The sequence below is a fragment of the Bos indicus genome, chromosome 14 (genome assembly GCF_029378745.1).
Source record: "Bos indicus isolate NIAB-ARS_2022 breed Sahiwal x Tharparkar chromosome 14, NIAB-ARS_B.indTharparkar_mat_pri_1.0, whole genome shotgun sequence".
Lineage (NCBI taxonomy): Eukaryota > Metazoa > Chordata > Mammalia > Artiodactyla > Bovidae > Bos > Bos indicus.
In genome coordinates, this window is record NC_091773.1 from 19,342,845 (window position 1) to 19,414,933 (window position 72,089).

At 41.2% G+C, this 72,089-nt stretch overlaps 1 protein-coding gene across 1 annotated transcript; it reads right to left on the minus strand.

The window, feature by feature from the left end:
* Positions 1–17,177: 17,177 nt before the first annotated feature.
* Positions 17,178–53,196, minus strand: LOC109568207 (cryptic protein-like). The gene is made up of 5 exons (XM_070802168.1): positions 53,115–53,196; positions 29,759–29,965; positions 28,556–28,670; positions 28,302–28,411; positions 17,178–17,392 (listed from the first exon to the last, which is right to left on the minus strand). Exons 1-5 carry the CDS (start codon positions 53,194–53,196, stop codon positions 17,271–17,273), a joined length of 636 nt encoding a protein of 211 aa, XP_070658269.1. The 3' UTR covers positions 17,178–17,270.
* Between the last annotated feature and the right edge of the window lie 18,893 nt (positions 53,197–72,089).

Here is a 72,089-nt window from a genome sequence, read left to right on the forward strand (position 1 = left end):
ATTTAACTTGCAACTCACATATTGTGCATCTTTTTAGTCAACAGTATTATTTATCTAGGTTTGGTCACTTTGAGAGGGTAACAGGCAGGAAGGCTAGGGGTCTCCAAATGGAGGAAATAGGCTGCAAGTGTCAGATGTTTTTTGGGGTTTTTTTCTCTCTCTCTCTCAAGGCAGGAGGAAACAAACTACAAGTCAGACTTTTTTCCCTTCTCTATAGAAAATTAAAAGGAGGTTTCTTTTAAAATTCTTTGCTGCCATGAAGACACCTGGTTCCACTTACATTTAACTTTTCTCAAACCTTGAGCTAACCAATGCTTTTTTCTTATGGAAATGTTTTTCTTAAGCTGTGTTAATGAACTATGTATTTACCTTAGACTCTGTCTTTCTTCAAGTTGGTTCTGCCTGAGACTCAGAACTGCCTTGACAAACCAGTGTGCTTTACTCATGCAAATGTTCTCTTAAGCTATGTTAATGAGACTGTGTATTTGCTTAGAAACCTGCCTTTCTTCGTCAGCATTCATGTCAATCATTTTATGGCCGGGATGGCTCACCTTGTGCCAGTGTTCTCTCAAAATGCATGTTGTGGGTGAGGGGCCTGGTCTCACTCTCTGAGTTTTGAGACATTTCTTTTCTCTAATTAGCAGCCTGCTATACGGAAAAGGCGCTGGCACCCCACTCCAGTACTCTTGCCTGGAAAATCCCATGGACAGAGGAGCCTGGTGGGCTGCAGTCCATGGGGTCGCTAGAGTCAGACACGACTGAGCGACTTCACTTTCCCTTTTCACTTTCATGCATTGGAGAAGGACATGGCAACCCACTCCAGTGTTCTTGCCTGGAGAATCCCAGGGACGGGGGAGCCTGATGGGCTGCTGTCTATGGGGTCGCACAGAGTCGGACACAACTGAAGCGACTTAGCAGCAGCAGCAGCAGCAGTAGATATATAACTTCCTACCAAAGACTAGCAGGGGAACACTCTTTCTGCCCCTTTCTGATGTCTATGTCAGAAGCTTTCTCTGTCTCTTTTATACTTCAATAAAACTTTATCACACAAAAGCTCTGCGTGATCAAGCCTCATCACTGGCCCCAGATTGAAATCCTCTCCTCTGGAGGCCAAAAATCCTGGCATCTTTCATGGCTCAGCAACAACCTTTCAACTTTTTATAGTTAAGGACACAAGGCTTAGCCTGGGTAAGTAATGTGTCTGTGGCACCTGAGTGGTCAATAGTGGAACAGGAATTCCAGCCCTGACATCTGGAGAGTGCTTGGAAACCTCTGTTCTCCTCTCACTGAAGGCCTCTCACAGACTCTTCAGGCCCTGACTCTCTCAGGACTGACTGTCCCGAATGTGGCTCAGAATTCCCTCTGGTCAGTGACAAAGAAAGATCCCAAATAAAACTGAGAGCAGAGTGGAAGGCAGATCTGTAAGGATAATTGACTCTGGGTCTGGGGGACAGGCTGGGAAAGGCCCTTGAGGTGGGTTTCACCAGCCGTGCCAGCAGGAGCTTCCCACAGGCTTCTGGCTCTCACCCCAGAATCAACCCTGGATGAGCTGGGGAGGTGACAAGAAAATGTAGATTTCGGAAACCAAAATCAAGAGAAAAACCAGAGAAATTGGAGTGATCTGTAGCTGGTGGGGATAAAGGAAGGAGGTGAGAGGATTGACTTGAAGAGTGCCTCTCTCCACATGCTCTGCTCCTACACCCCACACACATCCTCACGATAAATGCTGCATAACCTTCCTCTGGTGCCACTGTGCTTCAGGGTGGCCACGTCAATAGGAGTGTAGGTCCCACCATCCACCTTTGAGCTTTTGCCCTCCATCCCCTTACTTCTACCCCCAAAGACAGAGGCATTGCTACTAGGGAGACTTGATCCTTCCATAGAAATTTCTTCTAAGGCTCTCAGCTGAAGCCCTGACTATAGGAGCTGACTAGTAGAGCCAGTACTGAGGAAAGCGTAAGAGTGACCCTTTGGTGCCTGGGGCCCTCTGCTCTAGGGACACCCTCCCTTCTCCTTAAACTCATTAGGACCTCAGTCCTTCTCCAGTGCACTGTTCCAGAGTGACAGAGTAGCTGTTAACCATGGGGAATAGCTCACGTGTTCACACAGCTACACACTGAATGTGACTCCCACATGAGAAATACAACAGACTGCATGTTATAGGTTACAAAAAGTCCACTACATACGAACCTTCAAGTCATGAACTTTCAATGATGTGAATGTGTGTTTACATGTCCAATCACATAAGTTAGTTCATGTGTCTGGTGTGTGCATTCTCTACAAGTGGTTGTGCTTTTGTGTACTTTACCAGAGAAAGGATGAAGAGAGACAAAAAGAAGAGGTAACTGAAGAATTGAAGAGATTCATGATGCAGGAAATGGCAAGGGGATTTTATTTATTTGAGGAGGCACCATTAGTGTGAGAGGTGCAGGACCCGAATGTAGAATGCTACATGAAGGTTGCAGCAGCTGTTTAGAATGCAACCCAGGACTACCATGTCATCTATGACAAGAAAAAAAAGAGCTTCTACCTAGGTATCACTGGATCATTTTTTTCAAGAGGGTAGATAGAATTGAATCCAGCAAGGAACCAGAACCTGTGCCATCAATGTCAGGCATGAGTGAGATTGCACTCATGTGCAATTGTCTCTTGTTACTGACAATCCTTCACCTCTACCATCGGCCAACCTGTCCCCCCTCCAGTCAGTAACACTTATTGCCTGTTCACTAGATGCCAACCTGTCTGCCAGCTGTTGTACTGTATACCACTGTACTTTTCAAGGTACTGTACTGTAAGATTAAAAAATGTTTTCTTTTTTTCGTGATTTTTAATGTACTATTTTTGTGAAAAGTATTATTATAAACCTGGCTTCCTTGGTGGCTCAGACAGCAAAGAATCCACCTGCAATGCAGGAGACCTTGGTTCTATCCCTGGTCTGGGAAGATCTCCTGGAGGAGGAAATGGCAGCCCACTCCAATATTCTTGCCTGGAGAATCCCCATGGACAGAGGAGCCTGGCAGGCTGCAGTTCATGGGGTCACAAGGAGTTGGACACAACTGAGCAACTAAGCACATTATAAACCTGTTGTAGTTATGATGTAGCCGATTGTGTCAGTTGGGTACCTAGGCTTTGTTGTACTTACAAACAAATTGGACTTATGAACATGCTCTCAGAATGTAACTCATTCATACATAGGGGCCTTACTGTATTTGAAATAGACTTGTTGGAAAAGACAGATTAAAAATGTTTAATAGGCATAATGAATATCTTTATGGATATAAGAAAATACTATTAACAATAAGACCCAAGACAAAGGAACCACAGAAAAGAACAAAGTCAAAATAATTATAGGAATAACTTTTATTGTTGTTCAGCTGCTAAGTCATGTCCAAATCTTTGTGACCCCATGGACTTCTGAACACCAGGCTTCCCTGTCCTTCACTGTCACCCAGAATTTGCTCAAATTCATGTCCATTGAGTCAGTGATGCCATCCAACCACCTCATTCTCTGTTGCCCCCTTATCCTCCTGCCCTCAATCTTTCCCAGCACCAAGGTCTTTTCAGTAAGTCAACTCTTCCTATCAGGTGACCAAAGTATTGGAGCTTCAGCTTCAGCATCAGTCCTTCAAATAAATATTCAGGGTTAATTTCCTTTAGGATTTACTGGTTTGATCTCCTTGCTGCCCAAGGGACTCTCAAGAGTCTTCTCCAGCAGCACAATTCAAAAGCATCAATTCTTTAACTCTCAACCTTCTTTATGGTCTAACTCTCACATCTGTACATGACTACTGGAAAAACCATAGCTTTGACTAGAGAGACCTTTTTCTGGCAAAATGATGTCTCTGCTTTAATACACTCTCTAGGTTTGTCATTGCTTTTCTCCCCAGGAACAAGCAAAAAAGCAAGGAATAACATAGTAGTTGAATTAAAGAGCACACTAGATTGAGTGAATAGAAGGATAAACACAGATGAGAGAAAAATGTGATCATTACCTTGAATGGACATTTCAAAGTATGGGCTTTGGAGCTGGCACACACTGAGGGAGGGTGAACTGCAGAGTGTGTATTTACAAAAGAACTGATTACCATAGTATTATGGTTGCGGTACAAGGAAAAGAGAAGGCCCAGTTCAGGACCCCGCCCTAGGCAGCAGCAATAGAGACTTTGCCACCTCAAGGTCTTGTGGGTCTTGATGGGAAGGTCACAGAGAAGCTGCCTTGAAAGAACGGGAGACCTGCAGTTGAGGGACATAGCAAGCCTAAGAAACCTCACAAGGGGGTTTTCATAGAGTAAATGCCCTGACCATTTTATTTCCTTCCTCAAATCTTCAGCTAAGGCCCCCAATTAGCTGACCCCAAGTGCAGCCAGAGGAAATAGGAGCCTGTTGACACCTTCCCAGCCCACCCCACAGACAAGAAAGAGGGTATAAGAGTTCAACTGGAGGGACACCCCATCCCAGGATCAGCGGGAGGGGTGAGAGGGCCCCTGGAGAAGCAACTGCCACAGATGGTCTACAGTATTTGGATTGACTCTTCTGCCAAAAAATAAAAAGGAAGAAATTAAAAGTTTGAATCAATTTATTTAAAATAAAATCTTCATAAAGAGGTAGAAAGAAAGCTGGGATCTTCCAGACCAAATTCTGGAAGAAAGCCTACAATCAGAGTATAATTAGAATATGGGAGATCCAAAGTTGTTTTTGCTGCAAGAGTGTTCTAATATGCAGGTCAAAACTGGGCCTCAGCAAACATCCGCAACAGGAAGTCAGGGCTCTCCAGAGAACAGCTGCATGTTTCTATATCTATATCTATGTATCTATCTATATACATAGAGAGATTAGTTTTAAGGAGTTGGTTCATTATAGAGACTGAAAATCCAAAATCTGCAGGATGTGCCAGCAGTCTGGAGACTCAGAAAGAACTGATACAGCAGCTCAAGTCCATATGAATCATATTTTAAATGTCCTATATTTCATTATGGTTTGACATGTTGGGAGCCCTTCATGGTCAGGGAGAAATAATAATCAACTGTGAACATACCTTTTATTTGCAAACAACCAATCCCAAGTCCATACCCACAACAGCTAACTTTATCCAATTCTCACACTCCAACCCAATATATCCCCTGCCCTAAACCACTGCAGAAAACTGGAAACCACCAATGTAGCCTAGAGCCCACTAACTTTATTCACATTTGCCATTGCTAAGCTATTTTCCTGCCAGCTTTGCTTTTTCCATGGAAAACACAATAAAGACTCTGGGCCATGCTTTCCTCTCACCCTTGCTTCTGTCTCCTGACCAGACTGGTGCTTCATCATGTGGCCCTTTGTGGGGGTAGAGGACCCCTCCTTTTGGGAAGTGTAAGTAAAGAAAGTCTTCTCTCAGTGGTAATTGGCCTCTGTGCCATCACTTGGTTTTGCTGAAACATGCCATCACCATGCTTCGGTGAAAGTTTTATCTTTTGTATTAGGTTCGAAGGATTCATTCATAAAAGAAACCACTTGTTATTCACAAGTAAACAATTTAATGAAGAATTATCTTACTTTCAATATACAAAAAGAAATAGAAACAGTAACATAAAAGGAAAAGCAAAAATTGTCCTTTTTATTTTTAAATTTTTTAAAATTTTCTTTTATGTTTATAGATGACACTTTTAAATATTTTGACAATTTTTTTCAAGGTCACAGAACAATAACAATTTTCCTCATTCCTTATTAAAATTGCTTTGATTGCCATTTTTATGGTCCCTCCCTAACACCCAGGCAAGGCAAGGACTACCTATAGTTAAGAATAGTACCTACTTCAGGAAAAATTAATTCTGATATAACTGAGTAGTCGAATTATTTTGGAAATAATCTACATAACTAAATGCTGAAATACATCATTTCTTCTCCATATTTATTCTTTTTTAAAAACTTTTAATACTGTAAACCATTCATTGCTTAGACTGTTTTTGGTGAAAATTTGCTCTTGGTGGCAAAAATCTTATTCTTTATATGTATCCTTATGGATATACATAATATGTAAACAGATATACATTATATCAGTAATATTTAATTTAACTTAATAGAGTGCTGACTAGGATTAAAAAGACTAAAAACAACTCCTTAGTGGAGTACTAATTAAAAAAGGTAGAGAAACACTGGTTGAAACAGACTATAAATTATTTGGAAACTGATGTGATCTTGCCACTGAAATTTGTATGGATGTCCTTTGGATGGGGGCTTTCCTTGTAGATCACTGGTAAAGAATCCACTTGCCAATGTAGGAAAATTGAGGTCAATTCTGGGTCAGGAAGTTCCCCTAAAGGAGAAAATGGCAATAAACTCCATATTTTGGCCTAGGAAAGCCCATGGACAGGGGAGCCTGGTGGGCTACAGTCCATGGGGTCGCAAAAGAGTTGGATACTAGTCTGTGATTAAACAACAACAACAAAGGAAGAGTAACAGTATGTACATCAACTAATTGCACTGATGGACATCCAGACTTAAACAGTGCTGGGAAGTCCTGTGTAATAGCAATCTGGTGTCTCAATTGGGAAAAGGTCCAGGGCAGCATGTTTGCTCATGGCTAAGTCTTCAAAATTGCAGTTTGGGGCTCCCACTTATAATCCCAGGCCACAAACTGATACATCATCTGTTTGCCAGTAAACTGCAGCACTAGATTATGTTAATCTTTTTTTACAATGCTGTTTGTTTTGTTTTGCAAATCTTAGAACGTTGGTAAACCCTTAGCCATGGTTGGCCAGACCACCTCCAAGGCCTCAACAACTCCAAGTTCTGCCCCCTGTCTTATCTGTGGTGCTGCTGGTCCTGCACTCACAGCAGGCATGGAGTCAGGGCAGTATCCAGAGAGGTCAGAAGCAAGGTCAGAGGCCTCCTCTGCTTTCTTGCCTCTGAAGCTTGAGCACGATTACTTCCATTTACTTTCTTTAACACCCCTTAAGCTAAAATCCCACAGGTACATTTTAATAGAAAATCCAAAAAGGCTGTCATGCTGCCCACCTAGGAAGGAACAACATTGCAGCTCAAGACTGATGGCAGTCTGCTTGCAAAATACCTTCTTACTCCAGGACAGTTTCTCTTTTCTTCTATTCAGACCTTCAACTGATTGGATGAGGCCCACCTACATTATGGAAGGCAATCTCCTTTCCTCAAACTCCATTGATTTAAACATTAATCTCAACAAAACACCTTCATAGAAACATCCAGAATAATGTTTAAACACTGTCACTTTAGGCAAGTTGACCTGTGTTAACTAAAAAAAGGTAGTCACAGCCTAAAAGTGGTGACTCAGATGGTAAAGAATCCACTTGCAATACAGAAAACCTGGGTTTGATCCCAGGATTGGGAAGATCCCCTGGAGGAGGGCATGGCAACTCACTTCAGTATTCTTGCTTGGAGAATCCTCACGGACAGAGGAGCCTGGTGAGCTACAGCCCATGAGGTTGCAAAGATTCAGACATGACTGAGTGATTAAGTGCACACACACACACACACACACGTGTTTTATTTAGTGGGAATTGTTAGGACTTCAAGTCCAGGAGACAGATTCTGAAATTGCTCCCAGGAGGTGGGTTGAGGAGTTTGGTTAGATACGAGTTTGCAACAAGGGGTGTGTAGTCTGAACATCAAAAGATTATTCTTAATTAAGGAAAACCAGATTTCTCAAGTCAAGGAATTTAGCACTCTTCTATGTATGGAAAGATACAACCATTTGGGCTCACTAAAATCACTCCTTTCATATGCATCTCAGCTACCTGGGGCCAGCATCCTGCTTCTTGATTTTTCACAACCTTAATTCCTTGCTCACTGTAAGGTGTGGCAGCAGCCAACAGCTGCTGTGTTGCAGGCTTATTCTCCCTTTCGAGTGCCCTCTGGGCTCAGAAATTCACATTTGGAGGTCCCAAATTGCTAATGACTGTGACATTCTTGTTTACTGATATGGTAGGAAATACTCCATTTCACAGTACCTCCCTATGGTTGAAAATTCAACCAATATTTGGGAGACATTTCGTGACAATTTTTGCCCCATGGTGCTGGAAAGCTCATCTCAGATCAGGTGGAAGTTCTCATCAGTATGTCACTCCAGGCATTAATTCTGGCTTAGGCCCATCAATAGATAGTAAAATGTTCCCTGGATCCTCTATCTTCTAAGCTATTAAGATTCAGGAGATATTTCCCTGTTGCTTCTTCCCATGCTAAGAATTACACTATTACAATTTTTGGTGGGATGCAGAACTATATTTTTAATAAATTGCTTGAAGTCACCTACTCACCATTACATTTGTTGGAGGCCTGGCTATATACTATAAGAGACAACAGTATTATAAAATAGAAGACCCTGATGCTGGAAAAGATTGAAGGCAGGAGGAGAAGGGGACGACAGAGGATGAGATGGTTGGATGGCATCACCAACTCAGGAGTAAGCTCCCTGATGATGGACAGGGAAGTCTGGCATGGTGCAGTCCATGCCAGATTGGATTGCAAAGAGTCAGACATGACTGAGAGACTGAACTGAACTGACTGAATGGAGCTAGTAACCTTGACAAGGCATAGTGTAGCAGCTGCTGCTGCTAAGTCACTTCAGTCATGTCCGACTCTGTGCGACCCCATAGACGGCAGCCCACCAGGCTCCCCCATCCCTGGGATTCTCCAGGCAAGAACACTGGAGTGGGTTGCCATTTCCTTCTCCAACGCATTAAAGTGAAAAGTGAAAGTGAAGTCACTCAGTCGTGTCCGACTCTTCACGACCCCATGGACTGCAGCCTACCAGGCTCCTCTGTCCATGAGATTTTCTAGGCAAGAGTACTGGAGTGGGGTGCCATTGCCTTCTCCCATAGTGTAGCAGAGATACAAGTATAAACTGTTTGGAAGCAAAGAACACGTTAAAACAATGATTAGTATAACTAAGTTGTAATCTAGTTGCAATAAACTATCAAGTCCACAGGGTAGGCAGCTGGAGAAGCAAAATCCTGGCAGGGTCAGGTAGGAGAAAAAGACAAATGTCCCATCTCCATTTACAAAGACATATACTTCATTAACCAGTTGTAGGTCCCAGCGAAAGAGAAAAAAAGGTTAAGTGGGAAACAGATTCAAGCTAGTATATTTTCAAAGTCAAGGTTATAAATCATATTTATCAGTTCATTCGGTCCCATGTAGTTGATTTCTGTTGATCCACATAAAATAATCAGATTTTCTCATTACAGTTTGGATTTAGTTACTTAGTTCAGTAGCATTACCTAAAGGCTGTCAGAAACACTTCTTGTTTAAAAGTTCATTTTTTGTATACATTTTTTTCATTTTGTGTATATTTTCATTTGCATACATCTTCATTTGTATACTTTTTAACAGCACTTATGACATTGCAATGTGTTTGAGGTAGTCTAAGACTGTAAGCTTCTTTGGGCTGGGATCCTAATCTCAGCAATGTTTTTTCCTAAACCTAGCACAGGGAAGATTGTGTTTTATAAATAAATGAATCTATTATAATTTTTTATTAAATAAATAAAACTAAAATGAACAACTCTAAAATCAAATGACTAACATAAATTTTTAAAATTATTTTAAATCCATGATTAAAATAAATAAGAAACTAAAAATTCATAATTGTACAAATGAAATATGTATTAAAAATAAGTTAAAATAACTCAGACATTAAATCATTTAAAAATATGTGTGTAGTTGAAAACAACTTTAAAGCTGACTCTGAAAACCAGTTAAAAGGAATAGCTCAAGCTTTCGGGAAGACTTGGCCATTGTCCCCTCATAAACTATACAAGCTGCTCCCTTTATCAAAGAGCAAAACTGGGGCAGAGAAGGGCAGCTGTGGCGACAGAAATAAGAGAACAGACAGACACCCATGGAGGAGAAGTGGAAGAACAGAGCTGAGAACACTCCAGAAGCAAGATACCATATATTTGTTAGCATTTCATAACAACAGGAGAGAAAAGCTATTTAAATTATGCTGCTTTCTACAAATTCAAGAAAAGAAACTTCATATAAAGTTTAGTGACATAAACTACTGATGTTGAATCCCAGGCAACAGTTGCATGGGGCAAAAGGACATACTTTCAGAATAACACCACTGCAGAAAATTAAAGTGCATCTTCTTGACGTACTTCAGGTATTATAATGTGCTTTTTTTCAAAAGTGAAATGAGAAAGAGAACTTCCTTCATGACAGTCATTTCTGTGTCTGTGTGTCTTACCAAGCCTAATTTTAATACAGCAAAGAAGTTATTCGTGTCGACAAAAAACTGAAGTGCCAAAGTTCAGAGAGTTTGGTTAATTAACATAATGAGGATTAGAAATAGTTTCATATTAGGTCCCTGCCAGATTTAATGACAGTACATCCACTCCAGCACTCTTGCCTGGAAAATCCCATGGACGGAGGAGACTGATAGGCTACAGTCCACAGGGTCGCAAAGAGTCAGACACGACTGAGCGACTTCACTTCACTTTCACTTACTGGGAGAAGAGTCAGTGAATTAAGATTGGTGCAAAGCAATTTTCACATATCAAGGGAAGTCATTCTGGCTAATACATGAGTTAAACTGAATGTTTTACTAAAACAGCCTGTTTGCAGCCTGTCAAACATACATTGTACATCTGCTTAATTATTAAAGAAAAGCAGACATTGATTAGAAATGAAGATTGTCCATGTTAAAAATAAAGATTAAATGCTTCCCTTGTGCCAATGATGGCACTTATTTGAAGATAAAGACTCCCTTCCCAGGTGCCAAGTCTACACTGACTTGCTGTGTACATGTTGATCTTTTTTTTTTTTTGAACCTTGAAGGAATCTATCTCTGACTTATTTGTTGTTCTTAGTTCTGAAAAGATATAAAACTGTGTGGGAAACTGTGCTTCTCTGGAGCAGTACCTCAGAGTTATTTGAGAGGCTGTCTTCTGGGCTATAGTCTTCAGTTTGGCTCAGATAAAACGTTTTTCTATTCCTGTTATAGATTGTTTAGTGATTATTTCCTTTGATAGGAAATCAAGGACAAGCCAACTTCAACCAGACCTTGATCCTCAATCAGCAAGCTAAAGGACATGCCCAGAGGTGCCATGATAATTCCTAGGCACTGGCTTTAGACGGTTGACTTGTGGTACCATTTGTCAAATTATGGTTGAATCACAACTCTAGGTTGGATATATGTTGTAGATTTTGGTAAAAATCTACAAAAGTTTACTGCTCCATTGGAATTTACAACATAGAACATTATAAATGTTTATCACTATTTGAAAATTCTGTGCTGTACATGAAACCATTTACCTCAGATGGGACTTGATCCCATGTGCTGGGACTTGAACCTGGCGAAACCCACAGTACCTGGTTTCAGGACCTAATAAAGCTCAGATTCTTGTTGTCTCATCACAGAAAGAATTTAGAAAAAGACAAAGTGATAGGTAAGTAGTGAGTTTATTCAGAAACACATCCCACAGACAGAGTGTGGGCCATTGCAGGGAGTGAGTGTGGTGGCCACAAAGTGTGGTGTGGTTAGTTTTTATGAACTGGGTAATTTCATAGGCTAATGACTGGGAGGATTATTCCAACTATTTTGGGGGAAGGGGTAAATATTTGTCTTTAGACAGTGCCTAGGAATTATCATGGCACCTCTGGGCATGTCATTTAGCTTGCTGATTGAGGATCAAGGTCTGGTTGAAGTTAACTTGTCTACCATCTTGGATCCATTTGATTCTAATCAGTTTATTTTATGTCCTTGAGCTATGTCATTCTTTCAAAAATTGTGCCCTGCCCACTTCCCTCTTGTTTTATACTCTATGTGTAATAAACCACTTTACTTGTAATAAACTGATGTATATGTAATTTTTTCTGGAGAGCTAGTTATTAAACATTTACTTGCTCATCATTCTACAAACTCCATCGGAAGTGTGCAGACATTTCCAAGCACAGCACCTTCACTCAGCTTGGCAGTGTTCAACTGCTGAGCATTCAGCCATCTCTGTGACTACAGATTTCCACTGGACCTAGTTGGGGTCCTGCAGTAATCCAGTTGCTGGTCAGGAGGTCAGCAGTCAGCCAACAGTTCTAAGTAGAAGAAACACAGCCCCTCATTTTCCTTTCCCAAGAGCAGACAGTCCAGGTGAAATGGAAAAGGCTGTGCTTATGAAGCTTACTTTTAGCTATTCAAAGCTAAATTTAATAGATCTGTCACAGGACCTATGACTTGGTGTGATATAAAGCTACATGCGCCAGAGTGGGTTTTTGAAGACGGCAGAAATTGGAAACACATTCAGAAGCTGGTTTTCAATGCTCTCAGCCAAGATTAGAGTCAGTTGTTTTCATGCTAGAAAGGGGTAACTGTGATGCGGCCGAGAAGTACAAGAGAGCACCTCCCCACCAGGCTCTTGCTTTGGCTCCGGAGTAAAGTGTAACACAGGGATGGGTTGAAAGGTCTGAACCGTCAGGGAATTGAAATCATGTGACTAGTATAAATTCCTGTGGCTTTTCCTGTTCCTTCTTTCAGTGTCTCTGTTGTGTCCTTAGTGAGAATACACACGACACTGTGGCAGATCCTAGTTTTCTGGAATATGTAAAGGGTAGACTGAGTGAGAACAAAAGCTGGAAAGGAAAGAGTGGGCTTCTACAAACAATCCAGAATTGGAGAGCGCTTGTTATCGCTTTCTGCAAAGGGAGGACTCCTCACCCTCTGTCAGAGTGAGAAAAACCAGGGTGTGAAAAAGCTCTTTCCTGTGGTGAGGGCAGCTCTGAGATAATGGCCCAGGAAGACTGTCTCTATCTACGCTCAACAGCAGGAGATGGGTAAGATCCATGACACATTTGTGTGAATGAAGCTTCCAACCAGGAGTCCAGGATCGTCATTTGTCTCCTGGGAAGTGTATACTTTTTAATGATCTTTCTGAACATCTGGGGAACCATTTACAGGGAAAATATCTTTTACACTCAAATTTTCCATGCACTATAGAAAAAGTTGGCAGCTTACTTTTCACAATTTCTGTTCTTTTCAGAGCTAGGTAAATCAAGGTTTCTCAGTTGGTTAGTTAAGTGGATGTATAAATGGATGGATAGATAGAGAAAATGGTTAAGGTGGTTTTCTTGCTTAAAATCAGGAATTATTCTCTTAAGAGAATCCATAATCCTGATTCCTAATTTTCTATTTAAAATGTAGATGAGCATTTATATCCTGGATATTCTTACTAAAAATGAACATGTCTCACTTTTCCTTTTTATCACAATTGTAACCTCTCAAGTGTAGAACAGCCCTCTTGTTCAATTTCCTTAAGTGGAGCTATTGACAATGAGACAATATATATTTTTGTCTGTTTTTTGTTTTGTTTTATTTTTAGCAAACTTCATATTGGTATAAAAGTGTAGAAGATATGCATTTTGTAAATATTTTACACATAATATAAACACATTCATCAGGTTCTTAGGATAAATTGCAAAGTTCATCATTTGTTTATTTGTAGAAAATTCAGCTACAACAGATAGTACTGTTCAGAACGTACTTGGAACTATGTAAAGACAATATTGCTATCAGAAGACATTTTTACCCAGAAATATTTATGTCTCAAAACTTTAATAATTATTTTTTCCCAAACTACAGTCTCAGTCAATAGTGGCTGAACTCAACTTTTTTCTTTAACTCTCATTTGAATATTACATCAAATTCATATTTCCATAGCCAGTGGTGGAAAATTTTGAAAATGCCCAGAAACTAATTTGTAACATACGTTTTTAAAATAACTGCATTTCATAGGCTTATAAACTAAGGAGTATTTAAAAAACTGAAAAATTCAGTGGGAATATCACCTGTCTGTGAGCTTTCTATTTGAACATTCTCAGGTGTGCAGTTTCACGCGCATGGGGCCTTTCTCAGCCAGCCTGGCTCCTTCGTGTTCTGAAGAATCCTGGGAGACTTCCACAGTCACTGACTTTGGCATTGTTTCACTTCTCTCTCCTGCTCAAGCCTGAAGGGTGGGACCACCAACCCCAACTTATAGTGGGCCTAAGAAGATATTTGCCATGTGTATGTGTGTGTGTGTGCACATGCACACATGCACGCTTGCCTGCTTGCTTTGTAGAGCTCTAAAGTACTAAAGTATTCACTGTTGTTGTTCAGTCACTAAGTCATGTCTGACTGTTTGCGACCCCATGGTATGCAGCACGCCAGGCTTCCCCTGTCCTCCACTATCTCCCAGAATTTACTCAAACTCATGTCCATTGAGCCGGTAATGCCATCCAGCCATCTCATCCTCTGTCGTCCCCTTCGCCTCCTGCCCTCAATCTTTCCCAGCATCAGGACCTTTTCCAATGAGTCAGCCTTTGGCATCCAGTGGCCAAAGTATTGGAGCTTCAGCATTAGTCCTTTCAATGAATATTCAGGGTTGATTTCCTTTAGGTTTGACTGGTTTGATCTACTTGATGCTCAAGGGACTCTCAAGAGTCTTCTCCAACACCACAGTTCAAAAGCATTGGAGCTCAGCCTTTTTTACAGACCAATTCTCACATCTGTAGGTGACTACTGGAAAAACTATAGCTTTGACTATTCAGACCTTTGTCGGCAAAGTGATGTCTCTGTTTTTTAATACGCTGTCTAGGTTTGTCTTGGCTTTTCTTTCAAGGAGCAAGTGTCTTTTAATTTCATGCTGTAGTCACTGCCCACAGTGATTTTGGAGCCCAAGAAAATAAAATCTGTCACTGTTTCCCCGTCTATTTGCCAGAAGTGATGGACCCAGGTGCCATGATCTTAGTTTTTTGAATGTTGAGTTTTAAACCAGCTTTTTTCACTCTCCTCTGTCACCTTCATCAAGTGCTCTTTATCCCTTCACTTTCTGACATTAGGGTGGTGTCATCTACATATCTGAGGTTATTGATATTTTTCCCAGCAATCTTGATTCCAGCTTGTGATTCATCCAGCCCAGCATTTCTCATGATGTACTCTGCATAGAAGTTAAATAAGCAGGGTGACAATATACAGCCTTGACGTACTCCTTTTCAATTTTGAATCAGCCCATTGTTTCATGTCTGGTTTAACTGTTGCTTCTTGACCTGCATACAGGTTTCTATGGAGGCAGGTAAGGTGGTCTGGTATTCCCATCTCTTTAAGAATTTTCCACAGTATTCATAGTGAAAGTGAAAGTGTTAGTTGCTTAGTTGTGTCTGGCTCTGCGACCCCATGGACTGTAGCCTGTCTGGCTCCTGTGTCCATGGAATTCTCCAGGCAAGAATACTGGAGTGGGTAACCTTTCCCTTCTCCAGAAAATCTTCCTGACCCATGGATCTCTCTTGAATTGCAGGGAGATTCTTTACTGTCTGAGCCACCAGGGAAGCCCAAAAATAAAAGCCCATTTAACTCAACAAAGATCCCATTTCAGTGTTCACACTGAGAACTCTCTATTTAGCTGTATGTGTAGTACACTGGGATGACTCTCTCTGGGCAGGGAGGTTTCAGTGTTGATTGAAAGCCACTTTTCTGTCCACAAAAGCACTTCAGTATATATAGCTTTATATCACATGCACAATAAGCTCTGTGATGGCCTTTGCATTGCATTCAGCTTTGAATATTTTAAAGGAAATTCTACAAGGTTTATAAAATATAAATATTTTGATCGATTAATTTAATTCAGGCTGTATTATCTATCCCAGAGTCTTTTTCTCTATCATATTTTACTCTTATTGATTTGTTTGACTGAATAATTTGCAATATTTTTCCTGTTTTCATTCTTGTGTTTTTAGTTATGGTATCTGTCCAAATAGGGCTGTGTTCAATCAATAGAGAGCAAGTGTATTTGACAGATTCAACTGAGAAGCACCTAATTCCCAAGCTCTGTGTGATAGGCAGGAAGGCAGACTCGTTGGTCTACTTCAAGAGCTCCTTTTTATGGAGATACTGGTGATAACTCCAAAAAGTGCTAACTGTCCTGAAAGCATGTCACAACTGAGTCATTAGTAGAGGAAGCTGGAGAAAAGGAGGTAGGGTGCCAGCTGCCTTTTCCAATCGTGGCTCCCTCCCCTCATGCACTCCTTTCTCTGTCTGTGGAACATTTTTTGGCGTCTGCTCCTTGCCGCATTCACAGCATGGTGGTGCTGGGAACACACATGTGGCACTGGCCCTGCCCCCCAGGGCTTAGAGCTTCTGAAGAGACTGAGTGAACACATAAATAATGCCAAGTGTTGCAGAATCTATGTGTGGGGCTCAAGGAGTGTGTGAAAGGGAGCTGTTACCTGAAGGGCCACACGTTTGGTGTACTCTGAATCATCAGAGATTCCGCCTGAACAGGCCCCAGCCTCTAGTGTTTACTCCTGCACATCTAGTCATATACAGTAAGTCCCCTACATGCAAACTTTTGTCAGGTTTCAAAGACATGAATATGTGTTCACATGTCCAGTCATGTTAGTTTGAGGATCTGGCACACGTTGTCAAGCACACGCATCCTCTACAAGTGGTTGTGATTTTGTGTTCCTCACTGTATAAGCACTGTATAGAGTGAGAGTGAAAGTTGCTCGGTGGTGTCTGACTCTTTGTGACCCCACGGACTATACAGTCCATGGAATTCTCCAGGACAGAATACTGGAGTGAGTAGCCTTTCCCTTCTCCAGGGGATCTTCCCAACCCAGGGGTCAAATCCAGATCTCCCTCATTGCAGGCAGATTCTCTACCAGCTGAGCCACAAGGGAAACCCAGGAATACTGGAGTGGGTAGCCTTTCCCTTCTCCAGTGGATCTTCCTGACCCAGGAATCAAACTGGGGTCTCCTGCATTGATAGAGTACAGTAATATAGTATTTATATTTTAAACCCAAGATGTCCAGAAGCAAGCATAAAAGCAGTGGTGATGTAGCAGTGACTATATTGTAAGATTAAAAATATTTTCTTTACTTCTTGTCTTTATGTATTATTTGTGTGAATAGTATTGCAAGACTATTGCAGTAGAGTACTACATAGCTGATTGTATTTGCTTGGTACCTAAGCTAACTTTGCTGTGCTTACAAGCAAATTGGATTTATGACTGTGCTTTTAGAATGGAACTCATTTGTATGTGGGAGACTTACTGTACCTTGAAATAACTAGGAAAACAAGAAAGGCTCTTTCATGAAAAAGTTTATTAAGCATTACAAATATTCATTTAATCTTCTGGTTTATAAGAAAGGAAACCAGTCTATTACATACAACATAGACAATGCAAGAGGACATATAATCCCTGGCTTCCCCATGCAGCACCATCTGGTTCAGCCACGCTGGGAGGCCAGGAACAGTTCTGGTTCTGCTGGGTGAACTGTGGTCTGATCAGCAGGCTCCCCCTCCACTGAGGATGGATTTCAGGAGGAACCAGGACAAGAGGAGGAGAACATGCCACGTGAGCTGGGGTCTCAGTCCATTAGAGTGTGAGGTGAGAAAGTCTTTCAAGTCTGGGGAAAAAAATCCCGAGAGAGTTATGAGACATGCTGTGCAGGCCTGCTTGTAGAGAGTGAACTAGAATGTCTGCACCTGCTCAAGGAAAGGCCCTCTCCTGCCCGGGCCTCCCTACTGGGCCTTACCCTGTGGACTGGGCCACCTGGCGGGCAGCACAGAGCACGGATGGACACCAGCTGTGGAGAACACAGCACAGCTCAAGGGAGATGCGCTTCCCTTTAGCTTGTGCATTCCTTTCGCTGCAGCTGGAAACAGGGATTTTTATGTAACTTGGAGAGCTGAAGGAGAATCTGTTTGCTGCTTTTAAGGCTCACAAAGAAATAGTCCTTCAGCCCTTATCATTTGGCGCATGAGCTAACCAAGGTGGTGGTTCAGAGTACTATACTGTCATTTAACAATTAAAGTGGATCTGATTTAAAATAAAGTAAAACTGCTTGCATCCATCTGCTATCATCTGTTCCCCCAGATAGTCCTAACACTATTTCTTTGACTAGGGACCACTTATTAAAGAGGAGGAAAGCACCCTTTCCTACAGCGATGGTGGATGTTCTCACAAAGGACATGACAACGAGGTACAGCTGCAGATGTGCCCCAACTGGAGTGCTCACCACCCCACTGAGGCAATGTGGCTCCTCCACTGCAGGCCTCACTCTGAGCCCCAAACTCAGTAGGTCTGGCTTTTCCTATAGCTAGGACCCCACCCCAGAGGTGTTTAGTGGGAATCTCTGGGGTAGTGAGACCAGATAAGGGTGTTTGCTAAACTCCCCAGTGATGAAGGGTTACCACGTGAAACTGACAAGCCCCACAGGTATGGCTAGAGGCAGGGGCACCAGCTCCACTAAGTAGTCTCCCAAGCAAATCTGGAATTGGATGTGGGATCGGCTGGTCAGGGAAGCATACAAAGGCCCAACTTACAGGGACTTTTTCCCCAGGGCTGTTTGGCAGAGGCCAACCTGTTCTTCCCCCTGACAAACCTGCCAAGCCCTGTCCTCTAGGATTCTGCCAGAAAGTGCCTTCTGAACGTCAAAACCTGTGGTCAGCTTGAACCATCAAAAGCTAATAAGTAGACATCAAGACAAGCCACTGCAGCAGAGACCTGCCCTGCCTTTCTGCAGGTGACTATGGTGAACATGGCTAGGAGGCCACACTCAGCACAAGACTGAGGGCAGGCTCACTGCAGACCTGGGCACCATTCCCCACATCACCGCACATAGGAGAGGGTTGTTCCAGGGTACTAGAACCCCACAAAACAGAAGCCTTGGCATGCAGGCTCAGAGGTAGCTCCAGAAAAGCTGATGATACAACAGGTGCTCTCAGTGTGAGAAGCAGCTACTGGTCAGCCCATAGGGAGCTTCACTGTTGATTTTTCCCCTGGTGAAAGGGAACAGGCTGACCATAGGATTCAGGCCCTGTTGGTGGTCTTTTCTTGCATGTGAACTCAAAAGCCATTGTAAGAGTCAGTTTTATGAGTTTGGTTAAACCAAGTCAGTCCCCCAAACAGGGGTCTCCAAACTGGGGCTGTGAGCACCAGGCAATGTCCCTCCTTAGGGGCCCAAGGTCACCCACCGAGCTAAGAGAGAAAATATTAGAACTTCCACTATATATTGATAGGAAAAATTAAAGCAAGCTTTATTCACATTTACTATTTATTGGAACCTAAAAAATCAATGGTTCCGTGGCCTATCGTCATTTTTGCTGAGATAAGTCACTCAGTCATGTCCAAGTCTCTTTTTGTGAACCTATGGACTGTATGTAGGTCACCAGATTCCTTTGTCCATGGAACTCTCCAGGCAAGAGTACTGGGGTAGGGTGCCCTCCTCCAGAGGATCTTCCCAACCCAGGGATCAAACCCACCTCGCCTGCATCTCCTGCATTGGCAGGCAGGTTCTTTACCACTAGTGCTATCTGGAAGCCCTTCATTATTTTATGTCCTACCAAAAAAGAAACTCTGCTACCAGTGATGATATACTATAACATAGGATTTTAATTATATACTTACCAGAAGTTCTCTTTTCAGACTTACACATCGCAGAGATTTTTATCATTACTTTAGTCTTAAGCACGCGTGAAAAGGAAGATAGAACTGAAATCAAATTTGTGAATGCTCAGCGTGTGGCACTATATCACCACCACGAAGTGGTGATTTAAAATAGTTTGGAGACCACCTTGGGTGAGGATAAAATCGTACTTCAGTATGAGGTCCAGAGCTGGCATTCCCCAAATTTCCCAGTTTACAGATAACCCTGATGCCCTTGGAAAGCCACACGGCTTTCTCTCCTGTCATGACACCCAGAGAAGCCACCCCACTGAAATGACACCTATCATGGGAGAATGTCCCAGAGGGATTTGACAAAGGATCTGCTCTCTCCCAGTCAGCATGCCCTCGGCTGACAGCCAGCTGGAGCCAGGACCTAGGAAGGCCATCCTTCCAACAGGCCCACAACCTGGCTCCGGCCTGCAGATGTTCACTTGCTTGTTGTTTGGTTGGTTGTCTGCTTTGCGACAGAACTGTACTTTTTAAATTGGGTTTGAAGAATGAGGTGAGGCCTGACCTGACCCCAATCTGACATTTGCATGACCTGTTTCTCTCTGAAGAAGTTCTAAATTGCTTCTTCACCGTGTCATTACCTAGACTCTAAATTTTAGAACATATTGGTTCTTGATGCTAAAGAAATATTTAATTCTTTGGGTTATATGTAGGAAGAATCGCCCTCTCCGTAAAACGAGATCATGGGTTGATTTAAGGACTGCTAGCTCCAAGGCTGTCATTCTTCTTGATTTTTTTTTTTTTTAACTCTAGCAATGCTCACCAATTAACGTGTATAGCGGATATTTTTCACAACCTAAAAAAACACATTTTGGTAAATTTGCATATAAGTCCTAGATTATGAAGCAATTTTTTCTAATCTCATTGTACTGATGTGAACACTGTCGATGGTGACAATAATGCAACAATATTTTATTTTATGTATAACATAAAACAGGTATAGGGCCTTTTCATCTTTACAAATCTGTGGGGTAAATTATTCCTGCTGTGGAGACTGAAGCACAGTTTATAAAGATGGTAAACATTACAACAAGTATTTCAGGGGATTTGAACAAGTATTTTGGGGATTTCCCATGCTTTTTCTATTATGCCAAATTTCCTCTTTAAACACAAAATTAACAAATGTAAATGAAGAAAATGGTAGAATGATATTTACCTGTTTAAAATATACTGTATTTATTAATAGAATACTGAAAATAGATTGCTTTAATGTAATATAATCGTAGGCAATGGCCTTCATGGTGTTTCTTCTTTGGCACTATATTTGGAACTAAAACGTCAACAGTCATCCATTTAATATTTATTCAGAATTATTATACACAGAGCATTATTTTAGGTCATGGAAGAGAAAAATTACAAGACAGCTCACATCAACAAATAAGACTGCTTTGCATAAATTTTATTCTTCAGTATCTGTGTGAAAGTTCAGGGCAGATTATCCTCATTTTACATGAGGAAACTGGAGAATAAACAGTGTTCCTCTGAAACAGAATGAAAAATATGTCCTTGAAAAGATATTATATTGGGATTAAGAAAGCCTGTTGTACGTGGACCCGTAGAGTGTCAAGCAAAGAGGGCACTTGGAGATTCTCTGGCCTTTGTGTGCCTAGAGGAGCCAAAGGACCCTGATTCTGTAGTATACTTTTATCTTTTGGATTGGCTAAAAAGTGTTTGGATTTTTCCATAAGCTATTATAAAAAACCCAAAGGAACTTTTTGGCCAGCCCAATATTTGTGATTCCCCTATCCATATGTGTCCTTTCATATTAGAATTATATTGGAAACACAGTTTTCCATTCTATCTTCTATATACTCTTCAAAGTCATCATAAAATTCCATTAAAGGAATTAAAACATTTACTTACCTATTATTCTGCTATTGGATTTACAGTGTGGTTAAATTTTCGATATTCTAAATAATACTGTCCAAAATATTCTTAAAGAGGCCCACAATAAACCCATTAATAAATGATCAATTAATCTATGACAAAGGAGACAAGGTTACATAATAGAGAAAAGACAGTCTCTTCAACGAGCAGTGCTGGGAAAATTGGACAACTACATGTAAAAGAATGAAATTAGAAAACTCCCTAACATCATACCATACACAAAAATAAACTCAAAATGGATTAAAGACTTCCGCAGAAGAATGGATACAATAAAACTCCCAGAGGAAACATATGCAGGACACTCTTTTACATAAATCGAAGCAGTGTTTTTTGAATTTGTCTCCTAAAGCAAAGCAAGTAAAAGTGCAAATAAACAAATGGGATCCAATCAAATATAAAAGCTTTTGCACAGCAAAGGAAACCATCGACAGAACAAAAAGGCAACCTACTGAATGGGAGAAAATATTTGCAAATGATATGACATATAAGGGATTAATATCCAATATATATAAACAGCTCACACAACTCAGCATTTAAAAAAAAAACTCACAACAAACCAGATTTAAGAAATGGACAGAAAACTGAACAGATTTTTTTCCAAAGAGTAAATGTAGATGGCCGACAGGCACATGAAAAGATGCTCAACATGGCTTATCATCAGGGAGATGCAAATCCAAACCACAATGAGATGTTGCCTCTTACCTATCAGAAGGGCATCATCAAAAAGAATACAGATAACAAATGCTGTTGGGAATGTGGATAAAAAGGAACTCTTCTACACTATTGATGGGAGTGTAAATTGGTATAGCCACTGTCAAAAACAGTATAGAGGTTTTTTTCAAAAAACTAAAATTAGAATTACCATATGACCAGCAATTCCACTCCTGGGAATACATCCAAAAAACCCCAAAACACTAATTCAAAAAGATACATACACGCCAAGGTTCATAACAGCATTATTCAAAATTGTCAAAGTATGGAAGCAACCTAAGTGTCTATCAACAGATGAATAGATAAAGATGTGATAAACACACACACAAGAGAGAATACTACTCGGCCATAAAATGAAGTTTTGCCATTTCAGCAACATAAATGGGCTTGGAGGGTATTATCCTTAGTCAAATGGCAGATAGAGAAAGACAAATACTGAATGATATAATTTACATGTGGAATCTAAAAAACACAACAAACTATTGAAAAAAAACAAAAAAGAAGCAGACTCACTGATACAGAAAACAAACTAGTGCTTGCCACAAGAGAGAAGAAAAGAGGGAAGGGGCGATACAAACGTCCAGAAGATAAAAGGACTATTATGTGAGGCCATGTGTGTGAGACTTCAGAAACTTTAAAAACACTATAGAAAGAATCTTTATTCAATTTAAAAAAAAAAGACATATTTAGGGCAAATCTACTCAGTGGCTCAGAGAAAATTCAATAAAAAATGTAGCTTTACCAATAAGAGTTCTAATTATATTCCTAATAAAATTTTAGTGTAAAAAATACCACTCCAAAGAATATTTATTTTATACTGAAAATTACAGGAGAAGCCTGGAAGAAAATCGTGCCACTTGCAACAACATAGATGGACCTTGAAGGCATTACAGAAAGCAAAATAAGTGAGGCAAAAATGACAAATACCATCTGATTTCACTTTTTTGTAGAATCTAAAAATTGAAAAAGAAAAGAAATTGATGTAACGTACAAGATGGTGACTACAGTTAATAAATGCATTGCATATTTGAAAATTACTAAGAGAGTAGACTAATGCTAAAGCTGCCACCTGATGTGAAGAGCCGACTCATTGGAAAAGACCCTGATGCTGGGAAATATTGAGGGCAGGAGGAGAAAGGGATCACAGAGGATGAGATGCTTGGATGGCATCACTGACTCAATGGACATGAGTTTGAGCAAGCTCTGGGAGATGGTGAAGGACAGGGAAGCCTAGCATGCCTCAGTCCATGGGGTTGAAAAGAGTCGGACATGACTGAGCGACTGAACAACAACAAAGAGAGTAGATCTTAAAATTTCTCATCACAAGAAAAAGAAAGTCATTATTGTATGTATGGTGATGGATGTTAACTAGGTTTGCTATGGTTATCATTTCTCAATTATATATATTTGTATATAATACCAAACCATTGTGTATACCTGAAACTAATATAATGCTACATGGCAATCAAAAAAGTCACTGCAGATGGTGACTGCAGCTATAAAATTAAAAGACGTTTGCTCCTTGGAAGAAAAGTTATGACCAACCTAGACAGCATATTAAAAAGCAGAGACATTACTTTGCAAACAAAGGTCCGTCTAGTCAAAGCTATGGTTTTTCCAGTAGTCATGTATGGATGTTAAGAGTTGGACCATAAAGAAAGCTGAGCACTGAAGAATTGATGGTTTTCAGTTGTGGTGTTGGAGAAGACTCTTGAGAGTCCCTTGGACTGCAAGGAAATCAAACCAGTGAATCCTAAAGGAAATCAGTCCTGAATACTCATTAGGACTGATGCTGAAGCTAAAGCTCCAATACTTTGGCCACCTCATGCGAAGAACTAACTCATTGAAAAAAGACCCTGATGCTGGGAAAGATTGAAGGCAGGAGGAGAAGGGGATGACAGAGGATGAGATGGTTGGATGGCATTACTGTCTCCATGGACATGAGTTTGATCAACCTCTGGGAGCTGGCAATGGACAGGGAAGCCTGGCATGCTGCAGTCCATGTGGTCGAAAAGAGTCAGCATGACTGAGTGACTGAACTGAACTGAACTATCTCATTTTTTTTAAAAAGTGTCTGACATAGTTCAGGGATGCTCTTATGTACTCTGGTAGCAATTTTATTCCAATTAATATTAATTGTACATTAATTATCACTATGTCAATGTTTACACCAGTATGCTATTGTATGTTGATTTATATTTTAAAATAATTTAAATGTTATTATAAAATATGATAATTTATCTCTTAAGAAAAAAAAAAAAGAATAGCTGAAGAAGTTAACCACTCTAAGCTTCAATTTCCTCAAATATAAAAAGTATAATACTTACTTCAAAGGCTTGTTAAGAACTGACTGGGATTAAGTAAATAAAGTCCCTGAAATAAACTGAGAGCTAATAAAGATGCTTATCCTGATGACTGTCATCCTCACAACATCATAATCATCTATCAGCACTGCTGCTGTCGTTATCATCGTCATCCTCAGGTCGTAACCAGTCAGCACAGCCACCACCGCTGTCATCTGCCCTGACTCACAATCAGTGGGTCACAGAGTGCTCCTGACAAATTACTCCGAGAGATGACCTCACTATTTGGTTCACTTTTGATGAGCACAAGCCACACAAGTCACTATCATTGTCCTTGGCAGACAGTAGTCCCAGCCTTGAATGTTTTCCAGGATGTGAGCAGACATCCTGGAACCTAGCTCCTGCTCTGGTGCTTAGGACCCAAGCTGGCCTTGCTAGAAAGTGAAAGTGAAAGTTGCTCAGTCATGTCTGACCCTTTGTGACCCCATGGACTATACAGTCCATGGAATTCTCTAGGCCAGAATATTGGAGTGGGTAGCCTTTCCCTTCTCCAGGGGAACTTTCCAACCCAGGAATCAAACCCAGGTCTCCCTCATTGCAGGCAGATTCTTTACCAGCTGAGCCAAAAGGGAAGCCCTTGCTTAGAATACTGAAAATGATCAGAGCTAGGCCTTTCCCCACATCATTGCAAGGAGCACCACCCACAGTGGGAAATGACCTCACCTGTAGGACTACACAGGCACCGTCTGCAATTCTGATGCTTATGCCATAATCTGTGTCCTCATTTCTCTGGGTCATTCAAAGACCAGCTACTGAATCAGTGGCACAGGCCCAGCAAATGAAGAGCCTGTTAGGAGAGGGAGGAAGGGAAAGTATATTGCACTATAATCACCACCACACACTACGCCAAAGCCTTTGACTGTGTGGATCACAATAAACCATGGAAAATTCTTCAAGAGATGGGAATACCAGACCACCTGACCTGCCTCTTGAGAAGCCTATATGCAGGTCAGGAGGCAACAGTTAGAACTGGACATGGAACAACAGACTGGTTCCAAATAGGAAAAGGAGTACGTCAAGGCTGTATATTGTCACCCTGCTTATTTAACTTCTACGCAGAGTACATCATGAGAAACGCTGGGCTGGAAGAAGCACAAGCTGGAATCAAGATTGCCGGGAGAAATATCAATAATCTCAGACATGCAGATGACACCACCCTTATGGCAGAAAGTGAAGAGGAACTAAAAAGCCTCTTGATGAAAGTGAAAAAGGAGAGTGAAAAAGTTGGCTTAAAGCTCAACATTCAGAAAAAGAAGATCATGGCATCTGGTCCCATCACTTCATGGCAAATAGATGGGGAAACAGTGGAAACAGTGTCAGACTTTATTTCGGGGGGCTCCAAAATCACTGCAGATGGTGATTGCAGCCATGAAATTAAAAGACACTTGCTCCTTGGAGGGAAAGTTATGACCAACCTAGATAGCATATTCAAAAGCAGAGACATTACTTTGCCAACAAAGGTCCGTCTAGTTAAGGCTATGGTTTTTCCAGTGGTCATGTATGGATGTGAGAGTTGGACTGTGAAGAAGGCTGAGCACAGAAGAACTGACACTTTTGAACTGTGGTGTTGGAAAAGACTCTTGAGAGTCCCGTGGACTGCAAGGAGATCCAACCAGTCCATTCTAAAGGAGATCAGTCCTGGGTGTTCTTTGGAAGGAATGATGCTAAAGCTGAAACTCCAGTACTTTGGCCACCTCATGCGAAGAGTTGACTCATTGGAAAAGACTCTGATGCTGGGAGGGATTGGGGGCAGGAGGAGAAGGGGCGACAGAGGATGAGATGCCTGGATGGCATCACTGACTCGATGGACGTGAGTTTGAGTGAACTTCGGGAGTTGGTGATGGACAGGGAGGCCTGCTGCTACTAAGTCACTTTAGTCATGTCCGACTCTGTGCGACCCCATAGACAGCAGCCCACTAGGCTCCTCTGTCCCTGGGATTCTCCAGGCAAGAACACTGGAGTGGGTTGCCATTTCCTTCAGTGCATGAAAGTGAAAAGTGAAAGTGAAGTCGCTCAGTCGTGTCTGACTCTCAGCGACCCCATGGACTGCAGCCTACCAGGCTGCTCTGTCCATGGGATTTTCCAGGCAAGAGTACTGGAGTGGGGTGCCATTGCCTTCTCCCAGGGAGGCCTGGCATGCTGCAATTCATGGGGTCATAAAGAGTCAGACACAACTGAGAGACTGAACTGAACTGAACTGAACACACCCACCCACCCTTTCCCCCCACCCCACACACACACTGCTGGCACCATGCAGAGCTGGCTGAGGAAGGGGAGCAGAAGTGGGCCTGAAGGGCTGCACCTTCACTAAGAATGTCACTAGAATGCTAATCCTATCCCAGGTTGCAGAGGAGGAAGGAAGGGAGGAAGATGGGTCTGAGGCTGAGCATTCATTATGTGTGTTCCTCCACCAGTCACCCCACCCAGGGAACCCCACCAAGAGGATGGTTTGAAGGGCTCTACCCCTAAGAGTGCTGCCTTTCTACAGCAATCTAACAGTGGACAAGGGGATGTGAAGTGGGGGTGAAGGGCTGTACCACCATTAAACATACCCTTACACTGTGGGATTGGCCCAGGGTCAACTATAGTGCAGGAAGGAAAAGGAGAGTAGGCCTAGGGCCTTCACATGGAGCCCACCCAGGGCTAACAAAGAGGACTGAAGAACTCTGCCTGCATTAACCAAGTCCCTTACTGCTATCCCAGCCAGAGCTTACTGTAAAGGGGAGAAGGCCGTGGAAGTGCTGTGCCTGCTACACCTGTGTCTCTGGTCCCTGCCTGAGATGACGACTGCAGCCGAGCATTTTGTCTGTTTTCTGACCTCAGAAGATTCACATTCCTTAGTTTTACAAGTAAAACATTTGCATTGAGTTGGGAACTGCTCAGAGTCATCACAAATAAGTGTTCACCCTGCGTGTTGTCCACACCCCACTGACTTTTAGTGGCAGGCCTGAGCTGTGGTTACCAGGCACCTTGCTTTCTGGAGCATTGCCAGGTTGGCCTTGAAGGGCAGCACCTGGCCATTCAGGCCTGCTCCTGTCCTGCTCCAGGGCGCTCTCTACATTTCACAGTTGAGAAGGTGGGTATCGGCCCAGTGTAGAGAAGTCCCTAGAGATTTAGTTTGGGTACCCTGTCAAAGCTATGGTTTTTCCAGTAGTCATGTATGGATGTGACAGTTGGACTATAAAGAAAGCTGAACGCTGAAGAATTGATACTTTTGAACTGCGGTGTTGGAGAAGACTCTTGAGAGTCCCTTGGACTGCAAGGAGATCCAACCAGTCCATCCTAAAGGAAATTAGTCCTGAATGTTCATTGGAAGGACTGATGTTGAAGCTGAAACTCCAATACTTTGGCCACCTGATGCGAAGAACTGACTTATTTGAAAAGACCCTGATGCTGGGAAAAATTGAAGGTGGGAGGAGAAGGGGACAACAGAGGATGAGATGGTTGGGTGGCATCACCGACTCAAAGGACATGAGTTTGAGTCAACTCTGGGAGTTGGCGATGGACAGGGAGGCCTGGCATGCTGCAGTCCATGGGGTTGCAAAGAGTTGGACACGACTGAGCGACTGAACTGATCCTGTCTGCCTGGTGCGGCTCTAATTACCAGCTTGTTTGCTTCCAAAGTTCTGCTCTCTGTAAAGAACATTTAAGTACACTGTTTGGAAATCACGTTTAAATTCCGCAAGTGGGAAACCTAGGAATAAATTTTTCAATGACTATAATGATAATACACTATGTGATTCACCACGAATGTGACTTTCCCGAGTGATGAATCCATGCAGATCACTCATTCCTGTGTCGTCTGGCACAGGTAGATCAGTATGGGTCGGTACGTATAAAGGAGCAACTGCCTGAGTGTGGGTTATGAGCACAGGACGCAGGGCGGGTTCTTCTTACCGCAGCGGCCGGGTGTCTGCAGGGGGAGGCAGTGCAGGGCCGCAAAGACGCACCTGCAGAGGTGGCAGCCGCGGAAGGTCCAGGCTCCGTGCACCAGGGCACCGCACTTGCTGAGGAAGCCCAGGCCTGGCGTTAGTGCAGGGGGCGCGCGCACGCCCGGCCCGCCCCGCGAGGTCCCGCCGCCCCCGCCCGGCTCCCAGTCTCCTCTCCCCGCAGGCCCCGTTGTGCCCCAGCCTGCACCACCCCGCGCCTACCTGCGCCTCTGGTCGTGCTCACAGTAGCGGCCGGTGAAGTGAGCGGGGCACACGCAGAAGCTGCTCAGCACGCAGGTGCCGCCGTTCTGGCAGCAGCTCCGTCGCGGAGGTGCACCTGTGGGGGCGTCGCCTGGGGTCAGCGCCGCGCGGGACCCTCAGTGTCTGATAAGCCCGAGAAGGGCCAAGAGAGATCCCCTCGGGGAGGCAATAAAATTGGCTTCCTGCTAATAGTGTTTGCTCAGGTAAACCCTGCTTGTTAGTTTAAGGATTAAAAACAAACTACCAGGGGTGCGGGCGGGTCAGGAAGGCTCCCTAAGACATGGGAAACCCTGCCCCCTGCAAGTAGCGTTTTCTTTCTTCCTTCCTTTCATATGTTAAAATTAGGCTGTGACTTCCCAAGACAGTGATTACAGACCAGCCTCTCCGGAGAGCGGCAAGCGAGCAGGGACCACCCACGGGTGCAAAGACACCGAAACGATTTAAAAAAAAATCTACCACTGGAGCCTGAGAGACTGTGATAAGCCTAGCAAAGGTCCGCTATTATCTGGGCTTGGGATAGCTCTGGACCTGCAGAAAAATAACCAGTTAAAAGCCAAAGCCACGTTTTACCAATAAAATATTAAAACTTTTTTCAGAGTAAAAGAACACCTCACTAGGAAATATTTTTTACTTTATCAGTCAGTTGAGTCGCTCGTTCGTGTCCGACTCTCTGCGACCCCATGGACTGCAGCATGCCAGGCTTCCCCGTCCATCACCAACTCCCAAAGCTTGATCAAACTCACGTCCATCAAGTAGGTGATGCCATCCAACATCTCATCCTCTGTCTTTATACTTTTACTTTGTAGTATAAAAGTATATACTTTATAGTGTCTTTATATATATATACTTTATATAAAAGTATATACTTTATAGTGTCTTTATCCTTTTACTTTATAGTATATATTTAAAGACGGTAAAATGTTATTCATTGGGTTTCTCGTTTTATTGTTAACTTATCCTAGTTTTTTTTTTTTTTTTCCCAATTCTAAACTCAGGGTTCCGGCCTCCTAGTGGTAAAGAATCTGCCTGCCAAGGAAGGAGACAAAGGAGAAAGTCTGGAAGATCCCCTCTAGGCGCACACACACAGACACACAGTCACAGACACACACACACACACACACACACACACACACACACACACACACAAACTCAGAGTTCACTGACCGAGATGACCTTTGTCTGCAGCATGGCCACTTAGCTCTTGGAAAGTCAAGGAGTAGGGGAATAAACCCTGAGGCTTCCAGCCCTCCGTGCTGTCATTCTCCTCCCTTAAATTATTCAAGGTCCAGTTGAGTGTTTTCTGCTGGAACTTCTGAGCTTTACCACTGCTGCTTTCTTCTCTACTACTTTTATATTTCCCTGTTTGATAGCCTTAAAAATTAATTGAAAATATGAGACTGATAATAATTGACAAACAAATATACAATAAAAACTAAGAGAATATAAACAAAATGCTTCTTACTCTTTCCCATGGGGATGATCTGCAATATCAAACTGATCACAAACAGAAGCCTAGAATATTTAAAGAAATTTAATCAGAAATTTACATATGCATAAAATGTAATGCATTCATATACAAATATATGTATGAATATATATTTAATGTACAATAGATAATTACATAATTATTTTGTAACTAGTAGATTTTGATTAACCTTGTCATTCCTTAGAAAGATTTTAGACCAAGCATGTACCCGTCCCTTTAAGAGAAGCAACATTAAGCATGTATTGCAATTTATTCCAGGCTCTTAAACACCCCTCTTGGCTCTAAGACTTAGATGATTTTTGTTCTTACCTAACAGAATGGCTCCAGGTCATTTTCCCACTGACACGTCTGGTATAAAAAAGTTTCCTCTCATGGATACATTGAAGATCAATTCCACGGGACTGAGTCTGAACAGTTTTTGTATTTGAAGATGTCTTTACTGCAGTTACTGGAAGAACTGCCTCAGGATGCAAGATGGATAAGTACAGAAGACACAGGTGTTTCCTGCTCTCTACCTTGGTCACTAAATAACTGTGAGAAACAGCAATGATGTCTCCAGGTTCTGCGGTGCAGTTGCTTTGGCAAAGGCTGTGCTGTGACAGGCAGGGTCCAGCACAGAGCCTCGGGGACCATCCCTTCAGTGATACCCTGCTAGGGCCGGGGGCGGGGCCTGTGCAGACAGGACGGTTCTCTTCCCCTACAGTGCTTACAGTGCTGATAGGAGCAGGAGGAGTCAACCCCTAATGTCAAACACTGGTGACTAGAAGGCAATAGCCTTTTCCCTTCCTGGGAAAAAAAAAGAAAAAAAAATTATCAATAAAACCTCAACATGAACAAAAAAGTTTTCATGTGGAAATAAGAGATTTCATATTGCACACTCCTCGCCCCTAGGAGATGGGGAGGGGCCCAGCTAGAGAAGAGAGCTGTTGTGTCGAAAAGAACCAGCTGGCTTGATTCCAAGCCTCGGATGGGGAGCATGAATATGAAAGAGAGACATTTCAACACCTCCTTTCTGAGGATGCATCAGTATTTTTACAAACTAGGCCTTTTCTCTGTGCCTAGCATAACGATCACTATATCGTAGTCATTACCCACTTAATACAGGACCCCTCAGGGGAGGCACTATTTTTACCCTCCATATTTTGCTGAAGCAACTGAGGCTTTGAGTTTAAGTCACAAACCTTTGGCACTTAGATATTTGAAAAACGTGAAACACACAGATATTATAAGAAGGCTGCAGTGTGTGGGGTGATCGGCCCACAGTGAGGCAAGCCTTACACTGGGTATCTGAAGACCGCAGAGCACAGGGGTAAGTGCCACCCGCTAGTGAAACTATTCCCCTCACTGAGACTTGAACTCACGTGCGGGAATGCAAACCCAGCCAAAACCCAGTCTTCCAACTGAGTTCACAGACCTGGTTTCAAGACCTAATGACACTCAGGTTTTTTTCTTTTTTTAATTGATAGATAATTGCTTTACAGAATTTTGTTTTCTGTCAAACATCAACATGAATCAGCCATAGGTGGACATATGTCCCCTCCCTGGTGGTTCAAGAAGCTCATGTTCTTAATGTCTCATCCCAGAGAGAATTCAGTAGAGATGAAGTGATAGGTAAGAAGCAGATTTATTTAAAAAGAAACACATGCAGCAGACAGTGTGAGCTATTTCAGGAGATAGGCTGGGTAATTTCATAGGCTAATGAGTAGGAGGATTATTCCAACTATTTTGGGGAGGGGGTGGAGATTTCCAGAAATTGGGTCACCACCCACATTTTGATCTTTGATGGTGGGCCTTCAACTGTCATGGCATCTCTGAGTGTGTCATTTACCTTGCTGATACGTTACACTGAGCCTATACTGAGGATCAAGGTCTAATCCAGGTTGACTAGACTTGGACCCATTGGACTCTGGCTTGTGTTGGGTCCTCATTCTTTCAAAGGTTGTGCCCTGCCCCCTCCCTCATGTTTCACTAATGTCTGATGAGGAGCCTGCTCTGAACCAAGAGCGGAGTGGTTCAGGGGCTTCTTCTGGGACTTGCTGGTTTTCAGTTTTTCTAATTGCCAAAATAGGGACTGGGACCCTTGCCTCACAGTACAGAGGATGCCTTGCAACTCTTATACAAATTGTCCTATGATTTTAGTATAAAAACTATTTTCTGAAAATGATATGTATCCTCCAAAGATGGGATATTTTTTGATTCTGATTTAATGTTTTAAACTTTTAAATGGGAAGTTAATTAAAGATGCTGTTAAATAAACTAGTAGGAAATTGGTGAGCTTGGCTGCCATGAGACCTCCCAAAAGCTGGATCCATGAGCTGCCAGGACCAGAACCCACAGATCAGAGCAGGCAAAACATACAGAGTAGGTTGTCTCATGCCTTCATGAAACATCTGTAATGAGATTCAAGACAAATATACTTTTAGATGTAATGCAACTTTTAGATGTAATGCAATTTCTTGTTAATTGCATACTTTAGTTATATACAAAAGTAATTACATTTATGACTTTAAGTCAATAGTAACTTCTTTATGAGCAACATGGATTGAACACTAAAAACCATGGATAAGCTAAAGAATATTTAAATAAGTTTTAAAACTGTTCAGTTTATAGGATAATATTGAATCCAAATCTTTCTGATAATATTTAAGTTTTATAAGTATTTTCTAAAATCTACAGTTTCTTTTATTAAATTTTGTATTCTCAAACATACACAAAAGCTGAGATATTGAGTCAATAAACTTGGGTTCAGCAGCCAACCATTGCCAATCTTTCCTGATTGTTTTTCCCCCACATTTTTTTTTCTTGGAGTTTTTTAAGGCAAATCGCAGGCATCATGATATTTCCTATGTCAATGAAAATGTGTGTCTTACAAATGGAAACTTTAGAAAAAGGAAGGGAAATGTATTACCAGCGAGATAGGGCTAAGGCTAGATATAGGACCAATGCCCCTCTCTGGGTGTTTGCTTAAGAGTTGAAATCAGCTTTGAGGAGGGAAAGGGCTGAAAGCTTAGGGGTGATAAAACACTCTGACACTTGCTCTCATTTACTTAAAGGTCTTATAAAGACTTTTGCATTTCAGTAGGAGGAGCCCAGGTTTGCTTAGTTAATAAGACCCTGCTGGAAAGGGTTGTCTGGAAACAGCTGGAGGCCCAGTGGTTGGCAGGCAGATCCCAACACCCCCCTACCAACTTCCCTAAATTGGGGAAGGTCCACTTTCTTGTTATCAGTTGTAAATAGATAAGACTGGAGCCAGCACTCCCATCAGACTTCTGACTCCTTTTGAGCTGACATAAAGTGTGTGGGAATTGGAAAACCCTGTCTGAAGACTGGAGACCACCTCACCTCTCTGTTTTCAGTACATCAAACAATCACTGAGGAAAATGTTCTATGCCAATTAGGTGTGAAGGAATTCTTTGGGAGTCACTTTCCAGAGAGTCTTTGATGTGTGCTACTAGGGGTTTCCTGGAAACTCTTAAAATGCATTTAGACCACACCTCAGGCCCTTTGCTCAGAACCCCCAGGGCCTCTGGATTTTTTAAACCTGCCCAGTTCAGTTCAGTCACTCAGTCATGTTTGACTCTTTGCGACCCCATGGATTGCAGCATGCCAGGCTTCCCTGTCCATCACCAACTCCCAGAGATTACTCAAACTCATGTCCATTGAGTCGGTGATAACCATCCAACCATCTCATCCTCTGTCGTCCCCTTCTCCTCCTACCTTCAATCTTTCCCAGCATCAGGGTCTTTTCAAATGAGTCAGCTCTTCACATCAGGTGGCCAAAGTATTGGAGTTTCAGCTTCAACATCAGTCCTTCCAATAAATATTCAGGACTGATTTCCTTTAGGATTGACTGGTTGAATCTCCTTGCTGTCCAAGGGACTCTGAAGAGTCTTCTCCAACACCACAGCTCAAAAGCATCAATTCTTCAGTGCTCATCTTTCCTTATAGTCCAGCTCTCACATCCATACATGACTACTGGAAAAACCATAACCTTGACTAGATGAACCTTTGTTGGCAAAGTAATGTCTCTGCTTTTTAATATGCTGTCTAGGTTCGTCATAGCTTTTCTTCCAAGGAGCAAGTCTTTTTTAATTTCATGGGTGCAGTCACCATCTGCAGTGATTTCAGAGCCCAATAAAATAAAGTCTCTCACTGTTTCCATTGTTTCCCCATCTATTTGCCATGAAGTGATGGGACCTGATGCCATGCATGATCTTAGTTTTCTAAATGTTGAGTTTTAAGCCAACTTAAAACTTTCACTCTCCTCTTTCACTTGCATCAAGAGGGTCTTTAGTTCTTCTAAAGACCTTCACTTTCTGCCATAAGGGTGCTGTCTTCTGCATATCTGAGATTATTGATATTTCTCCCAGCAGTCATGATTCCAGTTTGCGCTTCATCCAGTCCAGCATTTCTCATGATGTACTCTGCATATAAGTTAAATAAGCAGGATGATAAAATATAGCCTTGATGTACTCCTTTCCCAATTTGGGACCAGTTTGTTGTTCCATGTCCAGTTCTAACTGTGGCTTCTTTACCTGCATATAGATTTCTCAGGAGGCAGGTCAGGTGGTCTGGGATTCCCATCTTTTTAAGAATTTTCCACAGTTTGTTGTGATGCACACAGTCAAAGGCTTTGGTGTACTCAATAAAACAGAAGTAGATGTTTTTCTGGAACTCTCTTGCTTTTTCGATGACCCAACAGATGTTGGCAATTTGATCTCTGCTTCCTCTCCCTTTTCTAAATCCAGCTTGAACATCTGCAAGTTCATGGTTCATGTACTGTTGAAGCCTTGCTTGGAGAATTTTGAGCATTGCCTTACTAGTGTGTGGGGATGACAGAGGATGAGATGGCTGGATGGCATCACTGACTCGATGGACGTGAGTCTCAGTGAACTCCGGGAGTTGGTGATGGACAGGGAGGCCTGGCGTGCTGCAATTCATGGGGTCGAAAAGAGTCGGACACGACTGAGTGACTGATCTGATCTGATCTTACTAGTGTGTGAGATGAGTGCAATTGACTGGTAGTTTGAGCATTCTTTGGCATTGCTTTTCTTTGGGATTGGAATGAACCTGCCCAGGTGGGTTCTATTTCTTTGCATTGTTCACTGAAGAAGGCTTTCTTATCTCTCCTCTCTATACTCTGGAACTCTGCATTCAGTTTATCTTTCCCTTTCTCCTTTGCCTTTCACTTCTTTTCTCAGCTTTGTCAAGGCCTCCTCAGACAACCATTTTGCCTTCTTGAGTTTCTTTTTCTTGGAGATAGTTTTGGTCACTGCCTGCTGTACAATGTTATGAACCTCTGCCCATAGTTCTTCAGGCATTCTGTCTATCAGAAATAATCCTTTAAATCTATTTGTCACATCACAAGCTGGAATCAAGATTGACAGGAGAAATATCAACAGCATCAGATATGCAGGTGATACCACCCTAAAGGCAGAAATCTAGGAGAAACTAAAGAGCCTCTTGATGAAGGTGAAAGAGGAGAGTAAAAAAAAGCTGGCTTAAAACTCAACTTTCAAAAACCTAAGATCATGGCATCCAGTCTCATCATTTCATGGCAAATACAAGGGGGAAAAATGGAAATGGTGGCAGATTTTGTTTTCTTGGGTTCCAAAATTACTGCGGACTGTGACTGCAGCAGTCAATTTTAAAAGATGCTTGCTCCTTGGAAGAATAGCTATGACAAACCTTCTGCTGCTGCTGCTAAGTCGCTTCAGTCATGTCCGACTCTGTGACCCCATAGACGGCAGCCCACCAGCCTCCCCCATCCCTGGGATTCTCCAGGCAAGAACACTGAAGTGGTTTGCCATTTCCTTCTCCAGTGCATGAAAGTGAAAAGTGAAAGTGAAGTTGCTCAGTTGTGTCCAACTCTTCACGACCCCATGGACTGCAGCCTACCAGGCTCTTCCGTCCATGGGATTTTCCAGGCAAGAGTACTGAAGTGGGGTGCCATTGCCTTCTCCGATGACAAACCTAGACAGCATATTAGAAAGCAGAGACATCACTTCGCTGACAAAGCTATGGTTTTTCCAGCAGTTATGTGTGGATGTGAGAGTTGGACCACAAAGAAGGCTGAGCACCAAAGAATTGATGCTTTCAAACTATGGTGCTGGAGAAGACTCTTGAGAGTCCCTTGGACAGCAAGGGCATCAAACCAGTCAATCCTAAAGGAAATCAACCTTGAATATTCATTGGAAATACTGATGCTAGAGTCGAAGCTCCAATACTTTGGCCACCTGATGCAAAGAGCTGACACATTGGAAAATACCCTGATGCTGGGAAGATTGAGGGCAGGAGGAGAAGGGGATGACAGAGGACAAGACTGAACTCAAACTCCAGGAGACAAGTGAAGGACAGGGAAGCCTGGCGTGCTGCAGTCCATGGTGTCACGAAGAGTCAGACACGACAGCGGCTGAACAACAACAACAAGGTGGGTCCAGCCTGCAGCCAAGACTGGAATGTATCCAAGTCCTACTTGGCTGTGTGCTTCCTAGAATGGGAATGTGCCCCTACCTTTTAGCACAGTGCTTGGTGCGTGGCACCACACAATAATCAATGCACGAGCACACATATCCACTTTTCAGTGAGGAAAATGAGATTTAAAAAGTTACCATCTTGGGGAAAAATGACTAACAAACAGCCATGTTTGGCCTTGAACCCAAATTCATCTGATCTAAAATCTGTGTTTGATTCAAGTTGCTTTAGAATTATTGCGTGTTTAATGTAGGTATTGGCAACAAAGGTCCGTCTAGTCAAGGCTATGGTTTTTCCTGTGGTCATGTATGGATGTGAGAGTTGGACTGTGAAGAAAGCTGAGTGCCAAAGAATTGATGCTTTTGAACTGCGGTGTTGGAGAAGACTCTTGAGAGTTCCTTGGACTGCAAGGAGATCCAACCAGTCCATTCTGAAGGAGATTAGCCCTGGCATTTCTTTGGAAGGAATGATGCTAAAGCTGAAACTCCAGTACTTTGGCCACCTCATGCGAAGAGCTGACTCATTGGAAAAGACTGATGCTGGGAGGGATTGGGGGCAGGAAGAGAAGGGGACGACAGAGGATGAGATGGCTGGATGGCATCACTGACTCAATGGACATGAGTTTGAGTGAACTCTGGGAGATGGTGATGGACAGGGAGGCCTGGCGTGCTACGATTTATGGGGTCACAAAGAGTCAGACACGACTAAGTGACTGAACTGAACTGAACTGATTGGTGACTCAGATGGTAAAGAATCTGCCTGTAATGTGGAGCACAGAATTCAATCCCTAGTTCGGGAAGATGCCCTGGATAAATGAAGGGCTTACCCACTCCAGTATTCTTGCCTGGAGATTTCCATAGACAGAGGAGCCTCACGTGCTACAGTCCATGGGTCACAAAGAGTTGGACATGATTGAGCAACTAACACACATACAGATATAATATACTCACTAGTTACACAGATTGTTTTGTTCTATGGTCATCACATCCTTAATGATATAGGAAGAGGGCAGGACACACTCTTTAGACAAATGACAGTTATTGAGGTCATGACATAAACTAGTTAGAACCAATTAGGCCCACGATGGTGGGCGATTGACTCCCATATGACCTTGAGCCTCAGCTCATTGTGATACATCAGCTAAATGACATATCCTCGTGGGCCATAAAAGTTCCAAAACCAACCATAAAAGGCAAAAAAATGGGTGGTGGCCCAATTCCTGGGAATCCCTGTCTCTTCCTCAAAATACTTGAAATAGTTCTCCTACTCATTAGCCTATGAAATTACCCACCCCTATAAAAACTGACAATGCCATACCCTGGCACCTCTTGCCTTGAGATGGTGCACACTGTCTATGGAATGTGTTTCTTCCTGAATAAACCTTCTTTCACTTTACTATGGCTGGCTTGTGAATTCTTTTCTGTGCAAAGCCAAGAACTCACACTCAGTGGCTGTCCCAAGGACTTGCCTGAGACACGGCACATGACCATCTTCTTGTGCCCCACATTCTTTCCTGCAACATTATGACATTATGCAAAATTATGACACATAATTTCTCCATTTTGCAGGTGAGAAAAATAAGATTTCAAGTGTTGAGGACTTGCACAGTGCTTCATAACAGTGGCCAGCAGTCAGAGCTGAACTACTGCTCCTGATCCTTCCTATGTGCCCATCTGAACTGGGCTGAGGGCTTCCATGGGACACAGCGGAGGAGAGTGGATGCAGAGACACTGCCCCTTCCTGCAGTAAGGGAAGGTTTTAGAGGACAGAAAGCACAGACAGAACTGGCTACAGGAAGAGGGAAGACCCTGACTGCTGGAGGAAGAGGACCTCAGAGGACTGACAGCAGACACAAGGGTGGAAGGGCAGGAGGAGAGGAGAGGGTACGGGTGGAGACATTTGATGCAGGTCAGATGACAGGAACCTGGATGCTTTTCCCAGAATTCATGCATGCCTAAGTAGGGATTAAGTGGCAGTTAAGAAAAAAGAGTAAATTGTAAACATATATTTAACAACCAATGTCCTTTTCCTCTGATTACGAAAAATGTAATATATTCTGATGTTAGCCAATTTGGGAAGTACAGAAAAACACGACAGAGAAGATAAAAATCACTCATATTGTCACTGGTCAGAAATGACTCTTAAGGGACTTCCCTGATGGTCCAGAGATGGAGAATGCAACTTGCAGTGCAGGTGATGCAGGTTTGATCCCTGGTCAGGAAACTAAGATCCCACAAGCCTCAGAGCAACTAAGCCTGCATGCCATAACTAAGATCCGATGTAGCCAAATAAACAGATAAATATATTTTTTTTAATAAGAAAGAAAATGAAATGATGATTAGGTTTTTTTTTCACCCAAGTCTATTATCATCCTGCATGTAAAAATTGAGGCAAGCAAGACAGAGTTTAAGACAGATTTTTGGGAAACATGAACTGTACACATGTCAGGAGAAGCAGCCTGCATAGTGCCTGTGCAGTGTCTGAAGACCACTGAACACAGGAGCCCCTGTCACCTGTCAATTTGCCATATTTTTAGATTAATCCTAGGTGATTTTTATATTTTTATTTCATTGTAAATGGTATGTTTTTGTTATTTAACTTTTTGTTGCTTGTATTCAGGAATACAGTTAATCTTTGTTTATTACTCAATTTTTTTGTTTGGAGGAAAATTGCTTTGCAGTGTTGTGTTGGGTTCTGCTGTACAGCAATGTGAATCAGTCATAATTATACATATATCTCTTCCATCTGTTCCACCCCTCCAGGCCAGCACAGAGCGCAAGGTTAGGCTCCCTGTGTTATATGGCAACTTCCCTCCAGCTACCATTTAACACATGATAGTGTGTATATGTCAGTGCTCCTCTCTCAGTTCGTCCCACCCTCTCCTCCCCCCACTGTGTCCACAAGTCTGTTCTCTGTGTCTGCGTCTCCATTCCTTCCCTGCAAATAGGTTCGTCAGTACCATTGTTCTAGATTCCATATATATGCATTAATATACAATATTTGTTTTTCTCTTTCAGAGTGACTTACTTCACTCTGTATAACAGTCTCTAGGTTCATCCACCTCACCTTAACTGACTCAAATTTGTTCCTTTTTTGGCTGAGTAAAATTCCATTGGATATATGTACCATAACTTCTTCATCCATTCATCTGTCAATGGACATCTAGTTTGCTTTCATGTCCTGTCTATTGTAAACAGTGCTGCAGTGAACACTGGGGTACATGTGTTCTTCTAGAATTCTGGTTTTCTCAAGATATATGACCAGTAGTGGGACTGCTAACTGTGGTAAAACATATATAAACACAAAAAGTCTTAGCTCAGGCTGCCGTAACAAAACAACAGACATGTAATCCTCACAGTTCTAGAGGTTGGGAAATCCAAGATCAAGGTGCTGACAGAATTGGTTCCTGGTGATAGCTCTCCTCCTGGCTTGCAAACAGCTGTCTTCCCATTGTGACCTCATGTGGCACAAGGGAGGGCAGAAAGTAAGCTCTCTGGTCTCTTCATATAAGGGCTCTAATCCCACCCTGAGGGTCCCTCCCTCATTACATGATCTGAACCTCCCAAAGGCCCCATTTCCAAGTACCATTACACTGGGAGTTACCACTACAAAGTATAAATTTAGGTGAGACCATAGCATCATTTGGACTTCCCTGGTAGCTCAGCTGGTAAAGAATCTGCCTGCAATGCAGGAGACCCTGATTCGATTCCTGGGTCAGGAAGATCCCCTGGAGAAGGGATAGGTTACCCAAAATCTAGTATTTTAGGGTTTCCCTGGTGGCTCAGATGGTAAAGAATCTGCCTGCAATTTGGGAGACCTGGGTTCGACCCCTGGAGGAGGGCATGGCAACCTACTCCAGTATTCTCGCCTGGAGAATCCCTATGAACAGAGGAGCCTGGCGAGCTACAGTCCATGGGGTCACAAAGAGTTAGATGAGCGACTAAGCACACACACATAGTATAATTCAGTCCATAGAAAAGTTTGCCATTCTACCATATATATTACAATCATAATATTGTGCAGCCATCACCACTAATTAAAAACATTTTCATTACCCCAAAAGAAACTGTACCCGTGTAGCAATAATTCACCATTGCCTGCCTACCTGGCCACAGGTAACCTCTAATCTACTTTCTGTCTCTATGAATAATGCTAATTCTAGGTATTTCATATGAGTAGAATCATCCATTATTTGTCCTTATTCTTCTGGCTCATTTCACTTAGCATAATATAGTCAGATTCAACCATGTTGTAGCATGTATCAGAACTTTATTCCTTTTGATGGCTAATATTTCACTGTTATACATATATGTATATATAGATATACATTTATACACACACACATATACCACATTTTACTTATCCATTGTTCTGGGTTTTTGTTGTTGTTGCTGTTGTTATTGTTGCTGGTTTTGGCTGCTTCCTGTGGCTTGCAGAATCTTAGTTCCCCAACCAAGAATGGAATCCAAGGCTCTGGCAGTGAAAGCACTGAGTTCTGACCACTGGACTGCCAGGGAATTTCCTATCCAGTCTTCTGTTTATGGACACTTGGTTTGGTTCCACCTTTTAACTATTGGGAATAATTCTTTAATGAGCCTACATCTCTTATGTCTCCTGCATTGACAAGCGGGTTCTTTACCACTAGCACCACCTGGGAAGCCCACTTTAATGAACATCGGTGTAAAAATACCTGTTTGAGACCTTGTTTTTAATTTTTTGAGTATATTCCTAGGAGAAGAATTGTTGAGACATATGGTAATTCTATATTTAACTTTTTGAGGAATTGCCAAACTATTTTCCACAGTAGCTGCACTATTTTACATACCAACCAGCAATGTTCTAATTTCTGTACATATTTACCAACATTTGTTATTTTCTTCTTTATGATAATAACCATTCTAATGGATTTGAAGTGATTAGTCATTATGGTTTTGATTTGCAGTTCCTTAATAGCTAGTGAAGTTGACCATCTTTTCAAGTACTTATTGGCATTTATATACATTCTTCAGGTAAATGTCTATTAAAGTTTTCCCTATTTTTAAATTTGAGTTGTTTTTCTTTCTGTTGACTTACAGGAGTTTTTCCATATTCTGGCTATAAGTCTCTTACACGAAATATGATTTGCAAATATTTTCTCCTATCTTGTAGATTATCTTTTCATTTTAATGTACTTTGATGAACAAAAGTTTTAAATTTTGAAGTCTAATTTATGTAATTTTTTTTTTAATTTTGTTCCCTTTCCTTTTGGGGTCATACTTAAAAAGCCATTGTCAAACCCAAAGCCATGAAGATTTACTATGCTTTTTTCTAAAGATTTGTAGATTTAGCTCTTAACTTTGTATCTTTGATTCACTTGGTTAATATTGTATGTGGTATAAGGTAAGGGCCCAACTGTTTTTTCTTTTACATGTGGATATCCAGTTTTCTTAGGACCATTTGTTGAAGAGACTATTCTCTTTGAATGGTTTTGGCATCCTAATTAAAAATCAATTGACCATAGATTAGAGGGTTTATTTATGGGGTTTCAATTCTATACCACTGGTCTATCTAGTCTTAGGCCAGTACCATATATCTTGATTACTCTAGCATAGTATTGAGATGAAATTGAAAAGTGTGAGTCTTCCAATTTTGTCCTTTTTTTTTTTTAAGATTGTTTTCGTTATTTGATTCCCTTTAATTTCAAAATGGGTTTTACTATTTCTGCAAGAAACACTACTAGAATTTTGATATGAATTGCTTTGAATCTGAATATCACTTTGAGTAATATTGTCATCTTAATGATATTTAGTCTTTAATGCATAAACATTAATGTCTTTCCATTTATTTAAGTTTTTAAAAATTTCTTTCAGCTATGTTTTATAGTTTTCAGTAGACAAGACTTACTTTCTTAGATAAATTTACCTCTTTTTGGCACTACTGTAAATGAGATGGCTTTCTTAATTTTCTTCTTGGATCATTCATTGCTAGAGTATAGAAACTAACTGATTTTTTAAATTTATTTATTTTAATTGGAGGATAATTACTTTACAAGTAATACAATATTACTTACAATATTGTGGTGATTTTTGCCATACATTGACATGAATCAGCACGGGTGCACATGTGTCCCACATCTTGAACCCCCCTCCCACCTCCCTCCCCATCCCATCCTTCTGGGTTGTCCCAGGGCACCGGCTTTAAGTGCCCTGTTTCATGCATTGAACTTGGACTGGTCATCTATTTCACATATGGTAATAATATACATGTTTCAGTGTTATTCTCTCAAATCATCCCACCCTTGCCTTCTCCCACAGAATCCAAAGTCTGTTCTTTATATCTGTGTCTCTTTTGCTGTCTCACATATAGGGTCTTTGTTACCATCTTTCTGAATTCCATATATAAGTGTTAATATACTGTATTGGTGTTTTTCTTTCTGACTTACTTCATTCTGTATAATAGGCTCCAGTTTCATCCACCTCACTAGAACTGATTCAAATGTGTTGTTCTTAATAGCTGAGTAAGCCTCTTGAGAAACCTATATGCAGGTCAGGAAGCAACAGTTAGAACTGGACATGGAACAACAGACTGGTTCCAAATAGGAAAAGGAGTATGTCAAGGCTGTATACTGTCACCCTGCTTATTTAACTTATATGCAGAGTACATCATGAGAAATGCTGGACTGGAAGAAACACAAGCTGGAATCAAGATTGCCGGGAGAAATATCAATAACCTCAGATATGCAGATGACACCACCCTTATGGCAGAAGGTGAAGAGGAACTAAAAAGCCTCTTAATGAAAGTGAAATAGGAGAGTGAAAAGGTTGGCTTAAAGCTCAACATTTGGAAAACGAAGATCATGGCATCTGGTCCCATCACTTCATGGGAAATAGATGGGGAAACAATGGAAACAGTGTCAGACTTTATTTTTCTGGGCTCCAAAATCACTGCAGATGGTGACTGCAGCCATGAAATTAAAAGACGCTTACTCCTTGGAAGGAAAATTATGATCAACCTAGATAGCATATTGAAAAGCAGAGACATTACTTTGCCAACAAAGGTCCATCTAGTCAAGGCTATGGTTTTTCCTGTGGTCATGTATGGATGTGAGAGTTGGACTGTGAAGAAAGCTGAGTGCCGAAGAACTGACACTTTTGAACTGTGGTGTTGGAGAAGACTCTTGAGAGTCCCTTGGACTGCAGGGAGATCCAACCAGTCCATTCTGAAGGAGATCAGCCCTGGGATTTCTTTGGAAGGAATGATGCTAAAGCTGAAACTCCAGTACTTTGGCCGTCTCGTGCAAAGAGTTGACTCATTGGAAAAGACTTTGATGCTGGGAGATATTGGGGGCAGGAGGAAAAGGGGACGACAGAGGATGAGATGGCTGGATGGCATCACTGACTCCATGGACGTGAGTTTGAGTGAACTCCGGGAGTTGGTGATGGACAGGGAGGCCTGGCATGCTGCCATTCATGGGGTCGCAAAGAGTCAGAAATGACTGAGCGACTGAACTGAACTGAACTGAACTGAATATTCCATTGTGTATATGTACCACAGCTTTCTTATCCATTCGTCTGCTGATGGGCATCTAGGTTGCTTCCATGTCCTAGCTATTGTAAACAGTGCTGCGATGAATGTGTCTCTTTCAATTCTGGTTTCCTCGGTGTGTATACCCAGCAGTGGGATTGCTGGGTCATATGGCAGTTCTATTTCCAGTTTTTTAAGGAATCTCCACACTGTTCTCCATAGTGGCTGTACTAGTTTGCATTCCCACCAACAGTGTAAGAGGGTTCCCTTTACTCCACACCCTCTCCAGCATGTTATTTTTTGTAGACGTTTGGATAGCAGCCATTCTGACTGGCGTGAGATGGTACATCTTTGTGGTTTTGACTTGCATTTCTCTGATAATGAGTGATGTTGAGCATCTTTTCATGTGTTTTCATCTCTATGTCTTCTTTGGAGAAATGTCTGTTTAGTTCTTTGGCCCATTTTTTGATTGGGCTGTTTATTTTTCTGGTATTGAGCTGCAGGAGCTGCTTGCATATTTTTGAGATTAATTCTTTGTCAGTTGCTTCATTTGCTATTATTTTCTCCCATTCTGAAGGCTGTCTTTTCACCTTGCTTATAGTTTTCTTCATTGTGCAAAAGCTTTTAAGTTTAATTAGGTCCCATTTGTTTATTTTTGGTTTTATTTCCATTACTCTGGGAGGTGGGTCATAGAGGATCTTGCTGTGATTTATCAGAGTGTTTTGTCTATGTTTTCCTCTACTAGTTTTATAGTTTCTGGTCTTACATTTAGATCTTTAGTCCATTTTGAGTTTATTTTTGTGTATGGTGTTAGAAAGTGTTCTAGTTTCATTTTTTTACAGGTGGTTGACCAGTTTTCCCAGCACCACTTGTTAAAGAGATTGTCTCTTCTCCATTGTGTATTTTTGCCTCCTTTGTCAAAGATAAGGTGTCCACAGGTGTGTGGATTTATCTCTGGGCTTTCTGTTTTGTTCCACTGATCTATATTTCTGTCTTTGTGCCACTACCATACTGTCTTGATGACTGTAGCTTTGTAGTATAGTCTGAAGTGAGGCAGGTTGATTCCTCCAGTCCCCTTCTTCTTTCTCAAGGTTGCTTTAGCTATTTGAGGGTTTTTGTATTTCCATAAAAGTTGTGAAAATTATTTGTTCTAGTTCTGTGAAAAATGCCATTGGCAGCTTGATAGGGATTGCATTGAATCTGTAGATTGCATTGAATCTGTAGATTGCTTTGAGTAGTAAACTCATTTTCACTATATTGATTCTTCTGATCCATCTCTTTGTGTCATCTTTGATTTCTTTCATCAGTAGAAACAAAACTAATTTTTTGAGTGTTGATTTTTGTATCTTGCAACTTTGTTGAATTTATCACTTGCTATAAATGCTTTTTTTGTTGTTGAACCTTTGGAGTTTTTTATGTTATAATATCATGCAACAAACAAAAATAGTTCTGCTTCTTCCTCTTCAATTAATTTCTTTTTCTTATGCAACTGCTCTGATGAGAATTTCCAGTACTATGTTGAATAGAAGTGGTAAAAGTGGGCATCCTTGTTTTGCTCCTGATCTTAGGAGAAAATCTTTTTTCTCACCATTGGTTATGATGTTAATTGTGCATATTTCATGTTTGGGCTTTATATATTGAGATAGTTTCTTTCTATTCCTAGTTTGGTGAGTTGTGTTTGTTTGTTTTAATATGAAAATGTGTTGAATTTTGTCAAATGCTTTTTCTTCATCAATTGAGATGATCATGTAGTTTGTTTCCTTTCATTCTTTTAACAGGGCATACTACATTGATTTTTTTGTACACTAAAATATCCTTTCACTATAGGAATAACTCCCATGTGGTTATGGTACAGTATTCTTTTATTATATTAAACAAGATGCTAGCTGTTGAATTCAGTTTGCAAGTATTTTATTGAATATTCTGCATTAAAATTCATGAGGGATATTGGTCTGTAGTTTTTCTCTTCTTTTAGTGTTTTTTTCTGGCCTTGTATTAGGGTAACAGTTAATCTATAGGATGAATTAAGACATGTTCCTTCTCTTAAATATTTAGGGATAGTTTAGAAAGATTAATGATTTTCTTCTTTATCAAAGTAAATATTTGCACCTATAAATTTCCCTCTTAGTACTGTTTTTGATACATTCTGTGTTTTGGCACAATTGTTTCTATTTTTGTCTCAAGATATTTTCAAAATTCCTTTGTGACTTCTCCTTTCACCCACTAGTTGTTTAAGAGTTTGTTGTTTACTTCCCACATATTTGTGAATTTCTCAGTTTTCCCTTTATTGGTGATTTTTAGTTTCATTCCATTATGATTGGAAAGGCACTTTGTACAATTTCAGTCTTTAAAATGCAGTTAGAATTTTTGTGGACTAATGTATGGTCTACCTTGGAGAATGGCCCATGTATACTTGAGAAAAATGTATATTCTGCTGCTGTTTAATAGAATGTTCTGTATATATCTTTTAGGTCTAATTAGTTAGTAGTTGTTCAAGTCTTCTATTTCCTTACTTTGCCTGGTGGTTCTATCCATTATTGAAAATAGGATATCACATTCTCCAACTATTACTGTAGAATTGTCTATTTCACCCTTCAGTTCTGTTAATTTCACTTCATGGAACTTGTTCATATGTTTATGAATTGTAGTATCTTCTTCATGTATTTAAAATTTGATCAATATATAGTATCCTTCTTGTCTCTTGCACCTTTTTTTCTTAAAATGTATATTGTCTGATAAAACAGTCACTCTTGCTCTCTTTGGTTACTGTCTGTGTGGAATATCTTTTTCCATGCTTTAAATTTCAACTTATTTTGTCTTTGTATCTATAGTGAGTGTTTCACAGGTAGACAATGTTTTTTTAAATTTTAATAAATTCTTCTAATATCTTCCTTTTTATATGTCATGTTAGTTCCAAGTACAATGCAAAGTGACTCATACACACACACACACACACACACACACACACACACACACATATTTTTCAGATTCCTTTCCATTATAGGATATTACAAGACATTGAGTTCCCTGTGTTATACAGTAGGTTTTTGTTATTTACCTATTTTATATATAGCAGTATGTATATGTTAATGCCAAACTCCTAATTTGTGTCTCTCCCTCATCCCCTCTATCCCCTTTGGTAACCATAAGGTTTGCTTTCTGTCTCTATGAGTCTATTTCTGTTTTGAAAAAAGTTCATTTTTATCACATTTTTTTTACATTACACATATAAGTAATATATTTGTCTTTCTCTGTATGATTTAATATGATAATCTCTGCATCCATCCACATTGTTGCAAGTGACATTATTTCATTCTTTTTTCAATAGCTAGGTAATACTCCATTGCATATATTTACAACAACTTCTTTATTCATTCATCTATAATGAACATTTAGGTTACTTTTGTGTCTTGGCTATTGTAAACAGTGCTGCTATGAATATCAGTATGAATATATCTTTTCAAATTGGAGTTTTCTCCATATATGTGCCCAGAGGTGGGATTGTTGGATCATATGGTAAACTCTATTTTTATTCTGTTTTTTTTTTTTTTTAATTGAGGTATAGTTGGTTTACAGTGTTGTGTTAATTACTTCTGAAAGCAAAGTGATTCATTGTATACATTCTTCTTTTTCTATATTCTTTTCCATTATGGTCTATCATGCATGCATACATGCTCAGTTGCTAAGTGATGTCTGATTCTTTGCAACCCATGGACTGTAGACCACCAGGCTCCTCTCTCCATGGGATTTTCCTGGCAAGAATACTGGAGTGAGTTGCTATTTCTTCCTCCAGGAGATCTTCCTGATCCAGGGACTGAACCCACATCTCCTGAGTCTCCTACATTAGCAGGTGGATTTGTTACCACTGAGCCTTTTTTTTTTTTTTTTTTAAGTAACCTCCATACTGTTTTCCATAGTGGCTGCACTAACATTACCACCAACAGTGAATAAAGGTTCCTATTTCTCCACATCCTCATCAGTATTTGCTACTTGCAGACTTTTTTTATGGTAGCCATTCTGACAAGTGTGAAGTAATTTCTTAGTGTTTTGATTTGCATTTCCATGACGATTTTTGATGTTAAGCATATTTTCATGTGCCTATTAACCATTTGTATGTCTTCTTTGGGAAACTATTCAGATCTTATGCTCATTTCTTAATTAGATTATTTGTTTTTTTAATCTGAGTTATACATTTATATATACAGAGAGAGACTATTAATCCCTTATCAAACATATCATTTGCAAATATCTTCTCCCATTCTGAAATAATAGCAAACGAAGCAACTGACAAAGAATTAATCTCAAAAATATGCAAGCAACTCCTGCAGCTCAATTCCAGAAAAATAAACAGCCCAATCAAAAAATGGGCCAAAGAACTAAACAGACATTTCTCCAAAGAAGATATACAGATGGCTAACAAACACATGAAAAGATGCTCAACGTCACTCATTATCAGAGAAATGCAAATCAAAACCACAATGAGGTACCATCTCACGCCAGTCAGAATGGCTGCTATCCAAACGTCTACAAAAAATAACTGCTGAAAAGGGTGTGGAGAAAAGGGAACCCTCTTACACTGTTGGTGGGAATGCAAACTAGTACAGCCACTATGTAGAACAGTGTGGAGGTTCCTTAAAAAACTGGAAATAGAACTGCCATATGACCCAGCAATCCCACTGCTGGGTATACACACCGAGGAAACCAGAATTGAAAAAGACATGTGTACCCCAATGTTCATCACAGCACTGTTTACAATAGCCAGGACATGGAAGCAACCTAGATGTCCATCAGCAGACAAATGGATAAGAAAGCTGTAGTATATATACACAATGGAATATTACTCAGCCATTAAAAACAATACATTTGAATCAGTTCTAATGAGGTAGATGAAACTGGAGCCTATTATACAGAGTCAAGTAAGCCAGAAAGAGAAACACCAATACAGAATACTAATGCATATATATGGAATTTAGAAAGATGGTAATGACAACCCTATATGCAAGACAGCAAAAGAGATACAGATGTATAGAACAGTCTTTTGGACTCTGTGGGAGAGGGTGAGAGTGGGATGATTTGGGAGAATGGCATTGAAACATGAATATTATCATATGTGAGATGAATCGCCAGTCCAGGTTTGATGCAAGAGACAGGGTGCTCAAGGCTGGTGCACTGGGATGAGCCAGAAGGATGCGATGGGGAGGGAGGTGGGAGGGGGGTTCAGTATGGGGAACAAATGTACACCCGTGGTGGATTCATGTCAATGTATGGCAAACCACTACAATATTGTAATTAGCCTCCAATTAAAATAAATTTATATTTTTATATATATATATATCTTCTCCCATTCTATATGTTGCCCTTTGGGTTTGTTTGTTTGTTTTCTTGAGGGTTTCCATAGTTGTGCAAAAGCTTTTCAGTTTAATTAGGTCACACTTGTTTATTTTGGCTTTTCTTTCCCTTGCCTGAGGAGACAGATCCAAAAAAGTTTACTAAGACTTATTTCAAAGGACATATGTTTTCTTCTAGGAGTTGCAGGGTGTCCAGTTGTACAATTGGGTCTTTAATTCATTTTGAGTTTATTTGTATACATGGTGTGAGACACTGTTCAAATTTCATTCTTTTACATGGAACTTTCTAGTTTTCACAGTATTTACCAGAATTTCCCACATATTGAAGAGACTGTCTTTACTCCATTGTATATTCTTGCCTCATTTGTCATCAATTAATTGACCAAATGCACATGGGTGTATTTCTGGGCTTTCTATCCTGTTTCATTGATCTATATTTCTGGTTTTTCTCTTTTGGGCCAGAACCATGCTGTTTTGATATCTGTAGATGTGTAGTATAGTCCAAGTCTGGGAGCCAGACTTCTCGAGCACTGTTTTTCTTTTTCAGATTGCTTTGACTATTCAAGGTCTTTGTATTTCCATACAATTTTTTTCCCCTTCTAGTTCTGTGAAAAATTCCATTGGTAATTTGATAGGGATTGAATTGAATCTGCAGATTGTCTTAGGTAGTATGGTCACTTTAACATATTGTTTCTTCCAGTCTAAGAACACAGCACATCTTTCCATCTGTTTGTGTTATCTTCAATTTCTTTCATCAGTGTCTGACAGTTTTCTGAGTATAGCTGTTTTACCTCCTTAGCTAGATTTATTCCTAGGCATTTTATTCCTAGGCATTTTATTCCTTTTAATCAGATGGTAAATGGGATTGTTTCCTTTTTTCCTGAATTTTTTTGTTAGTGTATAAAAATGCAAGAGATTTCTGTGTATTAATTTTGTATCTGGCAACTTTACCAAATTCATTGATTTTCTGATGTTTTCTGATGGCATCTTTAGAATTTTCTATGTATAGTATCAACTAATCTGCAAACAGTGAAATTTTATTTCTTCTTTTCCAGTTTCTATTCCTTTTATTTCTTCTTTTCCAGTTTCTATTCCTTTTATTTCTTTTTCTTCTCTTACTCCATTGCTAGAATTTCCAAACTATCCTGAATGAAAGTGGAGAGGGTCAACATCCTTGTCTAATTCCTGATCTTAGAGGAAGTGCTTTCAGTTTTTCATCTTTGAGAATGAGATTTACTGTGGATCTGTTGTATATGACCTTTATTATGTTGAGGTAGATTCCCTCTATGCCTACTTTCTGGAGAGGTTTTTTTAATCATAAATTTTTGTTGAATTTTGTCAGAGGCTTTTTCTGCATCTATTGAGATGATCATATGGTTTTTATTCTTTAATTTGTTAGTATGGTGTATCACATTGATTTCTTTGCAGTAACTCCCACCTCAGCATGGTGTATGATCCTTTTAATGTGCTTTTGGATTCAGTTTGCTAGTATTTTGTTGAGGATTTTTGCATCTATGTTCATCAGTGATACTGGCTTGTTATTTTCTTTTTTTGTGTGATATCTTTGTCTGGTTTTTGTATCAGGGTAATAATGATGACCTCATAGAATGAGTTTGGGGGTGTTCCTTCCTCTGCAATTTTTAGGAAGAGTTTGAGAAGGGTAGGTGTTAATTCTCTAAATGTTTGACAGAATTCATGTGAAGCCATCTGGTCCTGGGCTTTTGCTTTTTGAAAGATTTCAGATCACAGTTTCAATTTCACTACTTGTGATTGGTCTGTTCATATTTTCAACTTCTTCCTGGTTCAGTCTTAGAGGGTTGTACCTTTCTAAGAATGTGTCCTTTTCTTCTAGGTTGTCCATTTTATTGGCATATATTTGCTTATAATAGTCTATGATCCTTTGTATTTCCATGGTATCAAATGTGACTTCTCCTTTTTCATTTCTAATTTTATTGATTTGATTCCTCTTCCACTTTTTTTTTTCTTGATGAATCTGGCTAAAGATTTATCTTCTCAAAGAACCAGCTTTTAGTTTCACTGATCTTTGCTATTGTTTCCTTTGTCTCCATTTTATTTTTTCTGCTCTGAACTTTAGGATTTATTTCCTTCCACTAACCTTAGATTTTGGTTGTTCTTCAGTCTCTAGGCAGATTCTTTACCACTGAGCCACCAGAAGGTGAAGTATTACAGTCCCCCATTATTATTGTATTACTGTCAGTTTCCCCTTTTATAGCTGTTCAGTTTAGTTCAGTCGCTCAGTCGTGTCTGACTCTTTGCAACCCCATGGATTGCACCATGCCAGTCCTCCCTGTCCATCACCAACTCCTGGAGTTTACCCAAACTCATGTCCATTGAGTCAGTGATGCCATCCAACCATCTCATCCTCTGTCATCCCCCTTCTTCTCCTGCCCTCAATCTTTCCCAGCATCAGGGTCTTTTCAAATGAGTCAGTTCTTCGCATCAGCTGTTAGCATTTGCCTTATATATTGAGGGGCTCCTATTTTGGGTTCATATATATTTATAATTGTTATGTCTTCTTGGATTCATCCCTTGATGAATGTATGTAGTACCTTTGAATGGTCTTTACTTTGAAGTCTGTTTTTTGTTTTTTTTTTAATTTATTTTTTAATTGAAGGATAATTGCTTTACAGAATTTTGTCAAACCTCAACATGAATCAGCTATAGGTATATATATATATCCTCTCCCTTTTGAACTTCCCTCCCATCTCCCACCCCATCCCACCCCTATTTTGTCTGATATGAGTATTGCAGGTGGTGCAATGGTGAAGAATCTGCCCGCCAATGCAGGAGACACAGAAAATGTGGGTTCAATCCCTGAGTTGGGAAGATCTCCTGGAGAAGGAAATGACAAACCACTCCAGTATTCTTGCCTGGAAAATTCCATGGACAGATGAGCCTGGCAGGCTACAGTCCATGGGTTGCAATAAATTGGACACAACTGAGCACACATGCAAGCACTCCAACTTTGTTTTGATTTCCATTTCTATGGAATATCTTTCTCCATTCCCTCATTTTCAGTCTGTATATGTCCTCAGATATGAAGTGGATCTCATGTAGACAGCATATATATGGTTCCTGTTTATATATCCATTCAGCCAGCCTACATATTTTTGTTGGAGAATTTAATCCATTTGCATATAAGGCAGTTATCAATATGTATATTCCTATTGCCATTTTGTTAATTGCTTTGAGTTTGCTTTGTAGGCCTTGTTTCTTCCCTTCCTCTTTAGTTCCTTTCTCTTGTGTTTCCCACTTAGAGAAGTTCCTTTAGCATTTGTTGTAAACCTGGCTTGGTGGTCCTGAATTCTCTGTTTTTGCTTGTCTGAAAAACTTTTGATTTCTCTGTTGAATCTGAATGAGAGCCTTGCTGGTATAGTATTCTTGGTTGTAAATTTTCCCTTCATCACTTTAAGTATATCCTGCAACTCACTTTTGAAGTACATAACTTCTACTGAAAAATCAGCTGATAACCTTATGAGTCATATTCTTGAGTTGTTTTGCAGATACTAAAACCTCCATGAGATAGAAGGAGTTAGCTGTATGCTGAATACAAGCACATAGACCCCAGATGGCTTGGAATCAGAAAACTGATTATGTTAACTTCCAAAATACCTCCTTGTCACCACACCACCAACCTATCAGAAGAAAGCCAAAATCCACATACCCCTTGACCTCTCCCTTACCTTACCTTTAGAAACCTTTCCCTGAAAGACTTTGAGGATCTTGGGTCTTTTGTGGGTGAGCTGCCCATTCTCCTTGCTTGGCCCCATTTTGGGTGCCTTGCAATAATTGCTGTTCTTTCCTTTACCACAACCCATATTTGTAGATTGGCTTTATTATACACATGCAAGCAGATCCAAGTTTGGTCTGGTAACAAGGTCAAGCCAATGATGAACCCTCCTGTAATTGTCTGTTCCCAAATTCCTTGTAATGAGAAATATCATGTGCCCTTACTGTTTAAGCTACTTCAAGTGGAGTGTTCTATTATTTAGTAGTTTTTCCCATTTAAATTTATCTCAGTGAGATAGACATTGAGCTAGAGTTCTATTCTTTTTCTCTGATTTAATGAAAATTAGAGAAAACTGTGTAGTTCAAACTTAGTTCTCTTGATTAGGAATAAAGGCTAATGCATCAACTGAGTACAGAAAGTAACAAGGTCAACAGTATCATATATAAAAATAACAAAACAATCACTACTGTTCACTTGTTGACTTACTTGTGGCATGTGTCTTTTCTGTTAAGCATTTTGTATTAATCAGAGAGTGAGAGTTAGTGACAAACATATAGAAGGTGGTGTGTGTGTGTGTGTGTGTGTGTGTGTGTGTGTCTTCAGTGGTGGGGCCTGCTCTTGTGAACTGTGCACCAGCCAGCTCTTCTCATTACCAGCACTTTGGAAACACCCAAACCTTGGAGTCATCCCAGACTCTTCTCTTTCTTGTTACTCTCACATCCAGTCTGGTGGCACATACTATGGAATCTACCCCCTTTTCAGTGCCTCCTCCACTGCTCCCTTGGCCTGGGTGAGGCAGTAGCACCTTCCATCACTTGAGTAGTGCACTAGCCCTCCACAGGCTCATTTTCTCAGCCTGACTTCAACCCATATATTGATCCCTACACAGTGGCCAGATGGTTCACTCAGGATGTAAGAGGCATTATATTTCTCTTCAACTCAAAGCTCTCCTCTGGCCCCCAACTCTGTAGGAATAGAGGCTAAAGGCCTCAAGTGGCCTTCATGCCCACCACCATGTGCCTGGGCTTCCTCTCAGAATTCGCCTTCACCAGGCCTGTCCTTTTGCTGTCCCTTAAATGCAGAGAACTTTCTCACCAGAGCTTCTGCACTTGTGTTTTCCACCTGAGACACTTCTCCCCAGATGTCCATGGAATTGCTGTCCCATCCCTCTCAGTCTTTGCTCAAACATCACTGCAAGAGAGGCCCTCCCTGAAGAAGCTCCCCATGTGCTGCCACTGCCCAGACCATCTCACCCTGTCTCATTCACCCAAGTTTATTTTTGCCCTGAGTGTTTTCACCAGCTGAAATATATGCATGTAGCTGTTTATGTGTCTCTCTGCTAGAAGATACTGTACACAATGTTCTCTGTGTATCTGTATCACATAGCACAGAGCCTGTAATTAATTCATACTAATTGGATGAATGAGCACTATGTTCCCCAAGGTCTTTCTGACACTATCCAGAGGGAGTGGAGGGGTCACAGTGCGTGCTAAATCACTTCAGTTGTATCTGACTCTTTGTGACCCTACGGACTGTAGCCTGCCAGGTGCCTCTGTCCATGGGGATCCTCCAGGCAAGAATACTGGAGTGGGTTACCATGCCTTCCTCTAGGGGATCTTCCCCCAGGGATCAAACCCACATCTCTTATGTTCCCTGCATTGGCAGGCAGATTCTTTTACCACTAGCACTACGTGGGAAGGGTGGAGGGGTCATTGCTGCTGCGACCGCTGCTAAGTCGCTTCAGTTGTGTCTGACTCTGTGCGACCCCACAGACGGCAGCCCACCAGGCTCTGCTGTCCCTGGGATTCTCCAGGCAAAAACACTGGAGTGGGTTGCCATTTCCTTCTCCAATGCAGGAAAGTGAAAAGTGAAAGTGAAGTCGCTCAGTCGTGTCCGACTCTTCGTGACTCCATGGACTGCAGCCCACCAGGCTCCTCTGCCCATGAGATTTTCCGGGCAAGAGTACTGGGATGGGTTGCCATTGCCTTCTCCGGAGGGGTCATTAGATCTCCCCAATTTATCTTTTACATGTTGAGTGGTCAACTTAAATTTTTACTTGCTAAAAATGGCTATCTTGCTAAAAGATTTTAAAATGTTTATTTTAGACTAAAGTAAGTGAAACTCACTCAGTAGTGTCTGAGTCTTTGAAACCCCCTGGACTATACAGTCCATGGAATTCTCCAGGCCAGAATACTGGAGTGGGTAGCCTTTCCCTTCTCCAGGGGATCTTCCCAACCCAGGGATTGAACCCAGGTCTCCCACGTTGCCAGTAGATTCTTTGCAAGGTGAGCCACAAGGGAAGCCCTATTTTAGACTATTCCATGGGTTAAAAGGGGAACAATGGATTGTGTGCATGAGAAGCAAAATTTCACTACTTTACACACTTTTCTTTAGTTGGAGGATAATTGATACACAATGTTACATTGGTTTCTGCCATAAAACAATGCAAATCAGTCATAATATATATATACCCCTCCCATAAGACATATATATATGTGTATATATACATAATACATATATATACATATATATATATATATATATATATATATATACACACACACACACATAATATATACCCCTCCCTCTTGAACTTCCCTCTCCTCTCCCATCTCACCCCTCTAGGTTGTCACAGAGTTCCAGGCTGGGCTCCCCAACTTTACTCAGTTTTATTGTGTAAATGTAAAAAATGAACACATAGCATTTTAATTTAAAAATAAGACTTTTAAATAGTGCAATGATGTGGAGGAGTATAATGCACTGTCTGCTACCCAGGCCTGTCTGTTACCAATGGGACCAGTATACCTCATATCAAGCCTCCTCATCTCTTCTCTCTCACTTTCTGTGAGACCTGAGCATTTCTTTACACAAACTACACACTGTGTGTGGATTTTAAATGTACAAATTACTGTATCTTTTTCTTTTTAAAAATACCCATGCACCTTACAACACAGTTGGAGGAGAATAGTCAAAGGACAGATATGCCTTCCTACAGAGACGAGCACTGGTAGTAACACCATTAAGTACATTTTATGTTTTGGTTTACATTGCAAGTTTTTTTGTTTTGTTTCATGCAGTTGGATATACTTGCATCTAGGTCCAAGTTTATGTGCTTTTAACAAATTTATACCATATTGAAGTCCTAACTTTCATGTCTCTTGAAAGAATTAAAATGTCAGTTCTTGTTTCTCTCTCCTGTTGCTTTAGAAACCGTCCTTTGCTTCAGAAAGATGATTCTGACTCATCCCAAGGTCAGTGTGCCCCGCCTGTCTACAGTGGGTCCACTGTGGTTCCTGGCAGCACAATTAGTTTTCTGAAATTTCCACAAAGCTTGGAAAGACTTCTGATAAATCCACTGTGAAAGCTTTGAATAACTCCAGTACAACTAGCCTATTACTCTTGAAAATTATATTATTTCCCTTATCCACAGATCAATATTCAGAAATTAAAGAAATAACAGTGAACGTGAATTTTATTTGGGTCTTAACATCAGCAGGAAGTCAGTGGGAACATAGACTTCACACATCCTGCCTCATCACCTAGCACTAAGCAAAACGGCTGTCTAGGGAGGCCTTACAAATAGCTGTGAAAAGAAGAGAAGTGAAAAGCAAAGGAGAAAAGGAAAGATATAAGCATCTGAATGCAGAGTTCCAAAAAATAGCAAGGGGAGATAAGAAAGCCTTCCTCAGTGATCAATGCAAAGAAGTAGAGGAAAACAACAGAATGGGAAAGATTAGCGATCTCTTCAAGAAAATTAGAGATACCAAGGGAACATTTCGTGCAAAGATGGGCTAGATAGAGGACAGAAATGGTAGGGACATAACAGAAGCAGAAGATATTAAGAAGAGGTGGCAAGAATACACAGAAGAACTGTACAAAAAAGATCTTCATGACCCAGATAATCACGATGGCGTGATTGCTCACTTAGAGCCAGACATCCTGGAATGTGAAGTCAAGTGGGCCTTAGAAAGCATCACTACAAACAAAGCTAGTGGAGGTGATGGAATTCCAGTTGAGCTATTTCAAATCCTGAAAAATGATGCTGTGAAAGTGCTGCACTCAATATGCCAGCAAATTTGGAAAACAGCAGTGGCCACAGGACTGGAAAGGTCAGTTTTCATTCCAATGCCAAAGAAAGGCAATGCCAAAGAATGCTCAAACTACTGCACAATTGCACTCATCTCACACGCTAGTAAAGTAATGCTCAAAATTCTCCAAGCCAGGCTTCAGCAATACATGAACCGTGAACTTCCAGATGTTCAAACTGGTTTTAGAAAAGGCAGAGGAACCAGAGATCAAATCGCCAACATCTGCTGGATCATCGAAAAAGCAAGAGAGTTCCAGAAAAACATCTATTTCTGCTTTATTGACTATGCCAAAGCCTTTGACTGTGTGGATCACAATAAACTGTGGAAAATTCTTCAAGAGATGGGAATACCAGACCACCTGACTGGCCTCTTGAGAAACCTATATGCAGGTCAGGAAGCAACAGTTAGAACTGGACATGGAACAACAGACTGGTTCCAAATAGGAAAAGGAGTACGTCAAGGCTGTATATTGTCACCCTGCTTATTTAACATCTACGCAGAGTACATCATGAGAAACGCTGGGCTGGAAGAATCACAAGCTGGAATCAAGATTGCCAGGAGAAATATCAATCACCTCAGATATGCAGATGACACCACCCTTATGGCAGAAAGTGAAGAGGAACTAAAAAGCCTCTTGATGAAAGTGAAAGAGGAGAGGGAAAAGATTGGCTTAAAGCTCAACATTCAGAAAACGAAGATCATGGCATCTGGTCCCATCACTTCATGGGAAATAGATGGGGAAACAGTGGAAACAGTGTCAGACTTTATTTTTCTGGGCTCCAAAATCACTGCAGATGGTGACTGCAGCCATGAAATTAAAAGACGCTTACTCCTTGGAAGGAAAGTTATGACCAACCTAGACAGCATATTAAAAAGCAGAGACATTGCTTTGCCAACAAAGGTATGTCTAGTCAAAGCTATGGTTTTTCCAGTGGTCATGTATGGATGTGAGAGTTGGACTGTGAAGAAAGCTGAACGTCGAAGAACTGATGCTTTTGAACTGTGGTGTTGGAGAAAACTCCTGAGAGTCCCTTGGACTGCAAGGAGATCCACCCAGTGCATTCTAAAGGAGATCAGTCCTGGGTGTTCATTGGAAGGACTGATGCTAAAGCTAAAACTCCAATACTTTGGCCACCTCATGCGAAGAGTTGACTCATTGGAAAAGACTCTGATGCTGGGAGGGATTAGGGGCAGGAGGAGAAGGGGATGACAGAGGATGGCTGGATGGCATCACCGACTCAATGGATATGAGTTTGAGTGAACTCCAGGAGTTGGTGACGGACAGGGAGGCCTGGCGTGCTGCGATTCATGGGGCTGCAAAGAGTCGGACACGACTGAGCGACTGAACTGACTGAAGGAGATGGCACTACTGGAGTGGTGTCAGGAGGCCAATTAAAATGCAAGATGTAAAAAGACAGTCTCAGTCTTCCCTGGTGGTCCAGTGGTTAAGAGTCTTCCTTGCATGCAGGGGATGCTGGTTCAATCCAGGAAGATCTCACATACTGCACAGCAATGAAGCCCAAGCACCAGAACTACTGAGCCCACACTCTGGAGCCTGAGAACTGAAACTGCTGAGCCCATGTGCTCTAGTACCTGTGTTCCACACCTAGAAAGTAACCCCTGCTCACTGCAACTAGAGAAAACTCCTGAGCAGCAATGAAAACCCAGAGTAGCCAAAAATTACTAAATAAATAAAATTCTTTTAAAAGACTCAGTCTCATAACATAATACCCAGAATGTCCAGATTTCAGTTGAAAATCACTCCTCTTTCCAAAAAATGGGGAAATCTCAACCTGAATTAGAAAAGACAATAGATGCCAATACCAAGATGACAAGGATATTAAAGGAGTCATCCTAAAAATATTTCAAGGACCAGTCATCAACATGATCAACATACATTAAAAAAAAAAAAAAAAAAGGAAAATCTCCAGCAAAGAAATAGAGGATAAAGAAGAACTAAAGGAAAATTTTATTTGTTTATTTATTTTTTCTTTTCAGTTCCCATTTATATTTGGCTCTTGGGGCAATGTCATCTTCTCAATATGAAAAAAAAGCCACAAGTTCAACACAATAGAATTGAAAAATACACAGAGTTGGGTAATTGAGACAGAGCCATAATGTCTCAGTTACCCACTTTGGAAAGCTGCCTGGTGCACTCAAAATGTAACCAACTCAGTTGCAACTAGACATTTGTCCCAGTGCCATGTACTGTGACATTATATTTGCTTTTATTATTGGTACATACCCATCACATTAAAAGAAAGAAAGAAGAGTGGACTTCATGTTTTTTTTTTAAAGCACATTGAAGTGTCAATTATTTTGTTATCCAATTAGATGGCAAAGCATTGTGTTTATTATACAACAGCAACTGGGCTAAAAAGAATAAAGTGTTGACCTTATGAGACTAAGCACTCACCACAGCATTCCCAACTTACAGGAAGACGAGTCAGAAAAAAAATTAGAAATTTTAAAATGAAATGGCTCATCAGAGCACAATTTCTTCACAAAAATAAAAATGAGGCTGCAACTAAAGTAAGTCTCCAAGTGTTGGACAAACAAGTTACTAATGGTGAGTTAATTAGATTGATTTACTGCAGTACCTGAAAATAAACTAGTTTAAGACTATTGGTCATTCAACTATAACTTTCTTGAAGGGCTGAGGACATTGTGAGCAACATTAATGGCTAATTAAAATAGGGCAAATGTTTTCAAGTGATACTCTTTGGCCTTTGATAAGCCTAATGGGGTTGCTTGATAGGTGTTGCTTATTTGAGAAACCAGTACTGAGTTTGAAGCACCTGAGTTACACTGTAACTAGTGTGTGTGTGGAGCAGGGACATTTTCAAAAAGGTTCAGAAAACACAAATTCAGTACAACCTGAATGCAAATTGTTAAGCTGCTTTACAGTAGATGATGGTAAAAACATTTGTGGAGCAAAAAAAGGCTTAGTTGGACAAATTTGCAAAACTTCTGAAAATACAAACCCTTTGATGTGAATGGTCAGTCGTTTTGTTATTCAACAGCAGGGACTTTGCAAAAAACATTGGAATCTATCATGTATTATTGAACCAGTAGAGTCAGCAGTGACCCTCATTTGGACTTAACCTTTATTACTTTCGTGAATTTTTGTCAGGAGAAAAACTGAATATCCTAACTTTCTCAACCACATAGCAATTCAATAGGTTAGCAATTATAAAGTGTTAATGTTTTGGTTTTTTGGTTTTTTTTTTTTTTTGAGCTCAGGGCTGAATTGAATTTTTTTCTAAGATAATCACTATTATTAACCATGGGTTGAATTTGAAAGTTAGCTTTGGTTACAGATTTGATAATGTTTCTTAGTGAAATCGACCTAAAACTCTAAGGAAATATAGAGCTTGTGTGTAAAATTTATACTGTAGTAAAGCAAATTAGACAACAGCTAATGTTTAAATCACAAGTAAAGGCAAGTTGCTTTATGTAACTCCTGTGCTATCAAAAATTATGGACACAGTCAAGGTTTGGGGGGAGGAAGGAGAGGGTGAGATGTATAGAGAGAGTAACATAGAAACTTACATTACTGTATGTAAAATAAATAACCAATGCGAATTTGCTGTATGACTCAGAGAATTCAAACAGGGGCTCTGTAACAACCTAGAGGGGTGGGATGGGAAGGGACGTAGGAGGGAGGTTCAAGAGGGAAGGGACATATGTATACCTATGGCTGATTCATGTTGACGTTTGGCAGAAACCAACAAAATTCTGTAAAGCAATTATCCTTCAATTAAAGATAGATAAATTCTAAAAACCAAAAAAAGAAAAACAGGTGCAAACTCTATTCCCATACAAATTTGTGTAAGTATACATTCTGAACTGAAACTACAGTTGTAACAATATTTTTTTGGACTGCAACAAAAGTGTAAAGAAAATGTCCTTATTGCAAAATCCATTTACCTGAGAAATTGATGGGCTTCCACCTAACTTTTGATTGGAAGTGATAATCTGCATTGTAATGACATGCTAAAAGGCAGACATCAAGAGGAGAATATAGCAGAATTCTATAAAAGTCTCCCAAATGGTAAATACTCTCAATTAATACCATATCTTTAGAGGTCAGTATTTGCTAGTATTCACTTGCATGAAAAAAAATTTTTCAAAGGTAAAATATGTGAAATCTTATTATAGGTCGGTGGTAATAGATGAACACTTGGAATCAATTTTGATGACAGGAAACAGTAACTTTTAACCCCAACTAAGCAAAATGTCATCCCCCAAATACTACCATTCTTTCCATTAGCGCTCCTGTATTGTAAAACATCATGCTTAGCTTTTGTTTATGAAATCTTATGGAAATTTGTTTCTCTCTTGTCATGTAGATATAGCCTTAATACCTTCAATTTTGCAACTTGGCCTGTAAAACCTAAAAGAGATTTACCATCTAGCTCTTTATAAAAAGTGTTTGCAGACTCTTGGAGAGGAGATTTTGGTCTGTGTCTATTTATTTATTTATTTTGAGACAGCAAGACAAATGCCCATGAAATCACAAACAAACCTAGTCTCTTCCTTTCCTTTTTCTTAAATTTAAAATATTCTTCTGAAGTACAGAAAAGCTAAGGAATCTTGACCACCCACCTTTCTGCACACACAGTCCCTTTCCAGAGGTCACCCAGGGGTTACCCTGCTTCCCTCCTTTCTCCCTTACAGTTTAGTCTCACTCAACAGCCAGAGTGATCCTGTTAACAAGCAGGGCAGTTCTGACCCCTCTGCATTCAGCCCTGCAGCAGCTGCCCATTTCATCCCTTTTAAAGCCATGACCCCATAGTGGCCCTTTCAGCTCACGTACCCACCCCATCCCTACCCACATGGAACTGGCCACACAGGCCTTTGACTTTCCTTGACACACTCCTTTCTTAGAGGCTTTGCATGGAATATTCTCTCTGCCTGGAATCATGCTGCCTGACTTAGCAAATAAAAATACAAGATGCCCAGTTAAATTTTCATTTCAGATAAACAAATAATTTATTTAACTATGTCCCAAATATTGCATGGGACATACTGACATGAAAAAATTACTCCCTACTTATTTGAAATTCAACTGTGACTGGGTATCCTATATTTTGCCTGCCAGCACTTCGTGGAGTGCTCCTAACTTCTATCAGGTCTTTTCTCAGAAAGGTCTCCTTCCCAGAGGCCCACCCTCAGTACCCATTTAAAATTACCACCCAGGTCTTTCCCTGCTACTACTAAGTTGCTAAGTCGCTTCAGTCGTGTCCGACTCTGTGTGACCCCATAGATGGCAGCCCACCAGGCTCCCCCGTCCCTGGGATTCTTCAGGCAAGAACACTGGAGTGGGTTGCCATTTCCTTTTCCAATGCAGGAAAGTGAAAAGTGAAAGTGAAGTCGCTCAGTCGTGTCCGACTCTTTGAAACCCCATGGACTGCAGCCTACCAGGCTCCTCCGCCCATGGGATTTTCCAGGCAAGAGTACTGGAGTGGGGTGCCACTGCCTTCTCTGGGTCTTTCCCTACCACACCCAAATTCCTTTACCTTTCTTACTCTCTTCGTTACAACATTCGTCACCTTCTAACACACCATATAATTCACTGGTTGTGTTTATTGTTCATCTCCTCTTATTAAAATATAAGCTACACATGAACAGAGATCTGGGTGTTTTGCAGGAGACAAAGCACTAATCTATCCCAGTAACTAGAAGTGAACCAGGCACATGAGAGTTCTCAAGAAATGATTGTTGGAAAATAAGTGAGTGTCCTCGGAGCAGCACCCAGATGTCCACAGGCAACAGTTCCACCTTGAACTTATTTATATTTTTCCAAGCTTTTTTTCCCTCCCCATCCATCGAAGCTGGCAGGCGGGTATCACTCCCAAATTTTCCCTCTCTCTCATCCTGCCCTATTCCTCTCCCGCAAATTATTTGGTTTCCACAACTTGCTACAGTTGCTCTGTATTACTCCGTCACCTGCTCACTGCTCCATGGTTCCACCTTGTCCTTTAGGTGTTGTGTGTTACTCTACAGTCTCAAAGTCTCCTTGCCTCTTGTCTATCCCCATATGATCCCTTCCTCATACTACTTCTTGATGATCTTTTTAAAATGCAAAATAATGAGAAATGAAACAGAAACCACAATTTATAAAACTAACAGTGTGAATCTCAAAACTGATAAACTGTCTCAAACTACGACATGACAAGAAAAACTACCTCAAGCTCAAATTGGCTTAACACAAGCTATTTCAGGTCTGTATATTCCAAGATAAGCCCTTAGTTCAGGGGTTCCACAAAGACTCAAGGATTCCAAAAATGAGACTGTGCCAGCAACTCCCTTGGTTTACAAATTCTGGCGGGTCCTTGCTGCCCAAACCTTCCCCAGAACCATCTGAAACCTTTCAGCACCCTGCCCTCACTCTCGCTTTGAGATGTTATCAAGATTTCCTGGAGGTGATGCTCACTTTTACTCAGAAAGTTGAATAGTTTCATGTGATCAGTCTCTGGTGGTCTTGGTAGGAGCTTTGTAGCCATCTTTCAGTTTTCTGCTGAAGTTCCTTTTATTACTCTTTATGGCCTCCAGAGAAGTCCACTAGTCCCATCATGGTACACAAGCACTGTCCCTGAGAAGCCACCTGCCCTCTGCTCCCAGCATGGTTGTGGCTTTGTCCTTTCATCTTTTCCTGATTTTGCAGATGTCCCACCTACCTGTCTTTTTCTGCTCCCTAGTCCATTCTTTCAGGTATAGTTCAAGTTTCATCTCCCAAGCTGCACATCTTTCTTACCCATTCTCAGTAGCCTTTTAGACATACATTGGGCCAAGTATTGAATAGTTGGCTTACTCAGCTCATTGGAGAGACATGACTTGCCCTGTCACAGGCCCAGCATCTATCTAGTGCCTGGTATATGGCCATCATTTGTAAACTTTTCTCCATAAATTAAAGAGAACAGATGAGTAAAATGTTTTCCTTTCCCCTCTTTCTTTAAGATGTCTCTCATGGGCTTTGAAATTCTCTGGTTCTGTCACTAAGGCATGTCTGAGTCTTTGTGACCCCATGGGCTGCATCATGCCAGGCTTTCCTGTCCTTCACTGTTTCCTGGAATTTGCTCAAACTCATGTTCGCTGAATCAAAGATGCCATGAACCATCTCATCCTCTGTCACCCTCTTCTCCTCCTGCCCTCAATCTTTCCCAGCATCAGGGTCTAAAAGACTCATTAAAATGAGTTGGTTCTTCGCATAAGGTATTCAAAGTATTGGAGATTCAGCTTCAGCAACAGTCTTTCCACTAAATATTCAGGGTAGATTTCCTTTATTATTAACTGGTTTGATCTCCTTGCTGTCCAAACGACTCTCAAGAGTCTTCTCCAGCATGACTGTTTTAAAGCATCAGACTTCTTTTTGGTCCATCTCTCACATCCACACATGACTACTGGAAAAACCATAGGATCTTTGTCAGCAAAGTGATGTCTCTGCTGTTTAATACACTGTCTAGGTTAGTCAAAGCTTTTCTTCCAAGGAGCAAGCATCTCTTAATTCCATGGCTGCAGTCACTGTCCATAGTGATTTTAGAGCCCAAGAAATCACTGTTTCCACTTTTACCCATCTATTTGCCATTAAGTAAAGGAACAAGATGCCACAATCTTGGTTTTTTGAATGTTGAGTTTTAAGCCAGCTTTTTCACTTTTCTCTTTCACTTTCATCAAGAGGCTTTTTAGTTTCTCTTTGCTTTCTGCCTTTAGGGTAGTGTCATCTGCGTATCTGAGGTTGTTAGTATTTCCCCTGGCAATCTTGATTTCAGCTTGCAATTCATCCAGCCTGGCGTTTTGAATGATGTACTCTGCAAAGAAGTTAAATAAGCAGGGTGACAATATACAGCCTTGTCATACTCCTCTCCCAATTTTGAACCAGTCCATTGTTCCATGTCTGGTTCTAACTGTTGCTTCTTGACCTGCATACAGGTCAGGTAAGGTAATACAGGAGGCAGGTAAGGTAATCTACTATTCCCATCTCTTGAAGAATTTTCCACAGTTTGTGTGATCCACACAGTCAAAGGCTTTGGTGTACTCAATAAAGCAGAAGTAGATGTTTTTCTGGAACTCTCTTGATTTTTTGATGATCCAACAGATGTTGGAATTTGATCTCTGCTTCCTCTCCCTTTTCTAAATCCAGCTTGAACATCTGGAAGTTCACAGTTCACGTACTCTTGAAGCCTGGCTTGGAGAATTTTGAGCATTACTTTGCTAGCGTGTGAGATGAGTACAATTGTGTGATAAACTGAACATTCTTTGGCATTGCCTTTCTTTGGGATTGGAATGAAAACTGACCTTTTCCAGGCCTGTGGCCACTGCTAAGTTTTCCAAATTTGCTGGCATATTGAGTGGAACACTTTAACAGCTTCATGTTTTAGGACTTGTAATAGCTCAACTGGAATTCCATAACCTCCACCAGCTTTGTTCATAGTGATGCTTCCTAAGGCCCACATGACTTTGGACTCCAGAATGTCTGGCTCTAGGTAAGTGATCACACTATCATGGTTATCTGGGTCATGAAGATCTTTTTTGTACAGTTCTTCTATGTATTATTGCCACCTCTTCTTAATATCTTCTGCTTCTGTTAAGTCTATATCTTTTCTGTCCTTTATTATGCCCATCTTTGAATGAAATGTTCTTATACAGGACTGGGGAAACAGACTCTTGAAGGGCACAAACAAAACCTTGTGTGCACCAGGACCCAGGAGAAAGAAGCACTTATCCTACAAGAGACTGACTCAGACTTGCCTGTGAGTGTCCAGGAGTCCCCAGAGGAGGCATGGGTTGGCAGTGGCCTGCTGTAGGGTTGGGAGTGTGGCAGTGCGTACACCAGACCTTTTGAAGGAGGTCACCATTATCTTCACTAGTGAAGTCAAGTTGCTCAATCGTGTCCGACTCTTTGTGACCCCATGGGATTCTTCAGGCAAGAGTACTGGAGTGGGTTGCCATTTCCTTCTCCAGGGGATCTTCCCGACCCAGGGATCGAACCCTGGTCTCCTGCATTCCAGGCAGAGGCTTTAACCTCTGAGCCACCAGGGAAGGCCTTCTACCATAATTTGGTTTCAGGTCAAACAACAGGGAGGGAACATAGCTCCACCCAAAAACATAAAATTGGATTAAAGATTTACTGAGTATGGCCCCACCCATCAGAATAAGACCGTTTCCCCTCAGTCAGTCTCTCCTATCAGGAAGCTTCCATAAGCCTCTTATCCTTCTCCATCAGAGGGCAGACAGACTGAAAACCACAGTCACAGAAAACTAACCAATCTGATCACATGGACCACAGCCTTGTCTAACTCAGTGAAACTATGAGCCATGCCATGTAGGGCCACCCAAGATGGATGGGTCATGGTGGAGAATTCTGACAAAATGTGGTCCACTGGAGAAGGGAATGGCAAACCACTTCAATATTCTTTCCTTGAGAACCCCATAAACAGCATTAACAGTATGAACAACAACAAGGGATTTTTAAGAATATTATATCTGAATTCAGAAAACACACAAGTACAAAATAGAAGTGGCTCAGGTAAGAGCACTTACAGAATGTTGCCTTGGCAGTGATGGTTTAGTCGCTAAGTCATGTCAGACTCTTGCAATGCCATGGACTGTATGTAGCCTGCCAGCCTCCTCTGTCCATGGGATTCTCCAGGCAAGAGTACTGGAGTGAGTTGCCATTTTCTTCTGCATTAACACAAGGTAAACCAGCTTTGATTAGCCAAGTTTCCATTACAATTGTTATCTTAATTGCCCATTTTGAGATTAATCATGTAGGGCCCACTTGCTACTAGTTAATCTATGGCAGAAAAGAAGTGAAAAAGAGTATAGAAAAGGAACTCAGATTGTGTTAGTTTTCTATTGCTATAAACAAATTACCACAAACTTAAAGACTTAAGACAACATCCACTTACTGTCTCACAGTATCTGTAGGTCAGAAGTCCAGGCCCAATGGAGATGGAATCTCTGCTGGTGTGTAACACGGATGTAACCAAGATTTTGGCCTAGGTTGCATTCCCATCTGGGGCTCAGAGTCCTCTTCCAAGCTCATTCAAGTTGTTGGCAGAACTCGGTCTCTTGCAGCTGTAGGACTGAGGTCCCCAGGGACTGATCTCAGATTCTAGAGACAACCCTCAGACCCTAGTCACCTTGGCCCTGTCACAATATGGCAGCTTCTTTAAAGCCAGTAGGAAAACGTACCTCCACACAAGAGAACAATAACCCTCATATTCATAGGTCTTCTCCATTCTCCAGGTTGTGCAGGTCTTGTGCATCAACAAGGAGGGAATTAGGGGGCCATCCAGATTCTGCCTACCACACGATGGTTACAGAGAGATTTTTAATACAGTGTCAAAAGCAAGACCTATTGTGTATCAGAGGAATGCATAGAAGAGAAGTTTCTGATCTGAAGATTAGGAATTGAGTACTTAATGAAAATAGATATGAAACAACTCAGGAATAATAAACAAGGGCATCAAGCAGTTTAAAGTAGAATTTAGCTAAAATGTAATAGGATAGATTTTCTTTTTCTTAAAATGGGAGTTAGCATTTAAACAGTTGTTTTATTATTTTTGAAGCAAAATTGCAATGTTATTTATTACAAGTAAACTGCTCAATGATACAATAAATGTTAATGTGGAATGCTTTGTGATACACCAAATGGGTAATTCAATTCAGACCATCTCCCCATCTTCAATTTCCTGTCCTCCACAAAGACCTAAAATTGGTTGAAATGGCCTAAAAGGCCATAATTTTGACCTATGCTGCAAAGTGCAATGTTAACACTAATCCACTAAGAAATCAACTCAGTAATCAGTAAATATCTTGAGTGAAACAACTCAACATACCCAGTTAAATAATTTTAAATGATTGTTTTATAAGTCTAATTTACTTCTTCTTTCCCACCTGCATTTTTTTTTTATTTTAAAGTGAATTGAGAGATTGGGATTGACATTTATTAATATATACTACTATATATAAAATGGGCTTTCCTGGTGGCTCAGTGGTAGAGAATTCACCTGCCATCTCAAGAGACATGGGTTTGATCCCTGAGGTTGAGAAGATGCCCTGGAGAAGGAAATCGCAACCAACTCCAATATTCTTGCTGGAAATCCCATGGACAGAGGAGCCTGGTGGGCTACAGTCCATGGGGTTGTAATAGGGTCAGACATGACGTAAGGACTAAACAACAGTAACACTATATAAAATAGGTAACTAATAATGACTTGCTGTACAGCACAGGGAACTGTACTCAATGCTCTGTGCTCAACTGAACGGGAAGGAAATCTAAAAAAGAGTAGATATATGTATAGGTATAACTGATTCACTTTGCTATTTAGCAGAAACTAACACAACATTTTAAAGCCTCTATACTCCAATAAAATATCAAAGGAATCAATACCTGATTCCTGTATTACCATATTTTAGATACAATACTTTTATTTTACTTATGAAGGTTAAATAATAACATAATCTTCTTAATAATTCAAATATTTTCTATATAATTATTAATTTTCAATATTTAAAGTTTTCTAATTTCTAGGTATGGGAAAGTTCTAAAGCATAATTTGTTTTAGCTGTCTTTTCCCATATACTCTATTTTCTAAAATCATACAGCAAAAATAGTTTAGTTTTAAAGGCTAAAAAGAAATTCCCTATGTATGACAGTGTAGTATTAGCATATCAAATAACTTCTACTTTTATTGAAAAGAAAATTAAAACACTGAAATACAGAGTAATATAAAATTGAACATATGGACAAAATTTCCACCAGAAAGGATATGAAACAAAATGTTAAATCTGCATGTATAATATGGTATGTTATGGTTCAGTTTCCATAGCAAGTTCTTTGACAGATGTTAACAGGGATATTGCTGTGAAATATAAAATAGCATAAAGCAAAGTTATACATATTTTCAATCAGTGATTAGCTTACTATACACAGAAGACAGAAGCTAAACCACAAGATATTACTGAACTAAACAAAGATGGTGACAAGTGCAAGAGGTTTACAGTACAGCATTAACAACCTCTATATTGGAGATATGGGCTTCCTTGGTGGCTCAGATGGTAAAGCATCTGCCTGCAATGCGGGAGACCAGGTTCAATCCCTGGGTTGGGAAGATCACCTGGAGATGGAAATGACAACCTAATCCAGTACTCTTGCCTGGGAAATCCCATGGATGGATGAGCCTGGTAGGCTACAGTCTATGGAGTCACAAAGAGTCTGAGACAACTGAGAAATTACACTTTTATTTTCATATTAGAGATAAATTGTTCAAATATCCAATTGCATAGCTCTTATAATGGCTCTGGTCTTCCCTGGTGGCTCAGATGGTAAAGAGTCTGCCTGCAGTGCAGACTCCCAGGTTCAAGCCCTGGGTTGGGAAGATCCCCTAGAGAAGGAAATGGCAACCCATTTCAGTATTCTTGCCTGGATGGAGGAGTCTGGCAGGCTACAGTCCATGGAGTCGCGAAGTCAGACACTTTGCCTCACTACAACCTGTCTTTTTGCATCACTGTGGTCTGACACTTTGTCACACTGTGGCCTGACTCTTTGCCACAAAGGGACCTGACTGTTTGGCTCACTGGTCTCAGACTCTCATCCTCACTAATGCCTGACTCTCGTACACACTAGGGCCTCACCATGCCCCTCACTAAGGCCTCACTCTGGTCCTCATTACAGCCTTGCTCTGGCCCTCACTGTATGCCCTCTCTTTTCCTATTACCTGACACTATCTATCACTAGGCCCTGACTCTTGTCCTCACTGAGCCCTGAGTCTTCTCCTTACTGGGCCCAGACACTGGTCCTCTCTATGGCATGACTGTCTCTCTACAGCCTGACTCCTCTTCTCTCTATGGCTGACTCAGTGATTTGAGTCTTGTCCTCACTATGGCCAGACTCTGGTCCTCAATCTCTGGTGACTCTCTTCCTCATGCGGACCTGACTCTGGCTCTCTCTGTGGCTCTGCTCTGTACTCTCTATGGCCTGACCCTTTGCCTCACTGGGACCTGACTCTGCTCCTCTCATCCTCACTAGAGCCTGACTCTTGTCCCCACTAGTGCTGACACTCATCCTCACTGCTCCCTAGGCTCGTCCTCACTAAAGTCTGAGTCTGGGCCTCACTAGGGCCTGACTCTCATTCTCACCAGGGCCTGACAAAGTCCTCACTATGGCCTGTCTCTGTCCTCTATGGCCTGACTCTGGTCCTCACTGTGCCCTACTCTGGTCCTCAGTTTGTCCTAACCTTGTCCTCACTTGAGCTGACTCTTATCCTCACTGGGCCTGACTCTGGTCCTCACCGGGCCATGGCTCTGGTCCTCACTGCAGCTGACTTTGTGGCCTGACTCTGTCTCATTCAGCCTGACTCTCCCTCACTTGGGCCTATTTTGTCACAGGTGCCTGACTCCAGTCCTCACTGGGCCCTGACTCTGGTCATCCTTATGGCCTGACTCTGGTCCTCCAAAGGGTCCTAACTACAGTCTGACCCTGCTCCTCTCGATGGCCTGACTCTGGTCCTCACTGAAGCCTCACCCAGGTCCTCACTACATCCTAATCCTTGTCCTCACTATGGCCTCACTCTGGTCCTCACTGCAGCCTGACTCTATGCCTCACTGTGGCCTGACTTTTGCCTCCCTCAGCCTGAATCTCTGCCTCACAACAGCTTGACTCTGCTGTCAGGCTCAGTCAGGCCCTCACTGGGACCTGACTTTTTTGCCACTAGCCCTGACTCTGGTCTTCACTATGACCTGACCCTAGTTATTCACGATGGCCTAACCCTGGTACTTCCTACAGCCTGACTCTGGTCCTCTCTAGGTCCTGACCATGTCCTATCTATGGCCCGATGCTATCCTCACTGAAACCTGACTCTTTGCATCACTATGGTCTGACTCTTTGCCACACTGAGGCCTGGGTATTTGGCTCACTGGGTCCTGACTCTGGTCCTCACTAGGGCCTGGCTCTCGTCCATACTAGGGCCTTGCTCTACTCCTCACTATAGCCAAACTCTGATCCTCATTACCACATCACTATGGTCCTCACCGGAGAAGGCAATGGCACCCCACTCCAGTACTCTTGCCTGGAAAATCCCATGGACGGAGGAGCCTGGTGGGCTGCAGTCCATAGGGTCTCGAAGAGTCGGACACAACTGAGCGACTTCCCTTTCACTTTTCACTTTCGTGCATTGGAGAAGGAAATGGCAACCCACTCCAGTGTTCTTGCCTGGAGAATCCCAGGGACAGCGGAGCCTGGTGGGCTGCCGTCCATGGGGTCACACAGAGTCGGACACGACTGAAGCGACTTAGCAGCAGCAGCAGCAGCATGGTCCTCACTACAGCTTCACTCTGGTCCTCACTACATCCTTTTCCTATTACCTGACACTGCTTATGACTAGGCCCTGACTCTGGTCCTCATGGGCCTTGAGTCTGGTCCTGATTATTTCAGGACACTGGTCCTCTCTGTGGCATGATTCTCTTCCTCTATGGCCTGACCCTGCTGCTGTCTACAACTGAATCTGGTCTTAATTACGACCTGATTCTTTGCCTCACTATGACCTGACTCTGGTCATCACTAGGGCCTTACTCTCGTCTTCACAAGGGCCTGAGTCTGGTCCTCTCTACAGCCTGCCTGGTCCTCACTGTGACCTGACTCTTGTCCTTTCTGCGGCTTGACTCAGTCCTCTCAACTGCCTGACTCTTTGCCTCACTGGGGCCTAACTCTGTCCTGATTGTGGTTCTCACTAAAGCCTGACTCGTCTTCACTTTAGCCTGACTCTCATCCTCACCCTGACATGACTCTCCTCCTCATCATGGCCTGGCTTTTGTCCTATGACCTGACTCTTTCCTC

Bases quoted from the DNA above. Each gene is read 5' to 3' on its own strand.
- LOC109568207 (XM_070802168.1), bottom strand. From the start codon at position 53,196: ATGGGGCCAAGCAAGGAGAATGGGCAGCTCACCCACAAAAGACCCAAG. The intron at 29,966-53,114 runs GTAAGGTAAGGG...TTAATTTTTAAG, and splicing joins TCAGGGAAAGGTTTCTAAAG to GCTATCAAACAGGGAAATAT. The intron at 28,671-29,758 runs GTCAGTGAACTC...ACGCCCCCACAG, and splicing joins TGCAGACAAAGGTCATCTCG to GTGCACCTCCGCGACGGAGC.